Source organism: Triticum urartu, chromosome 5A (assembly GCF_056163025.1).
Source record: "Triticum urartu cultivar PI428250 chromosome 5A, HENAU_Tu73, whole genome shotgun sequence".
Classification (NCBI taxonomy): Eukaryota; Viridiplantae; Streptophyta; class Magnoliopsida; order Poales; family Poaceae; genus Triticum; species Triticum urartu.
The window spans coordinates 584890165-584962253 of NC_141877.1; positions in this window are offsets into that span (position 1 = coordinate 584890165).

The following is a 72089-nucleotide window of genomic DNA, read 5'->3' on the forward strand; positions in this document are numbered from 1 at the left end:
ATATCGTTGCAGTGCTTAGGCGAAGCCCTGCGCCGGTAGAACATCATCATCGTCACCACGCCGTCGTGCTGACGGAACTCTTCCCCGACGCTTTGCTGGATCGGAGCCCAGGGAACGTCATCGAGTTGTACGTGTGCTAAGAACTCGGAGGTACCGGAGTAACGGTGCTTGGATCGGTCGGATCGGGAAGACGTACGACTACTTCCTCTACGTTGTGTCAACGCTTCCGTTGTCGATCTACAAGGGTACGTAGATCATGCTCTCCCCTCTCGTTGCTATGCATCACCATGATCTTGCGTGTGCGTAGGAAAATTTTGAAATTACTACGTTCCCCAACAGTGGCATCCGAGCCTAGGTTTTATGGTTTGATGTTATATGCACGAGTAGAACACAAGTGAGTTGTGGGCGATATAAGTCATACTGCTTACCAGCATGTCATACTTTGGTTCGGCGGTATTGTTGGACGAGGCGACCCGGACCGACATTACGCGTACGCTTACGCGAGACCGGTTCTCCCGACGTGCTTTGCACATAGGTGGCTTGCGGGCGACAGTCTCTCCAACTTTAGTTGAACCGAGTGTGGCTACGCCCGGTCCATGCGAAGGTTAAAATAGCACCAACTTGACAAACTATCGTTGTGGTTTTTATGCGTAGGTAAGATTGGTCCTTGCTTAAGCCCGTAGCAGCCACATAAAACTTGCAACAACAAAGTAGAGGACGTCTAACTTGTTTTTGCAGGGCATGTTGTGATGTGATATGGTCAAGACATGATGCTAAATTATATTGTATGAGATGATCATGTTTTGTAACCGAGTTATCGGCAACTGGCAGGAGCCATATGGTTGTCGCTTTATTGTATGCAATGCAATCGCGATGTAATGCTTTACTTTATCACTAAGCGGTAGCGATAGTCGTGGAAGCATAAGATTGGTGAGACGACAACGATGCTACGATGGAGATCAAGGTGTCGCGCCGGTGACGATGGTGATCACGACGGTGCTTCGGAGATGGAGATCACAAGCACAAGATGATGATGGCCATATCATATCACTTATATTAATTGCATGTGATGTTTATCTTTTTATGCATGTTATCTTGCTTTGATTGACGGTAGCATTATAAGATGATCTCTCACTAATTATCAAGAAGTGTTCTCCCTGAGTATGCACCGTTGCCAAAGTTTGTCGTGCCCAGACACCACGTGATGATCGGGTGTGATAAGCTCTACGTCCATCTACAACGGGTGCAAGCCAGTTTTTGCACATGCAGAATACTCGGGTTATACTTGACGAGCCTAGCATATGCAGATATGGCCTCGGAACACGGAGACCGAAAGGTCGAGCGTGAATCATATAGTAGATATGATCAACATAATGATGTTCACCATTGAAGACTAATCCATTTCATGTGATGATCGGTTATGGTTTAGTTGATTTGGATCACGTGATCACTTAGAAGATTAGAGGGATGTCTATCTAAGTGGGAGTTCTTAAGTAATATGATTAATTGAACTTAAATTTATCATGAACTTAGTCCCTGATAGTATCTTGCTTATTTATGTTGATTGTAGATAGATGGCCCGTGTTGTTGTTCCGTTAAATTTTAATGCGTTCCTTGAGAAAGCAAAGTTGAAATAAGATGGTAGCAATTACATGGACTGGGTCCGTAACTTGAGGATTATCCTCATTGCTGCACAAAAGAATTACGTCCTGGAAGCACTGCTGGGTGCCAGGCCTGCTGCTGGAGCAACACCAGATGTTATGAACGTCTGGCAGAGCAAAGCTGATGACTACTCGATAGTTCAGTGTGCCATGCTTTACGGCTTAGAATCGGGACTTCAACGACGTTTTGAACGTCATGGAGCATATGAGATGTTCCAGGAGTTGAAGTTAATATTTCAAGCAAATGCCCGGATTGAGAGATATGAAGTCTCCAATAAGTTCTATAGCTGCAAGATGGAGGAGAACAGTTCTGTCAGTGAGCATATACTCAAAATGTCTGGGTATAATAATCACTTGATTCAATTGGGAGTTAATCTTCCAGATGATTGCGTCATTGACAGAATTCTCCAATCATTGCCACCAAGCTACAAGAGCTTCGTGATGAACTATAATATGCAAGGGATGAATAAGACTATTCCCGAGCTCTTCGCTATGCTGAAAGCTGCGGAGGTAGAAATCAAAAAGGAGCATCAAGTGTTGATGGTCAACAAGACCACTAGTTTCAAGAAAAAGGGCAAAGGGAAAAAGAAGGGGAACTTCAAGAAGAGCAGCAAGCAAGTTGCTGCTCAGGAGAAGAAACCTAAGTCTGGACCAAAGCCTGAAACTGAGTGCTTCTACTACAAGCAGACTGGTCACTAGAAGCAGAACTGCCCCAAGTATTTGGCGGATAAGAAGGATGGCAAGGTGAACAAAGGTATATGTGATATACATGTTATTGATGTGTACCTTACTAGAGCTCGCAGTAGCACCTGGGTATTTGATACTGGTTCTGTTGCTAATATTTGCAACTCGAAACAGGGACTACGGATTAAGCAAACACTGGCAAAGTACGAGGTGACGATGCGCGTGGGAAATGGTTCCAAAGTCGATGTGATCGCGGTCGGCACGCTACCTCTACATCTACCTTCGGGATTAGTATTAGACCTAAATAATTGTTATTTGGTGCCAGCGTTGAGCATGAACATTATATCTGGATCTTGTTTGATGCGAGACGGTTATTCATTTAAATCAGAGAATAATGGTTGTTCTATTTATATGAGTAATGCCTTTTATGGTCATGCACTTTTGAAGAGTGGTCTATTTTTGATGAATCTCGATAGTAGTGATACACATATTCATAATGTTGAAATCAAAAGATGCAGAGTCGATAATGATAGTGCAACTTATTTATGGCACTTCCGTTTAGGTCATATCGGTGTAAAGCGCATGAAGAAACTCCATACTGATGGACTTTTGGAACCACTTGATTATGAATCACTTGGTACTTGCGAACCGTGCCTCATGGGCAAGATGACTAAAACACCGTTCTCCGGTACTATGGAGAGAGCAACAGATTTATTGGAAATCATACATACAGATGTATGTGGTCCGATGAACGTTGAGGCTCGTGGCGGATATCGTTATTTTCTCACCTTCACAGATGATTTAAGAAGATACGGGTATATCTACTTAATGAAACATAAGTCTGAAACATTTGAAAAGTTCAAAGAATTTCAGAGTGAAGTTGAAAATCATCATAACAATAAAATAAAGTTTCTACGATCTGATCATGGAGGAGAATATTTGAGTTACGAGTTTGGTGTACATTTGAAAAATTGTGGAATAGTTTCACAACTCACGCCACTCGGAACTACACAGCGTAATGGTGTGTCCGAACGTCGTAATCGTACTTTATTAGATATGGTACGATCTATGATGTCTCTTACTGATTTACCGCTATCGTTTTGGGGTTATGCTTTAGATACGGCCGCATTCACGTTAAATAGGGCACCATCAAAATCCGTTAGACCACGCCTTATGAACTATGGTTTGGCAAGAAACCAAAGTTGTCATTTCTTAAAGTTTGGGGCTGCGATGCTTATGTGAAAAACCTTCAACCTGATAAGCTCGAACCCAAATCGGAGAAATGTGTCTTCATAGGATACCCAAAAGAGACTGTTGGGTACACCTTCTATCACAGATCCGAAGGCAAGACATTCGTTGCTAAGAATGGATCCTTTCTAGAGAAGGAGTTTCTCTCGAAAGAAGTGAGTGGGAGGAAAGTAGAACTTGACGAGGTAACTGTACCTGCTCCTTTATTGGAAAGTAGTGCATCACAGAAAACTGTTTCAGTGACACCTACACCAGTTAGTGAGTAAGCTAATGATGATGATCATGAAACTTCAGAACAAGATACTACTGAACCTCGTAGATCAACCAGAGTAAGATCCGCGCCAGAGTGGTACGGTAATCCTATTCTGGAAGTCATGCTACTAGATCATGATGAACCTACGAACTATGAAGAAGCGATGGTGAGCCCAGATTCCGAAAAATGGCTTGAAGCCATGAAATCTGAGATAGGATCCATGTATGAGAACAAAGTATGGACTTTGGTTGACTTGCCCGATGATCGGCAAGCAATTGAGAATAAATGGATCTTCAAGAAAAAGACTGACGCTGATGGTAATATTACTGTCTACAAATCTCGACTTGTCGCAAAAGGTTTTCGGCAAGTTCAAGGGATTGACTACGATGAGACCTTCTCACCCGTAGCGATGCTTAAGTCTGTCCGAATCATATTAGCAATTGCCGCATTTTATGATTATGAAATTTGGTAGATGGATGTCAAAACTGCATTCCTGAATGGATTTCTGGAAGAAGAGTTGTATATGATGCAACCAGAAGGTTTTCTCGATTCAAAGGGAGCTAACAAAGTGTGCAAGCTCCAGCGATCCATTTATGGACTGGTGCAAGCCTCTCGGAGTTGGAATAAACGCTTTGATAGTGTGATCAAAGCATTTGGTTTTATACAGACTTTTGGAGAAGCCTGTATTTACAAGAAAGTGAGTGGGAGCTCTGTAGCATTTCTGATATTATATGTGGATGACATATTACTAATTGGAAATGATATAGAATTTCTGGATAGCATAAAGGGATACTTGAATAAGAGTTTTTCAATGAAAGACCTCGGTGAAGCTGCTTACATATTGGGCATTAAGATCTATAGAGATAGATCAAGACGCTTAATTGGACTTTCACAAAGCACATACCTTGACAAAGTTTTGAAGAAGTTCAAAATGGATCAAGCAAAGAAAGGATTCTTGCCTGTGTTACAAGGTGTGAAATTGAGTAAGACTCAATGCCTGACCACTGCAGAAGATAGAGAGAAAATGAAAGATGTTCCCTATGCTTCAGCCATAGGCTCTATCATGTATGCAATGCTGTGTACCAGACCTGATGTGTGCCTTGCTATAAGTTAAGCAGGGAGGTACCAAAGTAATCCAGGAGTGGATCACTGGACAGTGGTCAAGAACATCCTGAAGTACCTGAAAAGGACTAAGGATATGTTTCTCATATATGGAGGTGACAAAGAGCTCATCGTAAACGGTTACGTTGACGCAAGCTTTGACACTGATCCGGACGATTCTAAATCGCAAACCGGATACGTGTTTACATTAAACGGTGGAGCTGTCAGTTGGTGCAGTTCTAAACAAAGTGTCGTGGAGGGATCTACATGTGAAGCGGAGTACATAGCTGCTTCGGAAGCAGCAAATGAAGGAGTCTGGATGAAGGAGTTCATATCCGATCTAGGTGTCATAGCTAGTGCATCGGGTCCAATGAAAATCTTTTGTGACAATACTGGTGCAATTGCCTTGGCAAAGGAATCCAGATTTCACAAGAGAACCAAGCACATCAAGAGACGCTTCAATTCCATCCGGGATCTAGTCCAGGTGGGAGACATAGAGATTTGCAAGATACATACGGATCTAAATGTTGCAGACCCGTTGACTAAGCCTCTTCCACGAGCAAAACATGATCGGCACCAAGGCTCCATGGGTGTTAGAATCATTACTGTGTAATCTAGATTATTGACTCTAGTGCAAGTGGGAGACTGAAGGAAATATGCCCTAGAGGCAATAATACAGTTATTATTTATTTCCTTGTATCATGATAAATGTTTATTATTCATGCTAGAATTGTATTAACCGGAAACATAATACATGTGTGAATACATAGACAAACAGAGTGTCACTAGTATGCCTCTACTTGACTAGCTCGTTAATCAAAGATGGTTATGTTTCCTAACCATGAACAAAGAGTTGTTATTTGATTAACGAGGTCACATCATTAGGTGAATGATCTGATTGACATGACCCATTCCATTAGCTTAGCACCCGATTGTTTAGTATGTTGCTATTGCTTTCTTCATGACTTATACATGTTCCTATGACTATGAGCTTATGCAACTCCCGTTTGCCGGAGGAACACTTTATGTGCAACCAAACGTCACAACGTAAATGGGTGATTATAAAGGTACTCTACAGGTGTCTCCAAAGGTAGATGTTGGGTTGGCGTATTTCGAGATTAGGATTTGTCACTCCGATTGTCGGAGAGGTATCTCTGGGCCCTCTCGGTAATGCACATCACATAAGCCTTGCAAGCATTACAACTAATAAGTTAGTTGCGAGATGATGTATTACGAAACGAGTAAAGAGACTTGCCGGTAACGAGATTGAACTAGGTATTGGATACCGACGATCGAATCTCGGGCAAGTAACATACCGATGACAAAGGGAACACCGTATGTTGTTATGCGGTCTGACCGATAAAGATCTTCGTAGAATATGTAGGAGCCAATATGGGCATCCAGGTCCCGCTATTGGTTATTGACCGGAGATTTGTCTCAGTCATGTCTACATTGTTCTCGAACCGTAGGGTCCGCACGCTTAACGTTACGATGATAGTTATTATGAGTTTATGCATTTTGATGTACCGAAATTAGTTCGGAGTCCCAGATGTGATCACGGACATGACGAGGAGTCTCGAAATGGTTGAGACATAAAGATTGATATATTGGATGACTATATTCGGACACCGGAAGGGTTCCGGGGAAGTTTCGGATAAAACCGGAGCACCGGGGGGTTACCGGAACCCCCCGGGGGGTTAATGGGCCTCATGGGCCTAATGTGGAGAAGAGGAAGGGGCTGCCAGGGCAGGCCGCGCGCCCCCTCTCCCCCTAGTCCGAATTGGACAAGGAGGGAGGGGCGGCGCCCCCCCCCTTTCCTTCTCTCCCTCCACCTCTCCTAGTTGGACAAGGAACGGGAGGGGAGTCCTACTCCCGGTAGGAGTAGGACTCCTCCTGCGCGCCTCCTCTAGGCCGGCCGCACCCCCCCCCCCTTGGATCCTTTATATACGGAGGCAAGGGGGCACCCTAGGACACACAAGTTGATCTTCGTGATCGTTCCTTAGCCGTGTGCGGTGCCCCCCTCCACCATGTTCCACCTCAATCATATCGTTGCAGTGCTTAGGCGAAGCCCTACGCCGGTAGAACATCATCATCGTCACCACGCCGTCGTGCTGACGGAACTCTTCCCCGACGCTTTGCTGGATCGGAGCTCGGGGAACGTCATCGAGTTGTACGTGTGCTAAGAACTCGGAGGTACCGGAGTAACGGTGCTTGGATCGGTCGGATCGGGAAGACATACGACTACTTCCTCTACGTTGTGTCAACGCTTCCGTTGTCGATCTACAAGGGTACGTAGATCATGCTCTCCCCTCTCGTTGCTATGCATCACCATGATCTTGCGTGTGCGTAGGAAAATTTTGAAATTACTACGTTCCCCAACAATACCAACAAGACCTGCGTCGCTATCATAGATGCGGAGTCAAGACCCAGGCGTTTCAAGGAGGCGACTTGGTGCTCCGGCGGATTCAAGATCAGGCAGATATGCACAAGTTGACCCCACCTTGGGAAGGACCTTTTATGGTTAGTAAGAATCTAAATAATGGCTCATATTATCTCATTGATCTATGAGAGCCCAAGAAGTCATACACCCCTGAGCAGGAGACCAACAGGCCATGGAACATTGCTCACCTTCGGCCTTACTATACTTGAGCTACCGGCTTTCCCCATTGTACATACTTCTGTCGATGTATATATCTTTTATGATCAATATAATAAAGTCGGCATCCCTGAAATATGCAGGGCCTCTGTCGTTTCATTTCTGTGTATCTGAGTCTTTATTAACTGATCATAAGGTCACTTGGGGGCTTCCGACCAACTCAAGTTTAGCTTTCATACCCTCTTGACCAACCTGAGTTGCCACATTATGAGTTATACCTGCCTGTTTGCAACTTGCTACTCCGCCAGGTGACCCACCGAACTCTTAACAGTCAATCTTTTTAAGACCCTAAACTTGTTAAAATTAAAACGGTGGCTTGTGTCATGTGAGAGCCGGCTTACAGTGAGCTAGGATAAACTCAATGGTTGTGTGGCCTTGAAAGCACAGGGCATGTGAGCCAACTTGTTTGGTCGTGTTTTGGTAAACCGACCAACAATTATTTGAGTTTTGTGTATTTATTATTTTGACTTCTTTGGATTGGTTTCTCTTAAGATTTTGCAGTTCTGCAAATTTTGATTATCTGGGTCGTGCGGCTCCAGGCATATGGCTCATGTTTGAGTACTTTGGGTTGTAACCCACCCTGGCTTTGGACTTTAAGTCGCGAGCATATTTTGGTTTAAACAACTACAGTCATGAGGCTGTAAGTCTTGGGTTGTCACCCGCACTAGTTGTTGATGTTTAACTTGCCAGCATGATTCGACTCTACAGGTATGTTTTCAACTATCATATGAGTCTTTGGGTTTGGTAGCCCACCCTGGTTTTTGACTTTAAGTCTCCAGTATATTTTGGCTTGAATGGCCTTGATTATAGTCTTTTCAGTAATCATATAAGGCTATATATGTTTGGGTTGTCACAGCAAATCATTGTTTTCAACTATCCTATTACAAGGCTTGGTTTTGAGCCCACAAATGTTTTAAACTCCGAATGTTTTTGCAGCTGCACTCCTATAAGCCAGCCTAAGAGCCGTCATTATGGTTAGTTTTCTTCTGGTCACCTTGAGGATTGTGGATCATCCTACACTAGCTCTTCCTCGTTGATCATCTGAAGATCAGCCGTTGTCCAGTCAATGCCGGTTAAAGCTTCAAAAGTGGCTTCATCATTGAGTATAATAGAATGATCAACGTTAGGGGCGAAGATATGCTTACACTGAGGAGGAATGAGATTGACAATGTCATGAGCTGGTGGCTTAATATTTTGATTGTTGTTGTCTTAAGCTGTCGTATATTTGTTCAAGTTTAGCTCTTCTACAATCTTACAGGCCATAGGCTGCATCTCCTGAACGCATTGATTGAAGTCCTTCCCTCCAAAGGGTGACTAGTCATCCTTGAATTTAGGACACCCGGTGTCTATCTCCTCCGGGTCAAGCTTCAATTGCTAGGCGTTGGCCTGGCCAAGAGCGATGATGGCTCTAGCTCAGGCAGCTAAAAGTTTTTGCTCTTCAAGTTGGCTTGGGAAAGTTGACAGATGATCCAGAAAAACCTTGAGCTGATGTGGCGGTTTTCTGTTCCCTCCTAAGGCCACAAGGCTATGCAGAGTACCAGAGTATAGATGTTTTGTCAAGGAATAAACCACCTTCAGCTTCAATATCATATCCTGGCCAAGATTTGCACTCCTGGGGCCTGTTATGAAGTCAAACAAGAGTCGCTAGGCGAGTTAAGCAATACACATATGTGGTACGTCGGGCAAGTTACAAAATTTGAATGGCATATTATACTTACCGAGGATGGTGGCTGTCATTTGAGTAATGTGTTGTTTTAAGTCGGATAACTGTTTAGTTATCGGCTTAAGCGCAGCTTCTGCATCTTCAGCCTTCTTGGCTAGAGCGGCCATGTTAGTCTCCCAGGAGGTTCTCTCAGTAACCAAACTTGCTTTAAGCTTTACAATCTCTTCTAATGAGGCCTTCAGATTTGACTTGGCCTTCGAGGTTTCAGTCTACTACATCTTTAAGCTTTTTGTTAAATCGTCAAATTGTGATTCCTTCAAGTTCAATTCTGCCTAAAATAAATAAAGCAATGGTTATAATACAAGGAGCAAGCCTGATAAGGTATTATTAGTCAAGTCCCAAGCACATTGAAAGCAATACACTTGGCCCTTGGGGGCTAATGTAGGTCATTTTAAGTTAATTATGACCCGACTCACTTTCTTAAGTTAAGTCGTCCCTTGGGGGCTACATATTTGGACTTATCAAGTGACTATAAGTCTCGGCTCAACTTGTCAGTTTAAACCGGCCCTTGGGGGCTACATAGTTGGATTTATCAAGTGATTATAAGTCCCGACTCATCGCAATAAGTTAAGCCGGCCCTTGGGGACTATATATGTGGATCTTAGAACTAATTAATGGTTGAAAAACTGCACAAGGTTCATTTAAGATTGATGTTTGAAGACCCGGCTCATCTTGACATAATGAGCTGGCCCTCAGAGGCTCCGGTTTAAGAAATTAGCATGAAGTCTTAAGAATCTTCAAAACTTTTTCCTATAGTTAAGACTTGGCAGCTATGTAAATACATATGGAAAGGTACGAGTAACATACCTCATAGTGTTCCTTCATAAGGTTTACTAAACCGGCTTCCATCTCACGGCTAGTATGAAGGAGGTTCGGATAACCCGCATGGATGTCGCTCGTAGTGAGGGCAACATAGCTTTCCAGGTCCAGTTTCGCCTTGTGCAAGGAAGGAGAATCTTCCTTGATACCATATTTAGCCAACACGGTAGAAGCCCCTGGAGTTGCATGAGCTGTCCTAGTAACGGTCACATCATCAGAGTGCTTCTCAAGAGGATCTGTTCAGCCGGCTTCGGAGTGGGCGATTTAGGGCTCGGCGGGTCATGGCTGGCCGCCGGGTTAAGATCAGCATCTATTTGCTCAGGGATGGTGGCATTGACTGATAGTGGCAGGTCATTAATGGGCTCTTCTGGATTGTGAGTATGGGCCTCAGAAATATCTGCAGACTATTTCTCGGGCTCAGTAGTTTTGGGATCCTTTGAACACCCGCCAAGCTTCTGCTTCTTACCGGCCGTTGCTACACAACTGCAATAAAAATGCAAAGTGTATGAGTACATCATCATAAATTGCTGACAAACAATTGAAATACTTACCCTTGGGCGATCTTGAAGGTTGGCATTTGAGTCCCAGAAGAGTCGCCAGATGATGGAGGTGTCTTCTGATAATTTGAGTTGGAAGAATTAAGAGGTCGACGTATGTGGCCGCTGATACGTCTCCAACGTATCTATAATTTATGAAGTATTCATGCCATTATATTGTCATTCTTGGATGTTTTACAATCATTTTATAGCAACTTTATATCATTTTTTGGGACTAACCTATTGACCCAGTGCCCAGTGCCAGTTGTTGTTTTTCGCTAGTTTTTTACATCGCAGGAAATCAATATCAAATGGAGTCCAAACACCAAAACTTTTTGTGGATTTTTTATGGACCAAAAGACCACCAATGGGCCAGAGCAGCACCTGGGGGTGCCCCGAGGGGGCCACAACCAACCAAGGTGCGCCTGGGGGACCAGGCGCGCCCAGGTGGGTTGTGCCCACCTCGGTGGCCTCCCACACCCCCTCTTTACCCTATAAATTCACAAATATCCCAAAAAACCTCGAGGTTAACCTAGATCAGAAGTTCCGCTGCCGCAGGCCTCTGTAGCCACCAAAAACCGACCTAGACAATGTTCCGGCACTCCGCCGGAGGGGGGAATCATCACCGGTGGCCATCTTCATCATCCCGGCGGCCACCACGATGAGGAGGGAGTAGTCCACCCTCGGGGCTGAGGGTTTGTACCAGTAGCTATGTATTTAATCTCTCTCTCACGTTCTTGAGATGTCACGATCTTGATGTATCGCGGGCTTTGTTAATATAGTCGGATCATATTATGTTTTCCCCTCTCTATCTTGTTGTGATGAATTGAGTTTTTCCCTTTGAGATTTCGTCGTTATCGGATTGAATACTTTTATGGATTTGAGAACACTTGATATATGTCTTGCAATTGAATACTCATTGTGACAATGGGGTATCGTATTGATTCACTTATTATATGTTTTAGCACTCAACTCACGGATTCCCGAGGTCACATTGGGGTAATCTATGCATAGGGGTTGATGCACGTTCTTGTCTTTGTTTCTCCGATAGAAATCTTGGGTCACTCTTTGAAGTTCTTTGTGTTGGATTGAATATTATGAATCTGAATTTGCTTCGGTCTTATTTTATTATGAACTCTTGGTTAGATCTATCGGAAAGAATAGCTTCGTGTTATTTTAGTACGATAGATTGATCGAAAAGAATAGTTTTGAGGTGGTTTCGTACCCTACAAACAATTCCGTCTTATGTTCTCCGCTAGATAGGAACTTTGGAGTGATTCTTTGTTGCATGTTGAGGGACGGTTATATGATCCAATTACATTAGCACTGTTGAGAGATTGCACTAGCAAAAGTACGGACCCTAGGCCTCATTTTCCAGCATTGCAATGTCGTTTTTGTGCCTGTTTACTATTTGCTACCTTGCTGTTTTAATTTATTCAGATTATAAAAATATATTTCTACCATCAATATTACACTTTTATCACCATCTATTCGCTGAACTACTGCACCTATACAATTTGCCATTGTATTGGCTGTGTTGGGGACACAAGAGATTTCTTGTATTTGGTTGCAGGGTTGTTCGATAGAGACCATCTTCATCCTACACCTCCCACGGATTGATAAACCTTAGGTCATCCACTTGAGGGAAAATTGCTACTATGTTACAAAACTCTGCGCTTGGAGGCCCAACACAAGTCTACAAGAATAAAGTTGCGTAGTAGACATCAAGATCTTTTCTAGCGTCCTTGTCGGGGAGGCTAGGTAAGCGGCACTCACACCCCATCAACGAAGCTCTTTTCTAGAACCGTTGCTGGGGAGGTGAGTGCTTGAAGGTATATCTTCGGAAATTGAATCTTTTAGTTTCTTGTTTTATCACTAGTTTGGTTCATAAAAAGAAAACTACAAAAAAATGGAAATGAGGTGGTCTCATATTATTCGTCTTTATAATGTCTTTCATGAAAATGATGGAAAGGAAAATTGTGCTCAATTGATAGAGGAAGAATTCTATAAAATGTTTGACAAAAATCTTTGAATGATGAGCATGATTGCAATGTTGTTGGTATGAACTCTTTGAATATCCATGATGCTAATGATATGCAAAGCCATAAGCTTGTGGATGTTATGTTTGATGAAGATGATATTTTTAGTCCCCAAAGATTTGATGTGCAAATTTTTTATAATGATTGCATTCCTCCTATTTATGATGATTATAATGATGAAAATGGATTTGGAGAGGTCATGACTTTATTTAGTGATGAATCCACCATTTTGGATGAGGCTTCAGTTGACTATGATAACAAAGTTGCTATCTATGATGATTATGGTGATGACATGTATGCTATATTGAATAATGAAACTTGTCATCATGATTTTAATTTTCAATCCCATGATAGTTATTTTGTTGAATTTTCTCCCACTACTATTCATGAGAATAAATTTGCTTATGTGGAGAGTAATAAAATTTCTATGCCTATGTATCATGAAAAGAATGCTTTATGTGATATCTATATTGTTGAATTAACTCATGATGCTACTGAAAATTATTATGAGAGGGGAATATATGCTTGTAGGAATTGCAATAATATCAAGTTCCCTCTTTTTATGTTGAAAGTTTTGAAGTTGCACTTGTTTTGCCTTCCTATGCTAGTTGATTCATGTTCCCATAAATTGTTTGCTCACAAAATCCCTATGCATAGGAAGTGGGTTAGGCTTAAATGTACTTGTCATGTGATTCATGATGCTCTTTTTCAAGTTTCAATTCTCTACTTTTATGCTCGCATCATTGAATTCATCATGCCTAGCTAAAAGGCATTAAAGAAAAGCGCTTGTTGGGATACAACCCAACATTTACCCCTACTGTTTTTGTGTGTTCAAATGATTAATCTACTGTAGTAATCATGTTTTATAGCTTTTGTTTCAATAAAGTTCCAAGTAAGACCTTTGGGATGGTCTATGGTGATAGTTGATTTGATCTTGCTGAAAAACAGAAACATTTGCGCTAAGGAAAATAATTCTCATTTTTAACAGAAGCATGATAAAATGCTGATTCTTTTTGCATAAGATTAATAGAAAAATTACCCAGGTATTCCTATTTTTCACAATTTTTGGAGTAGCAGAAGTATGGTTGGAGTACAGATTACTACATACTATTCTGTTTTTGACAGATTCTGTTTTCAATGCATAGTTTGCTTGTTTTCTAATTTCCATGGCTTATATTGCTCAATATAAATTGTGTAAATGATATGCTACAGTAGGCATTGTGTGATAACAATTATGAATCTTATCTTTGACAGTACCAAAAGTGAAATGGTTTGCTCTTTATCATACTAACCTATCTCACAAAGTTCCGTTAAGTTTTCTGTGATTGAAGTTTTCAAGTTTTGGGTGAGATGAGGAGAATAAAGAGTGACAAGACCCTAATCTTGGGGATTCCCAAGGCACCCAAGGTAATTTTCAAGGAAGATCTAAGCAACTAAGCTTGGGGATGCCCTGGAAGGCATCCCCTCTTTCGTCTTCAACATTATCGGTAACCTCACTTGGAGCTATGTCTCCATTCGTCACATGATATGAGTTTTACTTGGAGCGTCATTTTATTTTGTTAGGATTTGCTTGATGTTATTTATAATAATGTTTTTCATCTTTTATTTCAATAAAAGTGGCAATGATAGCCTTTGACATGCTTATTTTGAAAGTATACATGTTGCTGTTTGGAAACAGAAAGTTCACCGTTGTTGCAAAAACTCCCTAGAAAAGACAGAATGTGATAAAATGTTGAATTTTTTTAAAAAAATGATCTCTGATAAATTTTCTACAGTTTGGCAAATTTTCATAACTTTTGGAGTTAGGGAAGTATTGATACTCTTGCATTCTTTACATACTATACTGTTTTGGCAGATTGTTGTTATGTTTGCATTGTTTGCATATGTTTGCTTGTTTAATGATTCTATTTGAGGATAGGAGTATTAAATATGCAGAGGCATTTATTGTGTAATGTTGAATAATAATTTTAGTTATTTGCTACAGTAGAGAATGATAAGGGTTTTGCATTGGTTTATACTAACTTATCTCATGAGTCCTTGTTCAATTTTGTGTGGATGAAGCTTTTGAGATTTAGGAAAACCGTGATATGAGAATAATTAAGGAGACACAAAAGCTCAAGTTGGGGATGCCCAAGGCATCCCAAGATAATATTTCACGAAATCTCAAGCATGTAAGCTTGGGGATGCCCCGGTAGGCATCCCACCTTTCTTCTTCAACAATTATCGGTTAGTATCAGTTGAGCCTAAGTTTTTGCTTCTTCACATGATGTGTGCTATTCTTGGAATGGCATTTTATTTTCATTTTGCTTGCTGTTTTAATAAAATACTTAGATCTGAAACTTTTAAATAAGAGAGAGTCCTCAAATAGCTACCCATTTACATAACTACTTGCTTGATCTTCACTTATATCTTTTTGGAGTAGCTTGTCATTTACTCTTGTGCTTCACTTATATCCTGTGAGTAAATTGTTGAATAAATTGAATGTCATGAAGTTGAAATCATATCATGCCTAGTGGTAGCTTCACATTGGGTTTAGAAAGTGAAATCTTTTGAGGCTTGACAATCACAATATTGGTCATACAAGCAATTCACGAATGATTAGTAGAAGGAGGAGAACTTTCACATGCAAATACACTATCTTAGAAATCTTTTGTGATTATGAGCCCCCATCAAAATATTATATGCCAAAATTGTCGATGTTGGACAAGGAAGACAATGTAATGGTTTATGTTTGTTCATATTCACATAGAAGTTATATTGTCATAGATCCTTCAACATGTGGTGCTTGCCCCCCATCTTTACTAGCCAAAAATTCCGCACCAAGTAGAGATACTACTTGTGCATCCAAAAACCCTTAAACCCAAATCTTATTTTCGAGAGTCCACCATACCTACATAGGGATTGAATAAGATCATTCGAGTAAGTTTTCATCAGTGCAATAAGGCAATAAAAATTGCTTCTAAAAGTGTTAGATCATTTAGTGTAAGATAAAATTGAGTGTTGTACGAACTTGTGATGGCAAAGAATAAAAGCGACAGACTGCATAATAAAGGTTGCTATCATAAGGGGCAATATAACGTGACGTCCTTTTGCACTAAGGGGTTGAGCATATAAAAAAATAAGCGCATGGCGACCTCTGCTTCCCTCTGCGAAGGGCCTATCTTATACTTTTATGTATTTACTTTCATGCAAGAGTCAAGGTTTTTCCCTCTATTCTTTTTTATTTTTCTCTTTTGGCAAGCATCATGTGGTGAGGAAAGATCTAGGCACATATATCCAGTTGGATATGAGTAGCATGAGTTATTATTGTTGACATCACCCTTGAGGTGAATACGTTGGGAGACAAAACAATAAGCCCCTATCTTTCTATGTGTCCGGTTGAGACCTTTTGCTCATGTGTATGCAGTGAGTGTTAGCAATCATAGAAGACTATATGATGGTTGAGTATGTGGAGCTCTTACTTAAACTTTGTTGAATAAGTTGAATTGCAATTGCTTGGTGACTGAGAACATAGGTTGTTCAGTTTCAAGAGAATTCATTGTTTGAACCTTAACATGTGAATTGGTTGCTACTTTAACATGAGAAAGAATTGTTGTTATGATGCTAGGAAAAGTGATTGAAATTATCATTGATCAAACTTGTGCACTTTGCTAGCATTCACACTTCATAAATTATTTATTTTATCATTTACCTACTCGAGGACGAGTAGGAATTAAGCTTGGGGATGATGATATGTCTCCAACGTATCTATAATTTATGAAGTATCCATGCCATTATATTATCATTCTTGGATGTTTTACAATCATTTTATAGCAACTTTATATCATTTTTGGGACTAACCTATTGACCCAGTGCCAGTTGCTGTTTTTTGCTTGGTTTTTACATCGTAGGAAATCAATATCAACCGGAGTCCAAACACCGCGAAATTTTTTGTGGATGTTTTATGGACCAGAAGACCACCAATGGGTCAGAACAGCACCTGGGGGTGCCCCGAGGGGGGCACAACCCACCAGGGCGTGCTTGGGGGCCCAGGCATGCCCAGGTGGGTTGTTCCCACCTCAGTGGCCACCCGCACCCCCTCTTTACCCTATAAATTCACAAATATTCCAAAAACCCTCGGGGTTAACCTAGATCATAAGTTCCGCTGCAGCAGGCCTCTGTAGCTATTTGTTTAATCTCTCTCTCTCTCATGTTCTTGAGATGTCACGATCTTGATGTATTGTAGGCTTTGTTAATATAGTCAGATCATATGGTGTTTTCCCCTCTCTATCTTGTTGTGATGAATTGATTATTTCCCTTTGAGATTTTGTCGTTATCGGATTGAATACTTTTATGGATTTGAGAACACTTGATATATGTCTTGCAATTGAATACTCGTGGTGACAATGGGGTATCGTATTGATTCACTTGATATATGTTTTGGCACTCAACTCGCGGATTCCCGAGGTGACATTGGGGTAACCTGTGCATAGGGGTTGATGCACGTTCTTGTCTTTGTTTCTCTGGTAGAAATCCTGGGGCACTCTTTGAAGTTCTTTGTGTTGGATTGAACATTATGAATCTGAATTTGCTTTGGTGTTATTTTAGTACGAACTTTTGGTTAGATCGATCGGAAAGAATAGCTTCATGTTATTTTAGTATGAAATCTAGGATAGATTGATCGGAAAGAATAGCTTTGAGGTTGTTTTGTACCCTACAAACAATTCCATCTTATGTTCTCCGCTAGATAGGAACTTTGGAGTGATTCCTCGTTGCACACTGAGGGGCGGTTATATGATCCAATTATATTAGCATTGTTGAGAGATTGCACTGGCGAAAGTACGGACCCTAGGCCTCATTTTCAAGCATTGCAATACCATTTTTGTGCCCGTTTACTATTTGCTACCTTGCTGTTTTTATTTATTCAGATTATAAAAATATATTTCTACCATCAATATTACACTTTTATCACCATCTCTTCGCCGAACTAGTGCACCTATACAATTTTTCCATTGTATTGGGTGTGTTGGGGACACAAGAGATTTCTTGTATTTGGTTGCAGGGTTGTTCGAGAGAGACCATCTTCATCCTACACCTCCCACGGTTGATAAACCTTAGGTCATCCACTTGAGGGAAAATTGTCCTACAAAATTCTGCGCTTGGAGGCCCAACACGAGTCTACAAGAATAAAGTTGCGTAGTGAACATCAGCCGGCTAATGGACAAAGAGAATCTAAGTTATACGACACCTCATGACGACGTTTGCGGGGAATAGGCATATTGGGTACGCCAGAGATAGGATCTTGAGAGCCGCCGCTCCGGGTTGGGCATCTTAGCTCGTGTTGTTGTTTCTTCAAAAGAAAGTTGGGATCCAAGTGAGCAAGTGGGTGAGAAAATTTCACCTTTCGGATGACCCGACGAGTTCTCTTTCTTGGCAATAGTTCTCAGTCGGAGGAGACATGGATTACCTCTGCAGCGTCGGCTTGACTTGTCTCTGCATCATCCTGGGAAGAGTCGGTGTCAATAAGTTGCATAAAAAGGCGACCAAGGGAGTCAAGTTCTACCTCCGAGCCATCTAGCTTGAGAAGATCTTCTATTGCTGATTTCTTACGGTGGCCTGGACCACTGGCGTTGGTCTTAAGTTTTTTGAATGGGGGGGTGAAGTTTCTTTTTCCAGAATGAAGAGTTGGCCTATAGTCAAATGAGCAACAGAAATTAAAATAAGGTGAAAGTTATAAAAGTTGATGAAAACATGGAGCAAATTTATCAAAGACAGTTACAGGTGGAGCCGCATTGAGCATGCAGAAGGGGTTCACTCTTATTTTGCGGCAATTCTCTAGAGTCTCCCCAAGTGATGATTTAACCATAGCGGTGGCTTCTTCATCAGTCAAGGGGGTTTGGTTGTAGCATTGAGGATCCTTTGTGTTGCCTGTGTACTCACACATTAAGCCACTGCACCGGCTCAATGGCAAAATTCTCCGCGAGACCCAGCAACGAACTAGATCTACTCCAGACAAGCCATTTGCCACCAGGGCTCTTATTTTTGAAAAGATGGTCGAATACTTAGCCCGTTCTGCAGCAGATATACGATATGGAAGCACGTGGGTGGAGGTAAGCCAGAAGGGGCGAAAACCTGGCAGGGGATTCTCACCAACTATAGATCTGTCTTGACAATAGAACCATGTGCAGTTCCAATCCTTGGGGTGACTAGGAAATATAGCAGAAGGAAAAATGATATCTCGTCGCCTCTGAATAGAAATTCCACCAAGCTCGAGACTAGGCCCATCGGTCATCTCAGTTTGGAAATTGAGGTAGAAATACTCTCTGAACAGATCAACCTCAGGTTCTTGTTGAAGGTACACTTCGCAGAAGACTTGGAAATTGCATATGTTGGAAACTGAATTGGGGCCAATATCTTGAGGTTGGAGTTGATAAAAATGTAGAACATCCCAGAAAAACTTTGACCCAGGTGAGAAGCCCCGGCGAAGGTGATCCAAAAAATTAACAACCTCGCCTTCTTTACGTTGAGGTTTAGTTTCAGTGCCTGGAACTTGCCAGTGGATGGTGTCTTTTGTTGGTAAGACTCCCATGTCAACATATGCTTGGAGTTGCTGAGGAAGGTCAACTAGGGCGGCGGAGCTCCGGCAGCGGCAGTCGACGCGAGGAAGAAGAAGAAAGAGGGGCGAGGGTAAAAATTAAAAAGGAATCCCCCTGTCCCTATTTATAAGGAAATAGTAAAATGGCATGCACGGAAATTGAGGAGGCAACATGATTATCTCTACGGTGCAGGCGCCTCGATTCTCGGACAGCTAGTTAATGTGAAAGATCCGTTGTGATGTCATGGGTTTTTAATAAATTTATTTCGCATGATGTCATGACAGGTACGGTGGTTTATTCAAGTTTACTTTGCATGACGTCATGGCGGGTTACATCGGTTTATTTAAGGTTTGGAAGGACAACTTGCCAACTGATGCAGTGAAGATTTACATGAACAAGTTCAAATTAATCTGGAGCCTAATGTTGGGGATACATCCCTGAGGTGTGACCCGCCCAGGAGGGGTTGGGTTACACCGTTGGCGAATAAACATGAAGAAGGCCCAAGTAGGCCCAAGGAGACAAGACATGAAGACGGCGGTTTACAAGCAAGCCTATTGAAGGCCCAAGACCCAAAGACGTGAGCGCCAAATGGTGAAGTCGACTTAGAACCAGAGTTGGTTATGTTTTGTGAGTCCGACCTGGACTCTTGTAAGCTGTCGGGCCTTGACTTGTGTATATAAAGGCGAGACCCAGCGGCAAGTTAACTCAAGAAATAATTGATCGATAGCTAGGTCAAGCGATTCTGCTCTCTTGTAATCGATATCCAAGCAATACAACTAGAAGCAGGGCGTATGCTTTTACCTCGTTGTGAGGGGACGAACCTAGGTAAACCTTCTGTCCTCTGTCCCGTTCAACCCCTTCAAGCTAACCTACGTTGTGATGGCTCCACAACTAAGTCCTTTCACAAAGGCATCTGCCGTGACAAAACCACGGCAGTGATGCAAATGTGACACAAGCATGACATGATGATGAGAACTTTGGTGTCATGACAGTGCATGCAATGGTCGCGCAGTGGATCGGTCGGTTTGTATTGCTGCCCTTTATTTTTACTTAGCATCATGAACAAACCAACCTGCCCACGGCGGAAGGAAATGTGAAGGCGGTTGGTCGCTTCTATAGTTTCCCAAATGCCACCCATTCCAAGTACTAGCTTCTTACAATAGTAGCGTGATTGCATTTTTTGGCGAGGGAATTGAGACTCTCATGGTCTGCTAGGACCTAGCAACCAAATAGCATGGAGAATGGGCAAGTTGAAAGTGAACCTTGCAACATGTTCGCGTTATATATCAAGAGTGTGGGAGGAGAAATGCCATAAATTACCTCCAAGCTAGAAATAACATTAAATGTGTGCACATGAGTGGATCCATGGAATAAATCAACTCCAAGATGAGGTATAAGTCCACAAGATGGCCCATGCAAGTTATTCCAACACGTTCATTTTTCTCAAACTAAGAATGTGCAAATCAGGACGAAAAGCATGGATTTACTTGGCATCTTGTCCAGATTTGACTAGGCATCGTGGAACTTCACTCTCTGCCAGGCACGTCACAGTCACCTGTTGGAAGCATACAAAACACAGCTGAATGGTTACATGAATTAGCAATGAAGTGAGTTGGTAGCGTGAAAAAATTACAGATGTGGTGGTTAACATGGTGGGTTTGAAACCTTACATCATACAAACCGCAAATACTAATTACTTTTGGCTAACATTGGTAGCTCTTTAACTGCAAACTTCAGAAAGGAAATTTTACAAATTATCATTGTTAGTGTGGTAGAAAGAAATTTTGGGGATGCAAAGGAACACAAAGGTTCTTTTTATTTCCTCGAGTGCAAGCAATAGAGAGTGGTTAAACATGTGCATGCAGTCACCAGCTGGCCACTAGAGAATCCATGTGAGGTGGAGACGCCGGGAAGCGGAGGTGGGCGCAATAGGGCAGGGATGGAGACATCGTGTGGTGCAGGCAGTTTCGACGGAAATGACATGGAGAAGACCTCGCTGATCCCCAATGTCGTCCAATGCAAGCGAAGACATACTCGAGCTCGAGCATGGATAATAATACATCCAACAATCAGCTATAAAGAATTGTTATGTCATCTAGAGCCAACCTAATAGCCGGCATGTACAATAGTAAGTTTTAAATGTATACAATTTTATTAATTATTGGCCCATCTTACAATTTTTTTTGCATGGTAATACATGTCTCATTTATATCATAAGAATCATAGTGCAAGTCACGTACACATCGATCTGACAAGACTGATAAGACAATAGAAAAGTAGCCTTTGCACAAAGAAATATCAGCCAAGAAGGAAAAATACAATCAAGACCGACGGATCCACGAAACTTTACACCAACACCCATCACCTGCCTCTGACGCCACCACATCAGCCACAAAGAAAAATTGATGGATCATCTCCTCACCCAAGCTCAACGCGGCTCGATGCTACCTCCTGAGCTTGCGTTGGTTTTTTTCTTGAAGAGGAAAGGGTGATGCAGCAAAGTAGCGTAAGTATTTCCCTCAGTTTTGAGAACCAAGGTATCAATTCAGTAGGAGACAACGCAACAAGCCACTAAATACCTACACAAACAAACACCAGCTTGCAACCAACGCGACAAAGGGTTTGTCAATCACTTCACGGTTATTCGCAAAGTGAGATTTGATAGAGATGGATAAACAGTAAAGTAATATTTTTGGTATTTTTTGGTTTATGGAATGGAAAGTAAAGATTGCAAAAGAAAGTAAATAGGAAACTAGAATTGTAGATCGGAAACTTGTATGATGGAAAATAGACCCAGGGGCCATAGGTTTCACTAGAGGCTTCTCTCAAGATAGAAATTATTACGGTGGGTAAACAAATTACTGCCGAGCAATTGGTAGAAAAGCGCAAAGTTATGACGATATCTAAGGCAATGATCATGAACATAGGCATCACGTCCGTGTCAAGTAGACTGAAACGATTCTGCATCTACTACTATTACTCCACACATCGACCGCTATCCAACATGCATCTAGAGTATTACGTTCATAAGGAACGGAGTAACGTCTTAAGCAAGATGACATGATGTAGAGGAATTAACTCAAGCAATATGATGAAAACCCCATCTTTTTATCCTCGATGGCAAAAATACAATACGTGCCTTGCTGCCCCTACTGTCACTGGGAAAGGACACCGCAAGATTGAACCCAAAGCTAAGCACTTCTCCCATTGTAAGAAAAACCAATTTAGTTGGCCAAACCAAATCGATAGTTCGAAGAGACTTGCAAAAATATCAAATCATGCATAAAATAATTCAGAGGATATTCAAATAATATTCATAGATAAGCTGATCATAAATCCACAATTCATCGGATCTCGGCAAACACACTGCAAAAGAGTATTACATCGAATAGATCTCCAAGAACATCGAGGAGAACTTTGTATTGAGAATCAAAGAGAGAGAAGAAGCCATCAAGCTACTAACTATGGACCCGTAGGTCTGTAGTAAACTACTCACGCTTCATCAGAGAGGCAATGGTGTTGATGTAGAAGCCCTCCGTGATCGATTCCCCCTCCGGCAGGATGCCGGAAAAGGCCCCAAGATGGGATCTCACGGGTACAAAAGGTTGCGGCAGTGGAAAATGGTTTCGTGGCTCCCCTGGATGTTTATGGGGTATAAGAGTATATATAGGAAGAAGGTCTAGGTCAGGAGGTCGCCGAGGGGCCCACAAGGTTGGGGGCGCGCCCCACCCCCCTGGGTGCGCCCTCCACCCTTGTGGCCGCCTCATGACTCTTCTGACTTGCACTCCAAGTCTCCTGGTTGTCTTCTGGTTCAAGAAAAATCATCGCGAAAGTTTTATTCCATTTGGACTTCGTTTGATATTCTTTTTCTGCGAAACTCTAAAACAAGGGGAAAAACAGAAACTGGCACTGGGCTCTAGGTTAATAGGTTAGTCCCAAAAATCATATTAAATAGCATATTAATGCGTATAAAACATCCAAAACAGATAATATAATAGCATGGAATAATCAAAAATTATAGATACGTTGGAGACGTATCACTCGATCACTGGTATGCAGCTATGCGGACCTCTAAGGTGGCTCACCAAAAGTGAAATCATTACCATTGAAAGAATCAGACCAGGGCAACATATCGGACACACCATCGAGCTTAAGATCTGGCACCCCGCAAGACTAAGACGTCGGAGGATGAAACCATACCTGCCCTCCACGAACCACGAACCCAACACATTATCTGCATCCGCTCCTGGACTACCTCCCAAACTCCGTGCCGACGGTGGAGCAAACACCGTCACAACAGTGGAGCCCGAGGACACAGATCCACCACATGGATGACGCTGCCACCACACCATCCTTTCTTGAGCAGACTGATTTCTAAATCCATCCCCAACCATAGGACCGATTGCATCGTCGGGGAAGGATCTGAAGAATCTTTATTCAGTGTCGCCATCACCGCCGCCAAGCCAACACGATGAACAGCCTAAAAAACCTAGACTACGAGGGCCTAAAAACGGTCCACACGCGTGGATCCGGAAGCCCCCGTCCGCCGCTGACCGGAGGGGAGCTGCTGGAGGACGGCGCCGAAAGATTCGCCTCTCCTTGTGGCGGCTAGGATTGCAATGCTATGCACCGAGAGGAAAGAACCACACAAAGCCACCCTCACAACGAACGTTACCTCTAGTAGTTTTGTCTGTCTCCTAGTATAACTTGCCCACCTTACAATCTTACATATTGTCTTCGGGCTTGTGTTGCAGCTGGCTACTATAGAACTGCAGCACCAGTCAATTCACCCAAAAACTCAAGCTGATGAAGAAAAGTGGGCTATGCATGTATTTTTAAACACTACCCCTCACGTATGGCCCTCCCGGGCCTAAACGTGGACCAAAACTGGGTTGCAATTTTTTATTTTAAAATTGCATCAGTCGGGTCTTGAACTCAAAATATCTTGGTTGCAAGTTTATGCACCTAACCAGTTCGCCCATCGGTCCGAACTAAGGGAGAGGGCTGGACATTATACCCCAACACCCCCCTCCCTCATGTCTATGCTCCTTTGGAGTTTATGATTTGGGTAGCGGAAGCGGGGGCAGGCCGCAATTATTTATTGTGTTTACCGGGTCTTGAACCCTAAACCTCTTAGTTTTAAGTTTATGCACCTCTGATACCATGTAGAACTACAAGCACCAGCCAGTTCACCCATCCTTTACTGAAGTCGGCAAACCTTACTGTGGCTAAGACCCATAGGACTTGTGCAGCAGAGTAGCAACCTCGTTGATGAAGAGAATCTTAAATCAAAATGATCAAATATGTAAACACGCGAACACAGACTGTCTCCAAAAGATCCACTAAAGACCAGCACCGACCGAATCCCGCAAGATCCGATGGAGATACACCTCCAAATGCCCTCCAACGATACTAGACACACTATGGGACATGTAACAAATGTGGGACACACTATTCCTATCTAGGGACATCGCCGCTGCCACACAGCCCCAATCAAGACGTTGAACCTAACAAGAATAAGAGCGGGCTCTCTCCCGCCAATGGGGTGTCGAGGTCCTCCACACCTTCATGGCCCAAAGGCGATCGAACGTAGGGAGGACCAGCAGCGGTGCCGGCGAGAGTAGAAGAAAACCTAATCATGTGGGTTGGCATTGTAACATATTTTGTTGCCCCAACTTTTTCTTGTCATTTGATCGTTGGCGTTGGTGCTGCTGGCCTCCCTATGAAGGCTACCTCTTCTTGCCATGTCGTCTTCCAATGACTTCCTCGAGCAGATCATGCAGCCTCTCCACTCATATTTGGCGTTGATATTGATCAAGCTAAATTAAATCTAATTGTTTGATCAATCTAGACAGGTTACATAATTGATGCAGCTCAACACAATATACATCAAAATATTTTTGATGGTATACATTATATTTTTAGGAAAATAGGGGTTGCAAAAATGAAACCACATAACAACACTACATATACGCACAACGGCTAGCCCCCATTACATTTTTCATTAGGCTAGTCATAGTGAGAAATAACTTAGACTAGTAACATGCATGAGGAGTAGTAACATATTTGTGTGTATCATGCAAGCCTTCTTTTATTTAGATGTTGACTCATTTTGTCTAGGGTGCATTATGCTACAATAAAATATTGTGTTATCATAAACATCTCTTTCCTCATGATCTACTTTTAAATAAGCAAATTTATCTTAGGACATAATGTTACTTGCTTAATTGCTCCCACTATGGCCAGCCTTAGTAAAAACCAAGTCTGTGAACTGATAAATATTATCAAAGCTCTTTTACCAGCCCACCATGGGGCAACGTCAAGAACCGCTGAAGGAAAACTCAAACATATTTGCCACACAAAATCGTTGTCGCATTTTCTGGTTCTCCTAGTCGAACACACCAATCTAGCACCACATTTCCAATGACTGAAACACATATCGGCTAGCCCTAGCCCCGGTTACTTTTTTTTGCAAAACTAAGTCTGGGAAGCGATAAATATCAGCGACGTTCTTTTCCTAGCCCAGCATTTGGACAACGTCAGGTGACACTTTAGCACTAGATAAGAGCGATCCAGTTCATCTGCCAAAGTTGTTGGCGCATTTCCTTGTTGACATTCTAGTCGAACACGCCAATCTCTCGCCACATTTATGCAGTTCGCTCCTTGACGAATTTCATGCCCTTGGCCTTCACAAACCTAGGTCCATCATCTATAGATTTGCTTCACTGTGTGCATCACGGCCAGATCAAGGACATACAAGCCTGCCTCAACACCCTCTCAAGAATATCCCTTTGCTCAAAGGATTGGTGACATTAGAGCAACTCTAGCAGACCCCGCATCCGGTCGGCCCGCAAAACGCATTTGTAGTTCGTGGAAAACCGTTTTGCGGGCTGACTCAGAAGGCCGCAAATGCAGACCCCCAAACGGACCCGTATAAAAGTATATTCGCGGAATATTTTTTTTTTACGGATCGGCTTCTACGGGGTCTGCTCGGACACCGCCGTGACGACCCGCAAATAGAAAACGGCCAATTCTCGCATTTGGCATAAGTTTCCATAAATAAATTCAAATTCAAACAACATAACACAGTTTTACGCGCAAATAAAAGCCAAGTTCAGTACGACAAACGCAAAAAAGGGCCCTGCAAAAGTTTACGCCCATGTTCGGCATCATCTTGGTCGATCTTCACTCCGTGCCATCGAGTCCATCTTGAAGTTCATCGCCACCACCGAATCCACCTCCGGCGCTTGTTCCAACTCCCGCACCGAAATCATCGACATTGCCACCATATGGAGCAGAGAAAACATCTCCGGAACTGTAGCACGCACCGGCCGACGCAACCATTCTCCTCTTCAAGATTTCTCTCATTGCCATGTCATGCCATGTTTTGGTGAGATCGTCCATGTCATTGCGGTTCATTGACATGATCTTGTTCTCTTCGGCGAGCAATTTCGACATGGCTTTGTTTTCAGCAGCGCGTGCTCTTCTCTCCTCAATGGCAGCTTTGCGCAGCCCCTCTTCCTTGAGCAATTGCCACTTTTCTTGCTTCTCCTTTGCCTTCTTCTCGGCCAACTCTTTCTTGATCTCCAAGAACTTCAACAACATCAACTCGTTTGATTGCACCATGGCATCAATCTTCTCCCTCAAGCTCGATGCTTTTTGCTCTCTCTTCATCTTCTCCTTAGTCTTCTTGTCGCCATCGGGCTTGCGCAAATTTCTTGGGCCATCATCATCCTCATCTTCATCCATGTTTATAAATGAGCCTCTCTTTGGTGGGGATTCTTTGTCGATCAACTTCACTTCTCGCACTTTTGGAGCAACTCCCAACAATGCTCTAGTTTGAAGAATTTGCCTTTCGAAGCTTTCATGTCTTTGTATTTATGTTGGGTAATCTTGTCCTACACAATGTGAACAAAGTGAAATGATGCAATCATTTCCCATGATGCATGCAAATATGATGATGCACAACTTGAACAAAGGCAAAACAAACTCACATAGTCGGATTCCACGGTTCCACTTGAAGGTGCATTGCGTACTTGCTCCAAGCAAGCTGCCCAATGGCTGCACATAGGCTCGATCACCTCCCAATGCCCTTGAAGCGACCGAAATGTGTGTGGAGACCTATTGGCGTAGTTTTACATCATGCGAAAGTATTGATCTTCGATCCTTTGCCAATACCTCTTGGCGGTTTGAGAAGTACCCGTGCATGCATCAAGAGACACCGCACTCCAAGCATTGATCAAAACTTGATCTTCCAAGATCGTGCAGTTCTTCGATCTTTGGCTTTTCCCAGTTTTGTTTGCGATTGCTCATACGCTTCCGGTTCGATCTCCTCCAATTCTTCCTCACAACCATGATCTTCCACGCCGCCCTCCGTCTCATTGTAGTCGAATGCGGGGAACGGGGCTTGATCAATGTCAACGACGTTGGTGTCCAACAAGTTCACAAATTCGGCAATTGCATTGTTCGAACCACCGCTATAGTGAACGACAACAAGTCACGAGCTATCGTAAAATGGCGTAAAGCAAACAAAAAATGCAATTGAGCGGCATCGCATACCTTCCGGCCATTTCGTCAAACACCTCGCTTGCGGTGGGAGCAGCACCGTTGCGTGGCATCGCCGGGGAACCTCTTTCTGCGGTGGAGGGAGTGGATGAAGGAGACGGCTTCTTTGTAGCCGGAATCTTCTTCCGCTTTACACCGGAGACCTTGCCGACCTTCTCCGCCGCCGGCCGGATTATGCAGCGGCATTGGTGCCCGGAGCGCGGACCTTCGCGGCGGGGGCTGCCGGATTCCCGCCCTGCACGACCACGTTGCCCTGCCACTTGCGGGAAGGCACGGCGTTAACTTGGGCGACGGCGGGGCCAACATGGCCGGCAACGAGATCCGCCCGAGGGGAGGGAGCGTGCGTGACCTCGACGGTGACGGGGGACAGCCGGGAGTCATCCATGGCGGCGAAGGACGGCCGAGGAAGATGCACCAGAGCGTGCGGTGGCGGGGCAATGATGACGGAGGGTGGGGGAGCGGGAACGGGCGCGCAGAAATGTCTCTCCCGCCAAATCTCGCTGCGGATAGGGGCTGAGCCTGGGTCGTCCTCCTAGCCTGTGAATCTGGAGGTTGGGGAAGATGTTTTGCCGCGCCCCGCAAAAATATTTGCGGGCCGGAACGGGATGCGGAGTCTGATCGAAATGGTTTTCCTGCCCCGACCTGCATTTTGACGATTATTTTACGGGCCGAAGCGGGATGCGGGGTCTGCTAGAGTTGCTTTTAGTTTCTCATTCCTAGACATGCATATGTGTGTTTTTGCCGGAACTGACCATGTTCGATGAATGTAGGCGTGCAAGCGACGCTGTAGGGGGGCGTCAATGGGCCGTCCTAATTCCGGCCTGGGATTTTTTTAATCTTTCTGGAATTTAAAAATTATACAAAATTCAGAAATGTTCAAAATTTTGAAAATATGCCAAATTTAAAAAAAATAACGAATTTGAGAAAAATTTCAGGTATACCAAAAATATGTTCATCGTATATTATAGAAAGTTCACTATATATATTAGAAACATGTTTGATGTGTATTAAAGAATTCAACGTATATTACTCCAAACACTTTCGCCCTGCATTATAGAAAAAACACAAGTCAAAGTATACGGACGAACAATACAAGATAGTGAGGGAGCTCTCTGACAAAGCAAATCCCTAGATAACTCAACAATACAAACACACGCCCTACTTTACCGAAAGATAAAGATAACACAGGTAAGCATGAATATAATGCCATGAGATGCCTAGGAAACCTCAGCTATTGGGGAACGTAGTAATTTCAAAAAAATTCCTACGCACACACAAGATCATGGTGATGCATAGCAACGAGAGCGGAGAGTGTTGTCTACGTACCCTCGTAGACCGAAGCGGAAGCGTTGACACAACGTAGAGGAAGTAGTCGTACGTCTTCCCGATCCGACCGATCCAAGCACCGTTACTCCGGCACCTCCGAGTTTTTAGCACATGTTCAGCTCGATGACGCACCCCGAGCTCCGATCCAGCAAAGCTTCGGGGAGGAGTTCCGTCAGCACGACGGCGTGGTGACGATGATGATGTTCTACCGGCGCAGGGCTTCGCCTAAGCACTGCAACGATATGACCGAGGTGGAATATGGTGGAGGGGGGCACCGAACACGGCTAAGGAACGATCACGAAGATCAACTTGTGTGTTCATGGGGTGCCCCTTGCCTCAGTATATAAAGGATGGAGGAGGAGGAGGCCGGCCAAGGCTTGGTGCAGCCAGGATGTGGAGTCCTACTAGGACTCCAAGTCCTAGTAGGAGTCCACCAAGAGGGGAGGAAGGAAGAAGGAAGTGGAGGAGAAGGAAAGGTGGCCGGCCCCCTTTTCCCTAGTCCAATTCGGACCAGAGGGGAGGGGGGCGCAGCAGCCCCTTGGCCCTTTCTCCTTTTCCCACTAAAGCCCATCAAGGCCCATTGCTTCTCCCGTAACTACCCGGTACTCCGAAAAATACCCGAATCACTCGGAACCTTTCCGATGTCCAAATATAGTCGTCCAATATATCGATCTTTACGTCTCGACCATTTTGAGACTCCTCGTCATGTCCCCGATCTCATGCGGGACTCCGAACTCCTTCGGTACATCAAAACTCATAAACTCATAATATAACTGTCATCGAAACTTTAAGCGTGCGGACCCTACAGTTCGAGAACAATGTAGACATGACCGAGACACGTCTCCGGTCAATAACCAATAGCGGGACCTGGATGCCCATATTGGCTCCTACATATTCTACGAAGATCTTTATCGGTCAGACCGCATAACAACATACGTTGTTCCCTTTGTCATCGGTATGTTACTTGCCCGAGATTCGATCGTCGGTATCCAATACCTAGTTCGATCTTGTTACCGACAAGTCTCTTTACTCGTTCCGTAATACATCATCTCACAACTAACATTTTAGTTGTAATGCTTGCAAGGCTTATGTGATGCGCATTACCGAGAGGGCCCAGAGATACCTCTCCGACAATCGGAGTGAAAAATCCTAATCTCGAAATACGCCAACCCAACATGTACCTTTGGAGACACCTGTAGAGCTCCTTTATAATCACCCAGTTACGTTGTGACGTTTGGTAGCACACAAAGTGTTCCTCCGGCAAACGGGAGTTGCATAATCTCATAGTCATAGGAACATGTATAAGTCATGAAGAAAGCAATAGCAACATACTAAACGATCGGGTGCTAAGCTAATGGAATGGGTCATGTCAATCAGATCATTCAACTAATGATGTGATCTCGTTAATCAAATAACAACTCTTTGTCCATGGTTAGGAAACATAACCATCTTTGATTAACGAGCTAGTCAAGTAGAGGCATACTAGTGACACTCTGTTTGTCTATGTATTCACACATGTATTATGTTTCCGGTTAATACAATTCTAGCATGAATAATAAACATTTATCATGATATAAGGAAATAAATAATAATTTTATTATTGCCTCTAGGGCATATTTCCTTCAGTCTCCCACTTGCACTAGAGTCAATAATCTAGATCACATCATCATGTGATTAACATCGATAGTTCACATCATCATGTGATTAACACCCATAGTTCACATCGCCATGTGACCAACACCCAAAGGGTTTACTAGATTCAGTAATTTAGTTGACATTGCTATGTGATTAACACCCAAAGAGTACTAAGGTGTGATCATGTTTTGCCTGTGAGAGAATCTTAGTCAACGGGTCTTTCACATTCAGATCCGTTATGTATTTTGCAAATTTCTATGTCTACAATGCTCTGCACGGAGCTACTCTAGCTAATTGCTCCCACTTTCAATATGTATCTAGATCGAGACTTAGAGTCATCCAGATCAGTGACAAAATTTGCATCGACGTAACCCTTTACGGCGAACCTTTTTGTCACCTCCATAATCGAGAAACATATCCTTATTTCACTAAGGACAATTCTGACCGCTGTCCAGTGATCTACTCCTAGATCACTATTGTACTCCCTTGCCAAAACAGTGCAGGGTATACAATAGATCTGGTACACAGCATGACATACTTTATAGAACCTATGGCCAAGGCATAGGGAATGACTTTCATTCTCTTTCTATCTTCTGTCGTGGTCGGGCTTTGAGTCTTACTCAACTTCACACCTTGTAATACAGGCAAGAACTCTTTCTTTGACTGCTTCATTTTGAACTACTTCGAAATCTTGTCAAGGTATGTACTCATTGAAAAAAGTTATCAAGCGTCTTGATCTATCTTTATAGATCTTGAAGCTCAATATGTAAGCAGCATCACTGAAGTCTTTCTTTGAAAAACTCCTTTCAAACACTCCTTTATGCTTTACAGAATAATTCTACATTATTTCTGATCAACAATATGTCATTCACATATACTTATCAGAAATGTTGTAGTGCTCCCACTCACTTTCTCGTAAATACAGGCTTCACCGCAAGTCTGTATAAAACTATATGCTTTGATGAACTCATCAAAGCGTATATTCCAACTCCGAGATGCTTGCACCAGTCCACAGATGGATCGCTGGAGTTTGCACATTTTGTTAGCACCTTTCGGATTGACAAAACCTTCTGGTTGCATCATGTACAACTCTTCTTTAATAAATCCATTAAGGAATGCAGTTTTGTTTATCCATTTGCCAGATTTCATAAAATGCGGCAATTACTAACATGATTTGGACAGACTCAAGCATAGATACGAGTGAGAAACTCTCATCGTAGTCAACACCTTGAACTTGTCGAAAACCTTTTGCAACAATTCTAGCTTTGTAGATAGTAACACTACTATCAGCGTCCGTCTTCCTCTTGAAGATCCATTTATTTTCTATGGCTTGCCGATCATCGGGCAAATCCATCAAAGTCCATACTTTGTTCTCATCATGGATCATATCTCAGATTTCATGGCCTCAAACCATTTCGCGGAATCTGGGCTCATCATCGCTTCCTCATAGTTCGCAAGTTCGTCATGGTCTAGTAACATGACTTCCAGAACAGGATTACCGTACCACTCTGGTGCGGATCTCACTTTGGTTTACCTACGAGATTCAGTAGTAACTTGATCTGAAGTTACATGATCATCATCATTAGCTTCCTCACTAATTGGTGTAGTAGTCACAATAACAGATTTCTGTGATGAACTACTTTCCAATAAGGGAGAAGGTACAATTACCTTATCAAGTTTTCTACTTTCCTCCCACTCACTTCTTTCGAGAGAAACTCCTTCTCTAGAAAGGATCAATTCTTAGCAACGAATGTGTTGCCTTCGGATATGTGATAGAAGGTGTACCCAACAGTCTCCTTTGGGTATCCTATGAAAACATATTTCTCCGATTTGGGTTTGAGCTTATCAGGATGAAAACTTTTTTCACATAAGCATCACAACCCAAAACTTTAAGAAACGACAACTTTGGTTTCTTGCCAAACCACAGTTCATAAGGCGTCGTCTCAACGGATTTAGATGGTGCCCTTTTAACGTGAATGCAGCTGTCTTTAATGCATAACCCCAAAACGATAGTGGTAGATCGGTAAGAGACATCATAGATTGCACTATATCCAATAAAGTACGGTTATGACGTTTGGACACACCATTATGTTGTGGTGTTCCATGTGGCATGAGTTTGTGAAACTATTCCACATTGTTTTAACTGAAGACCAAACTCGTAACTCAAATATTTGTCTCCGCGATCAAATCGTAGAAACTTTATTTTCTTGTCACGATGATTTTCCACTTCACTCTGAAATTCTTTGAACTTTTCAAATGTTTCAGACTTATGTTTCATCAAGTAGATATACCCATATCTGCTCAAATCATCTGTGAAGTTCAGAAAATAATGATACCTGTCGCGAGTCTCAATATTCATCGGACCACATACATCAGTATGTATGATTTTCAACAAATTTGTTGCTCGCTCCATTGTTCTGAAGAACGGAGTCTTAGTCATCTTGCCCATGAGGCATGGTTCGCAAGCATCAACTGATTCATAATCAAGTGATTCCAAAAGCCCATCAGCATGGAGTTTCTTCATGCGCTTTACACCAATATGACCTAAACAGCAGTGCCACAAATAAGTTGCACTATCATTATTAACTTTGCATCTTTTGGTTTCAATATTATGATTATGTGTATTACTACGATCGAGATCCAACGAACTATTTTCATTGGGTGTGTAACCATATAAGGTTTTTATTCATGTAAATAGAACAACAATTTATTCTCTTACTTAAATGAATAACCGTATTACAATAAACATGATCAAATCATATTCATGCTCAACGCAAACACCAAATAACACTTATTCAGGTTCAACACTAATCCCGAAAGTATAGGAAGTGCGCGATGATGATCATATCAATCTTGGAACCACTTCCAACACACATTGTCACTTCACCCTTAACTAGTCTCTGTTTATTCTGCAACTCCCGTTTCGAGTTACTAATCTTAGCAACTGAACTAGTATCAAATACTGAGGGGTTGCTATAAACACTAGTAAAGTACACATCAATAACATGTATATCAAATATACTTATGTTTACTTTGCCATCCTTCTTATCTGCCAATCACTTGGGGTAGTTCTGCTTCCAGTGATCAGTCCCTTTGCAGTAGAAACACTTAGTCTCAGGCTTAGGACTAGACTTGGGCTTCTTCACTTGAGCAGCAACTTGCTTGTTGTTCTTCTTGAAGTTCCCCTTCTTCCCTCTGCCCTTTCTTGAAACTAGTGGTCTTATCTACTATCAACACTTGATGTTTTCCTTGATTTCTACCTTCGTCAATTTTCGCATTACGAAGAGCTTGGGAATCGTTTCCGTTATCCCTTGCATATCATAGTTCATCACGAAGTTCTACTAACTTGGTGATGGTGACTAGAGAATTCTGTCAATCACTATCGTATCTGGAAGATTAACTCCCACTTGATTCAAGCAATTGTAGTACTCAGACAATCTGGGCACATGCTCACTAGTTGAGCGATTCTCCTCCATCTTTTAGCTATAGAACTTGTTGGAGACTTCATATCTCTCAACTCGGGTATTTGCTTGAAATATTAACTTCAACTCCTGGAGCATCTCATATGGTCCATGACGTTCAAAACGTCTTTGAAGTCCCGATTCTAAGCCGTTAAGCATGGTGCACTAAACTATCAAGTAGTCATCATATTGAGCTAGCCAAACGTTCATAACGTCTGCATCTGCTCCTGCAATAGGTCTGTCACCTAGTGGTGCATCAAGGACATAATTCTTCTGTGCAGCAATGAGGATAAACCTCAGATCATGGATCCAATCCGCATCATTGCTACTAACATCTTTCAACACAATTTTTTCTAGGAACATATCAAAATAAACATATGAAAGCAACAACGCGAGCTATTGATCTACAACATAGATATGCTAATACTACCAGGACTAAGTTCATGATAAATTAAAGTTCAATTAATCATATTACTTAAGAACTCCCACTTAGATAGACATCCCTCTAATCCTCTAAGTGATTACGTGATTCAAATCAACTAAACCATGTCCGATCATCACATGAGATGGAGTAGTTTCATTGGTGAACATCACTATGTTGATCATATTTACTATATGATTCACGCTCGACCTTTCGGTCTCCGTGTTCCGAGGCCATATCTGCATATGCTTGGCTCGTCAAGTATAACCTGAGTATTCCGCGTGTGCAACTGTTTTGCACCCGTTGTATTTAAACGTAGAGCCTATCACACCCAATCATCACGTGGTGTCTCAGCACGAAGAACTTTCGCAACGGTGCATACTCAGGGAGAACACTTCTTGATAATTAGTGAGAGATCATCTTATAATGCTACCGTCAATCAAAGCAAGATAAGATGCATAAAAGATAAACATCACATGCAATCAATATAAGTGATATGATATGGCCATCATCATCTTGTGCTTGTGATCTCCATCTTCGAAGCACCGTCGTGATCACCATCGTCACCGGCGCGACACCTTGATCTCCATCGTAGCATCGTTGTCGTCTCGCCAATCTTATGCTTCCACGACTATCGCTACCGTTTAGTGATAAAGTAAAGCATTACAGCGCGATTGCATTGCATACAATAAAGCGACAATCATATGGCTCCTGCCAGTTGCCGATAACTCGGTTACAAAACATGATCATCTCATACAATAAAATTTAGCATCATGTCTTGACCATATCACATCACAACATGCCCTGCAAAAACAAGTTAGACGTCCTCTACTTTGTTGTTGCAAGTTTTACGTGGCTGCTACGGGCTTAAGCAAGAACCAATCTTACCTACGCATCAAAACCACAACGATAGTTTGTCAAGTTGGTGTTGTTTTAACTTTCGCAAGGACCGGACGTAGCCACACTCGGTTCAACTAAAGTTGGAGAAACTGTCGCCCGCAAGCCACCTATGTGCAAAGCACGTCAGGAGAACCGATCTCGCGTAAGCGTACGCGTAATGTCGGTCCGGGTCGCTTCGTCCAACAATACCGCCGAACCAAAGTATGACATGCTGGTAAGCAGTATGACTTATATCGCCCACAACTCACTTGTGTTCTACTCGTGCATATAACATCAACATATAAAACCTAGGCTCGGATGCCACTGTTGGGGAACGTAGTAATTTCAAAAAAATTCCTACGCACACACAAGATCATGGTGATGCATAGCAAGGAGAGGGAAGAGTGTTGTCTACGTACCCTCGTAGACCGAAGCGGAAGCGTTGACACAACGTAGAGGAAGTAGTCGTACGTCTTCCCGATCCGACCGATCCAAGCACCGTTACTCCGGCACCTCCGAGTTCTTAGCACACGTTCAGCTCGATGACGCACCCCGAGCTCCGATCCAGCAAAGCTTCGGGGAGGAGTTCCGTCAGCATGACGGCTTGGTGACGATGATGATGTTCTACCGGCGCAGGGCTTCGCCTAAGCACTGCAACGATATGACCGAGGTGGAATATGGTGGAGGGGGGCACCGCACACGGCTAAGGAACGATCACGAAGATCAACTTGTGTGTTCATGGGGTGCCCCTTGCCTCAGTATATAAAGGATGGAGGAGGAGGAGGCCGGCCAAGGCTTGGTGCGGCCAGGATGTGGAGTCCTACTAGGACTCCAAGTCCTAGTAGGAGTCCACCAAGAGGGGAGGAAGGGAGAAGGAAGTGGAGGAGAAGGAAAGGTGGCCGACCCCCTTTTCCCTAGTTCAATTCGGACCAGAGGGGAGGGGGGCGCAGCAGCCCCTTGGCCCTTTCTCCTCTTCCCACTAAAGCCCATCAAGGCCCATTGCTTCTCCCGTAACTACCCGGTACTCCGAAAAATACCCGAATCACTCGGAACCTTTCCGATGTCCGAATATAGTCGTCCAATATATCGATCTTTACGTCTCGACCATTTCGAGACTCCTCGTCATATCCCCGATCTCATCCGGGACTCCGAACTCCTTCAGTACATCAAAACTCATAAACTCATAATATAACTGTCATCGAAACTTTAAGCGTGCGGACCCTACGGTTCGAGAACAATGTAGACATGATCGAGACACGTCTCCGGTCAATAACCAATAGCGGGACCTGGATGCCCATATTGGCTCCTACATATTCTACGAAGATCTTTATCGGTCAGACCGCATAACAACATACGTTGTTCCCTTTGTCATCGGTATGTTACTTGCCCGAGATTCGATCGTCGGTATCCAATACCTAGTTCAATCTCGTTACCGACAAGTCTCTTTACTCGTTCCGTAATACATCATCTCACAACTAACATTTTAGTTGTAATGCTTGCAAGGCTTATGTGATGTGCATTACCGAGAGGGCCCAGAGATACCTCTCCGACAATCGGAGTGACAAATCCTAATCTCGAAATACGCCAACCCAACATGTACCTTTGGAGACACCTGTAGAGCTCCTTTATAATCACCCAGTTACGTTGTGACGTTTGGTAGCACACAAAGTGTTCCTCCGGCAAACGGGAGTTGCATAATCTCATAGTCATAGGAACATGTATAAGTCATGAAGAAAGCAATAGCAACATACTAAATGATCGGGTGCTAAGCTAATGGAATGGGTCATGTCAATCAGATCATTCAACTAATGATGTGATCCCGTTAATCAAATAACAACTCTTTGTCCATGGTTAGAAAACATAACCATCTTTGATTAACGAGCTAGTCAAGTAGAGGCATACTAGTGACACTCTGTTTGTCTATGTATTCACACATGTATTATGTTTCCGGTTAATACAATTCTAGCATGAATAATAAACATTTATCATGATATAAGGAAATAAATAATAACTTTATTATTGCCTCTAGGGCATATTTCCTTCATCAGCTTCATGACAAAGCCCTCAAGAAGGGAAACAACACCTCCATATCTGGATCTGGATCTGTGTCACCGCGAGGCACCCAAGATAACCGTGACGATTACAAGCCTCCAGATCCAGATTTATGTGTCGCCACTGCCAACAGTAAAGATCAAATGTGAGCTTCCATCCGCTACACCCCTCGTTGTCCAAATGACCAAGAGATATAGCCAACCACGTATATTGCCATCCGAGGCCGCCCTGGCATGACATCACCAACCTTCCACATGACAGCGCATCAACCACGGTAGGAAGAATGGAAGGCGCTCTCACTCCTAGCATGGCATCAACCATCGGGTCTGGATCAACGTCTGCACCGTGGGAGGCGCCCATGCATGCGTTTCCAACCAGTTCTGGTGGACTCTGGGGAAACACAACCCGCAGTGGCTGCCGCCGGCCGCCGCCGAGCAAACCCCTAGCCCTCTGGCCTTCGCCTAGGCGAGCCCACGCGCCGCCACATCTGTGTCCATCAGCATCGATCCGTCCAACGTATAGCGGCGCCATGGGAGCTCAACTCGGACCGACGCCACCAACGAGCTGAAGGCAAGGAGAGCACAACACGATGGTTTGCACCAACGCAGGCAAGTCGCCCCCCCGTACATGCGTGCCACCAGACTATCTACTGCAACAAGGTTTGCTCGGCTCCGATGAAGGAGGGGCGAAGACGACGGGGCGCCTTCAGCTCGCTTAAGTGCTAGTAGTCGTCGCTAGGTGGTCTACGGACCTAGATGTATTTCTTTACTTTTAGTGTCCTTTGTACTACCTTGATAGTTGATGATAAATCAAAAGTTATCTTAAGAAAAAAGATTTTTGCCCAAAGCACTAAGAACTAGCGTTGTGACAAAAAATGGCAGTGGGATCCACTGTAAGTGATGACATGGCAACCGAAGCTCGCACGGTTTGTCTCTACCGTTAGGCTGATGCGTGGCCCACCCATCAGCATCCATATTCCCCATTCTTTCTTTCTTAGAGCAAGATCCGGTAAAATCCGGTACTTCAAAATCGTTTCAGGGCTCCTCCTAAAACAATTTTGCGGGCACGCGAAGGTCTGCAAAACAGATCAAATATAATTTGTACCGTAAATGCCCCGGCGAGGAAGGCGACGGAACGTGGCTCCGACTAGCAGCAACCCGTGCGCCAGTACGCCCGTCGCAGAGCATGTACGCAGGCGGCAAATGACATTACCACGCCCACCTCGGCTCGTCAGGTTTTGCGAAGGTAACAACGTACAAGCCACGGATTTTCATTTTCCATCATGATGTTTGATTGATGCTTGCATGTTGGTTAATCTCGATCGTTCCCTGTGAGTCTCTGGAATAGATTTGCAGGAGAGGAGCAGTGTGTGCGAGGTGGCTGGATCAGAAGCTCAGGAGCTAGAGGAGTCCGTGGTCAAGACTCAAGAGGCACTTATAACTGCTTATGCTTCTTTCTTTCTTTATTTTGAGCATCAGTACAGACACAAGCGCGGAACGTCTCCTCCCACTGAAAGCGCATCGCCGGAAATTCTGAAATAAATCCAGAAATACTGCGAGCACCAGGATTTGAACCCTGGTGGGTTGGAGATACCACTGTCCACCTAACCAACTGAACCATAGGTTGATTCGCTGCTTATGCTTCTTTCGTACCCTTTCTGAATTCACTTCCTGTTTTGCCAAGATTCAGACCGAATTCGGGCTTCAGAGACCCCTGTTTCGTTACTCATGAAACAAGATATCTGGAGCCAAAAATACCTTTGTGCAAGATTCAGACTGCGGACCTGGATCATTAGATAGAAGTTGCTTTTCCGGTTAAGGACCTAAAATACTTTTGTGCAGGAGTCTAGCTACATGTGGCATCGTTTGCATTTTCAGAGAAACAAAATTCAGTGCCTTTTCCGGCAGGGAGGGATATAATTTGATCATGATTGATGAGTGAGTTCATGGATGAAGTCATGATGTCATTCACTGATCAATCAGCTGTGCTGCAGATGCTATTTATGCTCAAGAACATCTCCGTCAGTCAGTAATCAGTATCAAGATGTACTTGTGTTTTCTCTGGTCTCCAGCAGAGGTCTGCCTTGCTAGGCTGGGTGTTTGCTTCTGCTAATCCAGCTTAATTTCCTACGAACCTCTGCGTTGCGCCACAGCACGGGAAGCCTCCCGCTCCTGGTCCCCTCGACCATGTCGCGTCGGTGGAGCTCCGCGGAACAACAGAACAGGCACCTGCGCATGGGATGCCTTGTGTCGAGGCCGCTCTCGCGCCGGCAAGTTACAGTTCGTGGGGCACGCGCACTGCTGCTGCTGCTGCGTACGTACGGCGCGCAGGTCGCCGGTGTCACCTGCGAATGGAGCTGGAGCGTGTGGTGGTGCGCGGAGAGAAGTGTCCGGTCATATATATCACCACCGGCGTCCGCCTTCCCAACTCCCTCAGAACCCCCTCCCGGCGATGAGACCCAGCGCAAGATGCTTCGAAGGCTCTCGGGCCTGCGCTCGGGTGAATGAAGAGGGGCACCAATCCTGAGACCATTACGCTCGTGGGCATTTTTTTCTTTCTTTTTTCCTTCAATGTGAAATAATAGACCCAACTGTAACGGCTGTCTCGTCACCTCGTCCCAGTGTCGTTTCTTTTTTGGCAAAACACGCTCGATCGAGCTTTTAGGGTTTTCAGCAAATAAAACTCATTGATAATCGATGGTATTTTGCAAATTGTCACTGAAATTGTGGTTTTTACTCCCTCTGTCTAGGTATGTAAGTCATTTTAGGTTGCGCACCGCGACCAAGGTGGAGGGAAAAACGAGAGAACCTAATGTTTTTTTTGCTAATTAATAATATTGCATGCAATGAACTAACCACTGCATGTCGTGTTTGATAGTCTCAAGTCATTTAAAACGTGCATGGCCCACATCTTTTATTGGTTGATATGTCACGAAACAAGAAACGAGATGGGAACCCTGTTCAAGAAAATTCATCCGATTAGCCAGTTAACTTGCCGATTAATCCCTATTTATAGGGTCCTCGAGTAGCCGATTACCCGATAAATCGTCCGATTAATTGGTTAAATGGCCGATTAGCCTATTAATCCCCTACTCACCAGCCGACCGAGCAGCTACCAGTTAACGATTTCCTCAACAATAAATGGGAGTTAATGTACCGCGCCTAAGTGTTTTAGGATTATTTAATTTTCGTAAGATGACTTACACACCTAGACGGAGGGAGTAGAAGATGTGCGCAATTGTGATGTCTTTGACATTTTACTCCAGTGGCCAAGGGGCTGAGTAGTTTCTTTTTTTTAATTCCCTGAGGAAGGGGGGAGTCCTACGGTCCGCACGCTCTCTGGTCGGTGGAAGTTATAGATGGAAATACAGTAAAATGCATCACTTTAATGCTTCAACGTTACAAGCTGCTGTGTCCAAAACAAAACAAAAAACGTTACAAGCTGCTGAGCTTTGCTAAAAATGAAAAGCACTATACAAATCTCGCTATCGCGGTAGCCATTATGTGGGTTCACGGGGCCCTCTGACCATGTTTGATATGAGAACGGCATACACGATCAGAGACATGCAAGGACTCTGCTTATATGGGTGCTTGCATATGTGTTTAACCCTTTTCAAAGGTCAAATTGTGCATGCAAACATACTGGTTGCCTTGAATCAACTGTGCCTCTCTATGTCCAGGCTGCGGAGATGTATGACCATCTCCATAGCTTCAGCGTAGGAGTGGCATTTGGGGGTAGGGGTAGAGACGTGCAAGGAAACAGCTCTGCCTCTTATGTCCAGTGGCTGATCTAGGATTTGGAACTAGGGTGGTCCTTCTAAAAAAATGACAACAAATATGAGCTATGAACGATCTAGGTAATTACCATACCATATAGGAATACCTGCAAAAATTACCATATAGGAATACATAAATTTGGTCATAAAAACATCCAGCATAGCCTTCTTCCTATCTTCATAGCATGTTTGTGAAAAATATAAGAAGTGTCTCCGGTACTCTTCATTCTTCAATAATTTTGCTATAAGAATTTTTCTATCAACCATAATGACATAAATGAACAGAAACGATGTGCAAAATTATATGTGTTTATCAGTTCATGTACTGGATAATTGAACAAAAAGCAAAGGGAAAACCCTAGATAAAAAATTGGGGAAGGGGCAATTGGCTAGCTGCTTCCTCAAATCAAGTAGTGTAGGAGTGCAGACTGGCTGCTGACCTCTGGCGCTGGCTTGCAAGGGCGCCGTCCGGTGTGCGGGGGCAGGGCACGGCAGGGTCACATGCTCTCAGCCTGCAGGGTTGGCCAAATGGAGCCTGGGTGCGTGTGTTATTGTTGTTGGGTCAAAGATGTTGGACTACTTTTCTTCTTTGGCCCATCTCTAGTGTATTCTCTATATGCTATATAGGCAGATCCGAAATTCCTGGGTGGGCCGCGATCCACCCTGGACACCCTGTAACGCCGCCCCTGGTGTGCACTAGAACATCATCCACATCATATTCAACAACTAGCTCATGGCCGGGAGAAGCTTTTATTTTTACAAGGAGGCACATGGGAACTAATTTTCCCACGGTGTAAGGAAATTTGATGGCGATGGATCGCTTCTACTGTTGGAAATATGCCCTAGAGGCAATAATAAAAGCATTATTATTATATTTCCTTGTTCATGATAATTGTCTTTATTCATGCTATAATTGTGTTATCCGGAAATCGTAATACATGTGTGAATAACAGACACCAACATGTCCCTAGTAAGCCTCTAGTTGACTAGCTCGTTGATCAACAGATAGTCATGGTTTCCTGACTATGGACATTGGATGTCATTGATAACGAGATCACATCATTAGGAGAATGATGTGATGGACAAGACCCAATCCTAAACATAGCACAAGATCGTATAGTTCGTTTGCTAGAGTTTTCCAATGTCAAGTATCCTTTCCTTAGACCATGAGATCGTGTAACTCCCGGATACCGTAGGAGTGCTTTGGGTATACCAAACGTCACAACGTAACTGGGTGGCTATAAAGGTAGACTACAGGTATCTCCGAAAGTGTCTGTTGGGTTGACACGGATCAAGACTGGGATTTGTCACTCCGTATGACGGAGAGGTATCACTGGGCCCACTCGGTAATGCATCATCATTATGAGCTCAAAGTGACCAAGTGTCTGGTCACGGGATCATGCATTACGGTACGAGTAAAGTGACTTGCCGGTAACGAGATTGAACGAGGTATTGGGATACCGACGATCGAATCTCGGGCAAGTAACATATCGATTGACAAAGGGAATTGCCTACGGGGTTGCTTGAATCCTCGACATCGTGGTTCATCCGATGAGATCATCGTGGAGCATGTGGGAGCCAACATGGGTATCCAGATCCCGCTGTTGGTTATTGACCGGAGAGTCGTCTCGGTCATGTCTGCCTATCTCCCGAACCCGTAGGGTCTACACACTTAAGGTTCGGTGACGCTAGGGTTGTAGGGATATGTATATGCAGTAACCCGAATGTTGTTCGGAGTCCCGGATGAGATCCCGGACGTCACGAGGAGTTCCGGAATGGTCCGGAGGTAAAGAATTATATATAGGAAGTGTTGTTTCGGCCATCGGGACAAGTTTCGGGGTCACCGGTATTGTACCGGGACCACCGGAAGGGTCCCGGGGGCCCACCGGGTGGGGCCACCTGCCCCGGGGGGCCACATGGGCTGTAGGGGGTGCGCCTTGGCCTACATGGGCCAAGGGCACCAGCCCCAAGGGGCCCATGCGCCTAGGGTTTTCAAAGGGGAAGAGTCCTACAAGTGGAAGGCACCCCCTAGGTGCCTTGGGGGGGAGGGAAACCTCCCTTGGCCGCCGCCCCCTAGGAGATTGGATCTCCTAGGCCGGCGCCCCCCCCCCTTGGCCCTCCTATATATAGTGGGAGAAGGAGGGCTTTTTGATCCACGCCTTTGGTTGCCTCCTTCTCCCTCTCCAACACCTCCTCCTCCTCCATAGTGCTTAGCGAAGCCCTGCCGGAGTACTGCAGCTCCATCACCACCACGCCGTCGTGCTGCTGCTGGAGCCATCTTCCTCAACCTCTCCTCTCCCCTTGCTGGATCAAGAAGAAGGAGACGTTACGCTGACCGTACGTGTGTTGAACGCGGAGGTGCCGTCCGTTCGGTGCTAGGATCTCCGGTGATTTGGATCACGTCGTGTTCGACTACATCATCCCCGTTCTTTGAACGCTTCCGCTCGCGATCTATAAAGGTATGTAGATGCATCCGATCACTCGTTGCTAGATGAACTCATAGATGGATCTTGGTGAAACTGTAGGAAAATTTTTGTTTACTGCAACGTTCCCCAACAGTGGCATCATGAGCTAGGTCTATGCGTAGTTCTTCTTGCGCGAGTAGAACACAATTTGTTGTAGGCGTAGATGTTGTCAACTTTCTTGCCACTACTAGTCTTATCTTGCTTCAACGGTATTGTGGGATGAAGCGGCCCGGACCAACCTTACACGTACGCTTACGTGAGACCGGTTCCACCGACTAACATGCACTAGTTGCATAAGGTGGCTGGCGGGTGTCTGTCTCTCCTACTTTAGTTGGAGCGGATTCAATGAAAAGGGTCCTTATGAAGGGTAAATAGAAGTTGAAAAATCACGTTGTGGCTTTCACGTAGGTAAGAAAACATTCTTGCTAGAACCCTATTTCAGCCACGTAAAACTTGCAACAACAATTAGAGGACGTCTAACTTGTTTTTGCAGCAAGTGCTTTGTGATATGATATGGCCAAAGTTTTGATGAATGATGAACAATATATATGTGATGTATGAGATGTTCATGCTATTGTAATAGGAATCACGACTTGCATGTCGATGAGTATGACAACCGGCAGGAGCCATAGGAGTTGTCTTTATTTTTGTATGACCTGCGTGTCATTGAGAAACGCCATGTAAATTACTTTACTTTATTGCTAAACGCGTTAGCCATAGTAGTAGAAGTAATAGTTGGCAAGCAACTTCATGGAGACACGATGATGGAGATCATGGTGTCAAGCCGGTGACAAGATGATCATGGAGCCCCAAGATGGAGATCAAAGGAGCTATGTGATATTGGCCATATCATGTCACGTTTATTATTTGATTGCATGTGATGTTTATCATGTTTTGCATCTTGTTTACTTAGAACGACGGTAGTAAATAAGATGATCCCTCATAATAATTTCAAGAAAGTGTTCCCCCTAACTGTGCGCCGTTGCGACAGTTCGTTGTTTCGAAGCACCACGTGATGATCGGGTGTGATAGATTCTAACGTTCACATACAACGGGTGTAAGACAGATTTACACATGCAAACACTTAGGTTGACTTGACGAGCCTAGCATGTGTATAGACATGGCCTCGGAACACAGAAGACCGAAAGGTCGAGCATGAGTCGTATAGAAGATACGATCAACATGAAGATGTGCACCGACGTTGACTAGTCCGTCTCACGTGATGATCGGACACGGCCTAGTTGACTCGGATCATGTTATACTTAGATGACTGGCAGAGGGATGTCTATCTAAGTGGGAGTTCATTGAATAATTTGATTAGATGAACTTTATTATCATGAACTTAGTCTAAAATCTTTACAATATGTCTTGTAGATCAAATGGCCAACGTAGTCCTCAACTTCAACGCGTTCCTAGAGAAAACCAAGCTGAAAGACGATGGTAGCAACTATACGGACTGGGTCCGGAACCTGAGGATCATCCTCATAGCTGCCAAGAAAGAATATGTCCTACAAGCACCGCTAGGTGATCCACCCGTCCCACAGAACCAAGACGTTATGAACGCTTGGCAGACACGTGCTGATGACTACTCCCTCGTTCAGTGCGGCATGCTTTACAGCTTAGAGCCGGGGCTCCAAAAGCGTTTTGAGAGACATGGAACATATGAGATGTTCGAAGAGCTGAAAATTGTTTTTCAAGCTCATGCCCGGATCGAGAGATATGAAGTCTCCGACAAATTCTTCAGCTGTAAGATGGAGGAAAATAGTTCTGTCAGCGAGCACATACTCACTATGTCTGGGTTACATAACCGCTTGACTCAGCTGGGAGTTAATCTCCCGGATGACGCGGTCATTGACAGAATCCTCCAGTCGCTTCCACCAAGCTACAAGAGCTTTGTGATGAACTTCAATATGCAGGGGATGCAAAAGACCATTCCTGAGGTATTTGCAATGCTGAAATCAGCAGAGGTAGAAGTCAAGAAGGAACATCAAGTGTTGATGGTGAGTAAAACCACTAAGTTCAAGAAGGGCAAGGGAAAGAAAGCCTTCAAGAAGGACGGCAAGGGATTTGCCGCGCCCGACAAGCAAGCTGCCGGGAAGAAGCCAAAGAATGGACCCCAAGCCCGAGACTGAGTGCTTTTATTGCAAGGGAAGTGGTCACTGGAAGAGGAACTGCCCCAAATACTTAGCGGACAAGAAGGCCGGCAAAACAAAAGGTATATGTGATATACATGTAATTGATGTGTACCTTACCAGTACTCGTAGTAGCTCTTGGGTATTTGATACCGGTGCAGTTGCTCACATTTGTAACTCAAAGCAGGAGCTGCGGAATAAGTGAAGACTGGCGAAGGACGAGGTGACGATGCGCGTCGGGAATGGTTCCAAGGTCGATGTGATCGCCGTCGGCACGCTGCCTCTACATTTACCTACGGGATTAGTTTTAAACCTCAATAATTGTTATTTAGTGCCAGCTTTGAGCATGAACATTGTATCGGGATCTCGTTTAATTCGAGATGGCTACTCATTTAAATCCGAGAATAATGGTTGTTCTATTTATATGAGAGATATGTTTTATGGTCATGCTCCTATGGTGAATGGTTTATTCTTAATGAATCTCGAGCGTAATGCTACACATATTCATAGTGTGAGTATCGAAAGATGTAAAGTTGATAATGATAGTCCCACATACTTGTGGCACTGCCGCCTTGGTCACATAGGTGTCAAACGCATGAAGAAGCTCCATGCAGATGGACTTTTAGAGTCTCTTGATTACGAATCATTTGACACGTGCGAACCATGCTGTCGGTGTACTAGAGTAGGGGTACCCTAGTATCCCGAACTTGTGCACGGGCAGTCGCAGCATCCCGCGGCAAGGCTTGCCGGGTGACCGCCAAGATCCTCCGTGGTCCCTTTGAGACCATTCAAGAACAAAGTACTCAAACCAAGGCCCCGGCAAGAGGAGCTGGCCGGGAAGAAGACAAGACCCCGGCAAGAGGAGCTTGCCGGGAAGGCCACTCAAGGCATTTCAAGGAACTTGCCGCGGCGCACCACGCGTTCCGGCAAGACCCGGTGAGCGACAAGCTCCCGGACGCGACAAGACAACGACCGCGGCAAGGCGCTCGCCGCGGCAAGCCACCTCTCCACGCCCGCGCTCCAGCACATCCACTAACGTGTCGCTCTGGGGCCCTTCCAGGCGTACGTGGCGGAAGGCTGTGCAGCTAGGGGCGTGCGGTGGCAAGCAGGCGCTGACAAGATAACCATCGTGGCAAACGGTGGCGTCCCTAGCGGTCCCTTTCGGTACTGTTTAGGCGACACAGACGGGCAATTAATGCCCTTGTCCCCTGCCGCCAGGGTTAGGTACGATACACTGTACAGGTAGTTGTACCAACCACCACTCTTCTGCTTTTGCCCTTCTGTCTACGTTGCCACCTGTCGGTGACCCCTTGAGCATATAAAAGGAGGCCCGTGTGCAACGTAGAAGGGGGTTAGCCAGTTCGAACACTCACGCTCGGTCTTGCTAGCTGCTGGTGTGTACTGTAGCACTCCGCGCTCCCGAGCTAGAAATCAATACAAACCACAAAGCAGGAGTAGGGTTTTACGCATCCGTGCGGCCCGAACCTGGGTAAATCGCTCGCGTGCTTCGCCTCGATTTGCTCTTTGCGCAACCTCCGCCCCCGCCGAACCGAAAGGGACCCGGTCCGCCGGTCCCATAGGTGCCCGTGGATCAGCACCCCGGCATCTTTGGCGCGCCAGGTAGGGGGCGTCGAAGTTGTGTGAACCAGATCTGGCGTTCTCGCGAGCTAGATCTCCATCATCTTCATCAACATGCCGCCAAAGAAGAAGACTTCGGAGGCAGCTGCTCCGTCCGCACCGAGCCAACCATCGCCGGAGCAAACGGTCGGTGGGGCAGACGCCGGCGGAAGAACGGGCGTCGACGAGGGAGCTCGCGGTGCTGCCAGGTCCAAGGACAAGGCTGCGCTGCCCATCGGCGGCGTAGCCGGCTCCCACAACGACCGGGCGCACTCCAAGACCTCGGCGTCCGTGCATGCACCGCGCCCATCTCAGGAGGCACGGGACCGGCAGCGTCATGGTACTCACGGTACCATGCGCTCGCTGGATCAAGATCGAGCTGGTGGATCCCGGAGCGCTCAGGACCACCATGCACGCCAACCTGCTGACGCGAGCGAGACACGGTCGCCTGGACGAGATACTGCTCCTTCTAACGTAGTTAGAAGTTCGAGCATATCCCGCTCCTCGCACCGTTCGCCACCGCCACCCACCACCGCAGCAGAAGCTTTGGCGCGAGCTCAGCTGCTCCTAGACTACCCTCCAGCGGCGGACAGGATCGACGACTGGAGGGCCACTATCCAGAGTCTCATCGGCTTCGCCAACGGCGACACTCCATGGCAGCCGAGCACGTCTCAGTCGCGGCAAGCCAGCCAGGCCCGAGCCAGAGACGACAAGACTGGTGGGGGTGCAACTACTGTGCACTCTCCACCCCGAAGGCCAAGATCGCCGACTCGCCGGATCCACCTCGACAGCGACTCCACCGCGTCGTCAGATCCGCGAGCTCGTCGCGATCAGCGCCAAGTTCTTCAAGAACGACAACAAGAAGACGCTCGCACTCGCATCGAGCGCCGGAGAGAAGCGCGGCGTCAATCAGACCAGCGCGCTGGGCCCTCTGTTGGCATGCATGCGCCAGGGGGACCAGGCGACTTGCCGTACGCGGTAGGTTGCCCTGCGTTCACTCGTGAGCTGCGGCAAGTCCAGTGGCCCAGTACGAAGAATTTCAAGCCAGATGTACCAGAGAAGTACGACGGCAAGTTGCATCCGTCGGAGTTCCTCAGCATCTACACCATCGCGGTGCAGGCTGCTGGGGGACGGGACGACAAGATCCTTGCCAACTACTTTCCGCTGGTGCTTAAGCCCAACGTCAGGCCCTGGCTCATGCACTTGCCGGACAACTCCGTATCCTCCTGAGAAGACCTGTGCCATCAGTTTGTTGGCGCCTTCACAGGCGGCCACAAACCTCATGGCCAAGAGAGTGATCTTCATCTGCTCATCCAGAAGGAAGGAGAGCCCCTGCGCAAGTATATCCAGAGGTCCAGCCGTGTACGGCACAACATCCCAAATATCCACCCTGCCGCGGTAATCAGCGCGTTCCATCAGAACGTGCGTAACCGCAGGATGCGGGAGGAGATGGCGATGTGCAAGATTCGGGACGTCAGCGAGCTATATGCCCTGGACGATAAGTGTGCGCGCACTGAGGAAGGGAGGAAATTCCCCGGAGAAAGCACTGGAGCAGGGGGATCTGACAGCGAGGATGCCGCCCCGGCAAAGAAAAACCAGCGGTGCAACAACAGGAAGAAGCAGAACAAAGAAGTGCTAGTCGTTGAGCAGTCCGGCAGCGACGGCGGCGCCAAGCGATCCAAGGTCAGTAGCCCCGGCAAGGAGGTTGCCGCATGCACCAACTGTCAGGCTGTAGCGGCCGCCGACAAGCAGGACGGCTCCGACCACCAATACTGCAAGATTCACCGCACCACCAAGGGCCATGACCTCCAGAGCTGCAAGAAAGTCGAGCAGCTTGTCCAGCAGCAAAAAGCTGAGTACGAGCGGCGCGACAAGGAGAGGGCCAAAGGGGGTGCTGGAGAATCCGGCAAGAAGCGCGCCGGACCGGGAGGGCGCCGCGGCAAGGCCAAGCAGCGGCAAGGAGACAGACCTCCCCGCGGCCGCGACAACGACGAAGACGACGACGACGACAAAGACATGGATGATGTCGAGATTAGTGAGCAGGAGTTTCAGAAATCCACAGAGGTCTTGTGCGTTGACGGCGGCGCTTCCCTGCACACTTCACACCGCCAACTCAAGCAGTGGGTGCGGGAAGTCAATGCGGCGGAACCACCTGTCGAATCGCGCAGACTTCTGAAGTGGTCCAGCTCGCCTATCATCTTTGACATTGAGGACCACCCTGATCGCACAACCACGGTCGGGTGTTTGCCGATGTTGGTTTCACCAACTATCTGCAACCTCAAGGTCACCAAGATGCTAGTTGACGGCGGGGCCGGCTTAAACCTGATCTCCTCCGCTGTACTCCAAAAACTCCAGATCCCCGACAGCGAGCTTGAAGAGACCGGCACATTCCAAGGAATCAATCCGGGAAGGAGCAAGCCGAAGGGGAAGGTCACGCTGCCGGTAACATTTGGCAGCGAGCTAAACTTCAGGACTGAGAAGGTCACATTCGACGTTGCCGATATTCCATTGCCTTACAATGGGATACTTGGCCGTCCAGCACTCGCCAAGTTCATGGCAGCCTCTCACTACGCATATAACATGCTGAAGATGCCAGGCCCGATAAGCATCATTTCTGTCCCCGGTGACAAGAAGGATGCTCTTATCTGTGCCGACAAGATCTACCGGGAAGCAGCAGCCACGGCAGATCGCAATCCACTTGCCGCTGAAGCTCCCGGGGGGAAGAAGACCAAGTCCGGCAAGAGTTCTGATGCCTACTCCGGCAAGCGCACCTCTTCGGAGTGCTGCGCTGCCGTTGAGGACGCACCATCGAGCTCCACTGGCAAGTGCAAGAAGACGATGGCAGCTCCGCCAGAGACGAAGAAGGTATCCGCCAAGGAGGACGGCACTGATGGTACCTTCACCATCAGTGCCACGCTCGACCCTAAATAGGAAAGCGCGCTCGTTTCTTTCCTGCGGGCGAATGTCGACGTGTTTGCATGGCAGCCGTCTGACATCCCCGGTGTTCCCAGGAAAGTGATTGAGCACCACCTTGCCGTTTGTCCTCACGCGCGGCCCGTCAAGCAGAAAGTCAGGAAGCAGGCAGTGGAGCGCCAAGAATTCATTGCAGAAGAGATCAAGAAACTGGAAGCAGCAGGCCTTGTCAGAGGAGTGCTCCATCCCACGTGGTTGGCCAATCCTGTAGTCGTGCGCAAGGCAAACGGGAAATGGAGGCTTTGTATCGATTTTACCGATGTTAACAAAGCTTGTCCCAAAGACCCATTTTCTTTGCCGCGCATTGACCAGATTGTTGACTCCACCGCCGGATGTGATTTGCTTTCATTTCTTGACGCATACTCAGGATATCATCAGATCTTCATGGCAGAAGAGGATGAGGAGAAGACCGCATTTATTACTCCATGTGGCATGTACTGCTTCGTACGGATGCCTTTCGGATTAAAAAATGCTGGTTCGACACTTGCAAGAGTAGTCCATGTTGCTCTTGGGCCACAAATACACAGAAATGTGGAAGCCTACATGGATGATATAGTGGTCAAGAGCAAGGACAGAGCAACCCTGATTCAAGATTTAGACGAGACCTTCGCAAATCTGCGCAAGATCAGCCTCAAGCTCAACCCAGAGAAGTGTGTGTTTGGAGTTCCCTCTGGCAAGCTTCTCGGGTTCTTCGTGTCTCAGCGGAGAATTGAAGCCAACCCCGACAAGATCAAGGCCATTGAGCAGATTGAAGCACCAAAGCGCGTCAAGGATGTACAGAAACTTGCCGGTTGCGTGGCTGCTCTCAGCAGGTTTATCTCTCGGTCTGCTGAGCGCGCCCTGCCGTTTTTCAAATCATTGAAAAAGGCAGGTCCAATGAAATGGACTCCGGAAGCGGAGGCTGCGCTGCAAGACCTGAAGAGATACCTGTCCTCCCCTCCAATACTTGTCGCACCTAAACCGCAAGAGAAGTTGTTGCTGTACATAGCGGCAACCAATCAAGTGGTTAGTGCTGCGTTAGTGGCAGAGAGGGAGGCAGATGATGAGCCAGCAACCGCGGCAAGTGCATCCAGTGACAAGCAGGGAGCTTCCCCGACAAGCTCTGGTCCCGACAAAGATGGATCTGCGCAGATACACGACGAGATACACAAGAAGATGGTGCAGCGCCCAGTTTACTTTGTCAGTTCCCTTATGCAGGGGGCTAGGTCAAGGTACTCTGGTGTGCAGAAATTGCTTTTCGGCCTTCTCATGGCCTCGAGAAAGCTGCGCCATTACTTCCAAGCACATGAGATCACAGTTGTCACTCGCTTTCCACTGAAGAGGATACTGCAGAATCCAGAAGCGACAGGCAGGATTGCTGAGTGGGCACTGGAACTGTCAAGCTTTGGCCTCAAGTTTGAAAGCACTTCAACTATCCAGAGCAGAGCATTGGCAGAATTTATAGCAGAATGGACGCCAACACCAGATGAAGAAATTCCAGAAACAAGCATCCCCGACAAGGAAGCAAGCAAAGAGTGGCTGATGTACTTTGATGGTGCCTTTTCGCTGCAAGGCGCCGGCCCTGGCGTGCTGCTTGTCGCACCCACCGGTGAGCACCTCAAGTACATAGTCCAGATGCACTTCCCCAAAGAGCAAGCAACGAACAATACTGCAGAATATGAGGGCTTGCTTGCCGGTCTCCGGATCGCGGCAGACCTTGGGATCAAGAAGCTCATTGTCAGGGGTGACTCACAGCTTGTCGTCCGCCAAGTAAACAAGAGTTATCAGAGTCCGTTGATGGAAGCTTACGTCGACGAAGTGAGAAAGCTAGAAGAACACTTTGACGGCCTACAAATGGAGCATGTTCCAAGAGCTCAGAACGCCGTTGCAGATGGCCTGTCAAAGTGTGCCGCACTTAAGTTACCTGTGGAACCAGGGATCTTTGTGCTCAAGCTGACTCAGCCGTCCGTAACGCCATCAACTGGACAGAGCAAGAAGAGAAAGTTGGTTTCTGGTGACTATTTGCCGGCAGAGCTCCCCGAAGCCGCCGCCAAGAAGGTCCCTAAGATCAACGCCAAGAGTGCTGAGGAGCAGTCTGCTCCGGCAGACCCTAGGGTTTGTTCCGTTGAAGCAAGAGCTCCCGACAAGTTTTGCTCCAGCGAGCTTGCCGGGGAACGTCACGCTCCGGCAGAGCCGCAGGTTCTTGCCGTAGAAGCGGATGTTCCCGCAGCAGTCTCCAAGATCAACACCAAGAGCGCTGAGGAGCAAGATGCTCCGGCAAGCCCTAGGGTTTGTTCCGTTGAAGCAGAAGCTCCCGACAAGTTTTGCTTCGACAAGCTTATCGGGGAACGTCAAGATCCGGCAGAGCCGCAGGTTCTTGCCGTGGAAGCGGATGTTCCCGCAGCAGTAGAGTTGCCTTTAGTCCTTGTTGTCGAGCCACAAGCTCCAGCATGGGCACAGCAGATTGTCCATTTCCTTCAGACAGGAGAACTTCCCGAAGAGCAAGAAGAAGCCGAAAGAGTAGCCCGGCAGTCAAGTATGTACCAGTTCGTCGACAAGACACTGTACAGAAGAAGACTCAACAGTGTGAAATTGAAGTGTATTCCCCGGGAAGATGGACAAAAGCTGTTGGCAGAGATACATGGAGGCATATGTGGTCACCACATTGGCGCAAGAGCACTTGTCGGCAAAGCTTTCCGGCAAGGTTTTTTCTGGCCAACAGCCCTCCAGGATGCAACTACACAAGTAACCAAGTGTGAAGCGTGCCAGTTCCATTCCAAGCAGATACACCAACCAGCTCAAGCTCTCCAGACGATCCCTTTATCCTAGCCATTTTCGGTCTGGGGGCTCGACATCCTCGGCCCCTTTCCCCGAGCTGTCGGGGGCTTTGAGTACTTGTACGTTGCAATCGACAAGTTCACAAAGTGGCCGGAAGTGGAACCAGTGAGGAAGGTGACAGCACAGTCAGCAGTCAAGTTCTTCAGGTCGATTGTTTGCCGCTTCGGGATCCCTAATAGGATAATCACCGACAACGGTACACAATTTACGAGCCGCACCTTCATGCAGTACATCCAAGATCTTGGCGCCAAGGTCTGCTTCGCTTCTGTCGCTCACCCGAGAAGCAACGGTCAAGCGGAGAGAGCAAATGCTGAAGTGCTACGCGGGCTCAAGACCAGAACTTTCGACAAGCTGCACAAGTGCGGAAGAAACTGGATCGAGGAGCTGCCGGTGGTTCTTTGGTCGATCAGAACGACGCCAAATCGAGCCACTGGACAGACACCTTTTGCTCTAGTCTATGGAGCAGAGGCAGTTATCCCCACGGAACTCGTATACGGGTCACCTCGAGTGCTCGCTTATGATGAGCTCGAGCAAGAGCGGCTGCGGCAAGATGACGCGCTGCTCCTTGAGGAAGATCGTCTTCAGGCTGCTGTGCGAGCTGCTCGCTACCAGCAAGCTTTGCGCCGCTACCATAGCCGCAAAGTTAATGCCAGAAGTCTCGAGGAAGGCGACCTTGTTCTTCGGCGCGTTCAGTCCGCCAAGAATTCCAACAAGTTGACGCCGAAGTGGGAAGGCCCTTACCGGGTGAAACGAGTCACTAGGCCTGGCGTTGTCCGCCTTGAGACCGAAGATGGCATTCCAGTGAGCAACTCCTAGAACATCGAGCATCTTCGTAAGTTTTACCCGTAAGGCGCGGTTGTCGGACCCTGTCCGGCAACCACCCTTTTGTACAAGTCTTGCCGCTGTTGCATGTAATCCTTTGTACAAAGCCAGGCGCAGACCCTGAGCACAAGTAAATGAAGCGCTGACACCCCGGGGTTATAGCATGCATGCTAGGTCGAGTCTCGTCCTTGGTTAGGGTTGATAGTGCCTAACAGCGGCTAACCCCTAGCTTAGAGGTCGAGTGTCCGTCCCTTTGCTTTTCTTTCATTCGCAGGGCTCGCATATCCTGGCCAGACCGCTTGAGGACGAAAAAGAGAAGAAGGGCGCGCCGGCACTTGGGCCCCGGCAAGCCAGTGTTGCTGGGGGCTGCGAGTGCCAAGATTCATCCACGGCAAGCCAGAGTTGCCGGGGGCTGCGATATCAGATAAGTCTTTCGTCCCTCATCATGCATCCTCTTATGGACTGGGGAATGCGAAACCGCGTTTCTTCCCGAAAACTGCCGTGCTCCCTCAACTCTAGGCCCTGGGGCTCGTTCCCGGGGCCAAGTTTGGTCGTAGTCGCGGCAGCAAAGGGATGAAACGAGGAGGCCGCACCCACCTCGTTCCCGCCTCCGTCAAAGGCGTGAGAGAGGTCGAGCGACATGGGAAGGCGGCAGGGCCTGTTGCCGGGAGATGGAATGTCTGTCCGAGAGATACCAAGGATTTGCTCCTTGGCGTGGGTTCAACCCGCGAGACAAATAACCCGGCAAGCATCCCCTTTTCATTAAAAAACATCCCACTCAGGTACAGTCCATAGAGGATGAAAAACATGAAAGAGAGGATTACAAGTTTTAGATGCAGCTAAGGCCCGAAGGCTTACAAATTAAAAAGATAAGGTGCCCGTAATCCCTTCCCTGTCCCTCTCTTCAGGAGGTAGGTCAAGGAGGCGAAAAGGGGAAAAGGGCGCCTAGGCGAGCTACGGGTGCCAGAAGACACCAAGAGAACATCCCGGGGGCCGTCCGAAGGCTGGACGGTGATGGCGGCGCCGGAAGCGGGGCTCGAAGACGGGGCGGTAGGACGTCAGCACGCTGTCGAGGGCACCACGCCCTCGTACTCCGGCTTGATGGCCTTGTCGCCAGCCCTCTTCCCCTTCCGCAGCCTCCCTACGCCAGCCGCCCAAGGAGACGACCCCGGGGAGTTCAAGGAGCCGGCGACACGGATGATGGGGTCGCCGGTGCCGCACGAAGCGGCGCCCGACACCTAGTCGGACCCGCCATCCCGCCGCCCGCTACCCTCATCATCGATGTCGCTCTCCTCCTCGTCACTCTCGCTCGAGGGGGAGCCTTCACTATCGGAAGAGCTGTCCACGCAGCACTTCGGCCGAGTGCCGAAGCACCCGAAGACCTTGACGGAGAGGAGATCACCCTCCATCAACTTAAAATGGAGGGTAAACCCCTCCATCAGGCTGTGGATACGGGCGAATGTCTTCCACCCTCGATCAAGATACATCACATTAGGGGCTGGGAATACAACGCGGACTCGCGTGCCGCTGATCCCACAGCCCCTCATGTGCAGTCTCAGTGTCTCGGGCGGGTCCAACTCCATCGCGCTCGCAAACGGAGCTGGAAGCCGGAGGCGACGACGAGGCGCCCGGCGCAGCCTGACGAAGAACTCGCAAGGGTCGTCCCCTATATGGACCGCCGTGGGGAGAGGACCGCCGGCGGAGGCGAAGCTGGCGCGCCGCCCCGTCCGCCTCTTCCCCGAGCGCCTCGACCTCGTCCTCGACCTCGTCCACGACCTCGCCCCCTCCCTCTTCCCCTTATGGCTGTTTCTGCCACCACGGGCGCGGGAGAGAGAGGGGTGCGCTGTCTGGCGGCGACCCTCGCCGCCACCGATGAAGGGCCAGGGTTCCCTTTCTCCATGGCGAATGAGAGAAAGGGGAGCAGAGGCTAAAGAAAGGAGGAGATGAGAGAGTGCGGGCTTCTGTGCTCCCCTCCCGCTCTTTATAAAGGAGCGAGGTGGGAGCTCGGCCGCCCCGCTCAGCGAATCAAGGCACGGGAAGAGCAGGGAGTCGGGGCCGACCCGCTGCCTCTGCTCGCGACGGCCCAGTCTCCCGCTTCCACCGTCCGCGAGCCCAAGCGCATGGGAGACGCGTGGCGGGGATGCAGAACCGAGGCGACGGATGAGGCGGCCTCGCCCACCCCGTGATCGCGGGGAGTGGGCGCCTCGAAAACCGCGCACCGACCCCGTCCAGTAAATGCACCGCGGCCCCCACACCTACCTCCGTTTAGGGAGGAGGGCGTGAACCATCCCCTTCATCATGGCCTGACGCATGCTCGCGGGGCTTAGCCCCGCGCACGCCGCCCACGTCACCCACGACGCCGCGTTTGACGCGTGCCATTCTGGGCGTGCGCGGTGGAAACGGAGAGATATGCGGCGTGACCTAGGCCGCGCGTGCCCGTGCACTGTTTTGGGCCTGGCCCAACAGCGCTCGGCACCGTGTCTGGCCCAGGCCCGGGGGCTCCTGTCGGTGTACTAGAGTAGGGGTACCCTAGTATCCCGAACTTGTGCACGGGCAGTCGCAGCATCCCGCGGCAAGGCTTGCCAGGTGACCGCCAAGATCCTCCGTGGTCCCTTTGAGACCATTCAAGAACAAAGTACTCAAACCAAGGCCCCGGCAAGAGGAGCTGGCCGGGAAGAAGACAAGACCCCGGCAAGAGGAGCTTGCCGGGAAGGCCACTCAAGGCATTTCAAGGAACTTGCCGCGGCGCACCACGTGTTCCGGCAAGACCCGGTGAGCGACAAGCTCCCGGACGCGATAAGACAATGACCGCGGCAAGGCGCTCGCCGCGGCAAGCCACCTCTCCACGCCCGCGCTCCAGCACATCCACCAACGTGTCGCTCTGGGGCCCTTCCAGGCGTACGTGGCGGAAGGTTGTGCAGCTAGGGGCGTGCGGTGGCAAGCAGGCGCTGACAAGATAACCATCGTGGCAAACGGTGGCGTCCCTAGCGGTCCCTTTCGGTACTGTTTAGGCGACACAGACGGGCAATTAATGCCCTTGTCCCCTGCCGCCAGGGTTAGGTACGATACACTGTACAGGTAGTTGTACCAACCACCACTCTTCCGCTTTTGCCCTTCTGTCTACGTTGCCACCTGTCGGTGACCCCTTGAGCATATAAAAGGAGGCCCGTGTGCAACGTAGAAGGGGGTTAGCCAGTTCGAACACTCACGCTCGGTCTTGCTAGCTGCTGGTGTGTACTGTAGCACTCCGCGCTCCCAAGCTAGAAATCAATACAAACCACAAAGCAGGAGTAGGGTTTTACGCATCCGTGCGGCCCGAACCTGGGTAAATCGCTCGCGTGCTTCGCCTCGATTTGCTCTTTGCGCAACCTCCGCCCCCGCCGAACCGAAAGGGACCCAGTCCGCCGGTCCCATAGGTGCCCGTGGATCAGCACCCCGGCACATGCCTCATGGGAAAAATGACCAAGACTCCGTTCTCAGGAACAATGGAGCGAGCAACCAACTTATTGGAAATCATACATACTGATGTGTGCGGTCCAATGAGTGTTGAGGCTCGCGGTGGCTATCGTTATGTTCTCACCCTCACTGATGACTTGAGTAGATATGGGTATGTCTACTTAATGAAACACAAGTCTGAAACCTTTGAAAAGTTCAAGGAATTTCAGAGTGAGGTTGAGAATCAACGTGACAGGAAAATCAAGTTTCTACGATCAGATCGTAGAGGAAAATACTTGAGTCACGAATTTGGCACACACTTAAGAAAATGTGGAATAGTTTCACAACTCACGCCGCCTGGAACACCTCAGCGTAATGGTGTGTCCGAACGTCGTAATCGCACTCTATTAGATATGGTGCGATCTATGATGTCTCTTACCGATTTACCGTTGTCTTTTTGGGGCTATGCTTTAGAGACTGCCGCATTCACTTTAAATAGGGCTCCGTCGAAATCCGTTGAGACGACACCGTTTGAATTATGGTTTGGGAAAAAACCTAAGCTGTCGTTTCTAAAAGTTTGGGGATGCGATGCTTATGTCAAGAAACTTCAACCTGAAAAGCTCGAACCCAAGTCGGAAAAATGCGTCTTCATAGGATACCCTAAAGAAACTGTTGGGTATACCTTCTACCTCAGATCCGAAGGCAAGATCTTTGTTGCCAAGAATGGATCCTTTCTAGAGAAAGAGTTTCTCTCGAAAGAAGTAAGTGGGAGGAAAGTAGAACTTGATGAAGTGTTACCTCTTGAACCGGAAAATGGCGCAACTCAAGAAAATGTTCCTGAGGTGCCTGCACCGACTAGAGAGGAAGTTAATGATGATGATCATGAAGCTTCGGATCAAGTTACTACTGAACTTCGAAGGTCCACAAGGACACGTTCCGCACCAGAGTGGTACGGCAACCCTGTCTTGGAAATCATGTTGTTAGACAACGGTGAACCTTCGAACTATGAAGAAGCAATGGCGGGCCCGGATTCCGACAAATGGCTAGAAGCCATGAAATCCAAGATAGGATCCATGTATGAAAATGAAGTATGGACTTTGACTGACTTGCCCGATGATCGGCGAGCCATAGAAAATAAATGGATCTTTAAGAAGAAGACAGACGCGGATGGTAATGTGACCATCCATAAAGCTCGGCTTGTCGCTAAGGGTTATCGACAAGTTCAAGGGGTTGACTACGATGAGACTTTCTCACCAGTAGCGAAGCTGAAGTCCGTCCGAATTATGTTAGCAGTTGCCGCATACTATGATTATGAGATATGGCAAATGGACGTCAAAATGGCATTCCTTAATGGTTTCCTTAAGGAAGAATTGTATATGATGCAGCCGAAAGGTTTTGTCGATCCGAAGAATGCTAACAAGGTGTGCAAGCTCCAACGCTCGATTTATGGGCTGGTGCAAGCATCTCGGAGTTGGAACATTCACTTTGATGAGATGATCAAAGCGTTTGGGTTTACGCAGACTTATGGAGAAGTCTGCGTTTACAAGAAAGTGAGTGGGAGCTCTATAGCATTTCTCATACTATATGTAGATGACATACTTTTGATGGGAAATGATATAGAACTCTTGGACAGCATTAAGGCCTACTTGAATAAGAGTTTTTCAATGAAGGACCTTGGAGAAGCTGCTTATATATTAGGCATCAAAATCTATAGAGATAGATCAAGACGCCTCATAGGTCTTTCACAAAGCACATACCTTGATAAGATATTGAAGAAGTTCAATATGGATCAGTCTAAGAAGGGGTTCTTACCTGTGTTACAAGGTGTGAAATTGAGCTCTGCTCAATGTCCGACCACGGCAGAAGATATAGAAGAGATGAGTGTCATCCCCTATGCTTCAGCCATAGGTTCTATTATGTATGCCATGCTGTGTACCAGACCTGATGTAAACCTTGCCGTAAGTTTGGTAGGAAGGTACCAAAGTAATCCCGGCAAGGAACACTGGACAGCGGTCAAGAATATCCTGAAGTACCTGAAAAGGACTAAGGAAATGTTTCTCGTTTATGGAGGTGACGAAGAGCTCGTTGTAAAGGGTTACGTCGATGCTAGTTTCGACACAGATCTGGATGACTCAAAGTCACAAACCGGATACGTGTATATTTTGAATGGTGGGGCAGTAAGCTGGTGCAGTTGCAAGCAGAGCGTCGTGGCGGGATCTACATGTGAAGCGGAGTACATGGCAGCCTCGGAGGCAGCACATGAAGCAATATGGGTGAAGCAGTTCATCACCGACCTAGGAGTCATACCCAATGCGTCGGGGCCAATCAAACTCTTCTGTGACAACACTGGAGCTATTGCACTTGCCAAGAAGCCCAGGTTTCACAAGAAGACAAGGCACATCAAGCGTCGCTTCAACTCCATTCGTGAAAATGTTCAAGATGGAGACATAGATATTTGTAAAGTACATACGGACCTGAATGTAGCAGATCCGTTGACTAAACCTCTCCCTAGGGCAAAACATGATCAACACCAGAATTCCATGGGTGTTCGATTCATCACAATGTAACTAGATTATTGACTCTAGTGCAAGTGGGAGACTGTTGGAAATATGCCCTAGAGGCAATAATAAAAGCATTATTATTAATTTCCTTGTTCATGATAATTGTCTTTATTCATGCTATAATTGTGTTATCCGGAAATCATAATACATGTGTGAATAACAGACACCAACATGTCCCTAGTAAGCCTCTAGTTGACTAGCTCGTTGATCAACAGATAGTCATGGTTTCCTGACTATGGACATTGGATGTCATTGATAACGACATCACATCATTAGGAGAATGATGTGATGGACAAGACCCAATCCTAAACATAGCACAAGATCGTATAGTTCGTTTGCTAGAGTTTTCCAATGTCAAGTATCCTTTCCTTAGACCATGAGATCGTGTAACTCCCGGATACCGTAGGAGTGCTTTGGGTATACCAAACGTCACAATGTAACTGGGTGACTATAAAGGTAGACTACAGGTATCTCCGAAAGTGTGTGTTGGGTTGACACGGATCAAGACTGGGATTTGTCACTCCGTATGACGGAGAGGTATCACTGGGCCCACTCGGTAATGCATCATCATTATGATCTCAAAGTGACCAAGTGTCTGGTCACGGGATCATGCATTACGGTACGAGTAAAGTGACTTGCCGGTAACGATATTGAACGAGGTATTGGGATACCGACGATCGAATCTCGGGCAAGTAACATATCGATTGACAAAGGGAATTGCATACGGGGTTGCTTGAATCCTCGACATCGTGGTTCATCCGATGAGATCATCGTGGAGCATGTGGGAGCCAACATGGGTATCTAGATCCCGCTGTTGGTTATTGACCGGAGAGTCGTCTCGGTCATGTCTGCCTGTCTCCCGAACCCGTAGGGTCTACACACTTAAGGTTCGGTGACGCTAGGGTTGTAGGGATATGTATATGCAGTAACCCGAATGTTGTTCGGAGTCCCGGATGAGATCCCGGACGTCATGAGGAGTTCTGGAATGGTCCGGAGGTAAAGAATTATATATATGAAGTGCTGTTTCGGCCATCGGGACAAGTTTCGGGGTCACCGGTATTGTACCGGGACCACCGAAAGGGTCCCGGGGGCCCACCGGGTGGGGCCACCTGCCCCGGGGGGGCACATGGGCTGTAGGGGGTGCGCCTTGGCCTACATGGGCCAAGGGAACCTGCCCCAAGGGGCCCATGCGCCTAGGGTTTTCAAAGGGGAAGAGTCCTACAAGTGGAAGGCACCCCCTAGGTGCCTTGGGGGGGAGGGAAACCTCCCTTGGCCGCCGCCCCCTAGGAGATTGGATCTCCTAGGCCGGAGCCCCCCCCCCCTTGGCCCTCCTATATATAGTGGGGGAAGGAGGGCTTTTTGATCCACGGCTTTGGTTGCCTCCTTCTCCCTCTCCAACACCCCTCCTCCTCCATAGTGCTTAGCGAAGCCCTGCCGGAGTACTGCAGCTCCATCACCACCACGCCGTCGTGCTGCTGCTGGAGCCATCTTCCTCAACCTCTCCTCTCCCCTTGCTGGATCAAGAAGAAGGAGACGTTACGCTGACCGTACGTGTGTTGAACGCGGAGGTGCCGTCCGTTCGGTGCTAGGATCTCCGGTGATTTGGATCACGTCGTGTTCGACTACATCATCCCCGTTCTTTGAACGCTTCCGCTCGCGATCTACAAAGGTATGTAGATGCATCCGATCACTCGTTGCTAGATGAACTCATAGATGGATCTTGGTGAAACCGTAGGAAAATTTTTGTTTTCTGCAACGTTCCCCAACATCTACATTTTCCCTAATGCCACTCATTCCAAGTATATGCTTCTTGCAATAGTGGCAAGATTGGGTATTTTGGCTCAGGCATGGAGACTCAGACTCACATGCCAGGCTAGTGTCATCGAAGAGTATGAAAGAAGAATGGATAAGTTGGAAGTGAACCTTGTAATAGGTTTGAAAAGGAAAGTTTTCATTTCTAAAAAAAGCAAATGACAAATCTGGTTCGATGGCTCTTCTCCACTATTCAATAAAGATACTTGGCTGGATGGCGAAGCTGTGTTTGCTCTCCCAAATCGAGTATGGTTGTTTATAAGAGTGTGAAACTGTGAGTGAGCAGATACCATAACTCCATAAGTTACCTCCAACTACAAATATCATAAATTAGTTAACATGGGTTGGTCCACGAAATAAGGCACATGGAAGTTATGTCGTAACATGCATTGCACTCGGGCATGAATGTTCAAATCAGAACCATAATTAGCATCGTGTCCAGGTCTGACTTTGCATTGTGGAACTTCACTCTCTGTTAGGCACGTCATCGTCACTAGTTAGAAGTGTATGAAACAAAGCTAGATGGGGGCATGAATTAGCAATGCAACTGAGTTGGTAGCGAAAATAAAATAGAGATGTGTTGGTTAATATGGTGGAATGAAAACCTTACATCATACAAACCGCAAATACTAATTACTCTTGACTAACATTGGTGGCTCCGTTGGCTCTTTAGTTACAAACTTTATAAATGATTTATTTTTTAAAGATTGTCACTGTTAGTGTGGCAAACTGGCACCTAACTGCAAGGAGTCCTTGTATTGATAAGAGCATAAGATTAAATATGGCATATATCGCACACTATAAGATGTGTCTAAACAATAGGTATGACGGCATCCCTTGTATATCAAAAGTGTAGGGTCATGAAATCTCAACTTAAAACCAGCTAGAAAAACAACACCTATAATCCTTATGATGTGGATGTATTCCATAGCCGCATTCGCATCCACCTCTTCGTCATTGCTGGGGGCATCACCGGACAGTTAGAATTATGGCAATTAGTTTGTCTTGAGTTGGATATATTGGTGTTGGTGCCTTTTACTTATTGTCTCAGTGTAAACAAAGGTCGATTACATCCTTTTGCCCACCGTGCTGGTTTCTTTCTTCATTCTTCACCAATCACCGGTCCTTCTTAGTTATAATAGAGAACGCAAACAAGAGGAAAATACAACGACAGCAATTCAGAACTTTGGGGATGCAAAGGAACACAGAGGTTCTTTTTATTTCCTAAAGTACAGGCAATGGAGAGTGGTTAAACATGTTAATATGGTCACCAGTTGGCCACAAGAAAATCCATGTGAGGTGGAAACACCGGGAAGCGGAGTTGGACACGACGGGACAGGGATGGAGATGTTGGGTGGTGCAGGCAGTTTCTGCGGAGGCGACATGGAGAAGACCTCGCTCATCCCCAATGCAATCCAATGTAGGAGAAGACCTACTCGAGCTCGAGCTCTGCGCCTGCTGCTCCATCGCTGACCTCGCCCTCCTCATGACTGTTGACCGGTGCTTCTAAGGGGAGAGGCGTCAGGTGTGCGTGTGGTGCGGCTCGGGTGCGGTCGCATGCGGTGTGTGTGGGCCGCGCGGGCAGGTGTAGCCGCTTCGGCTCGCTTCGGTGCAAATAAACCAAGAGAAGAAGAAAAATAAAGGAAAAATAAACATATGTGAAATGCACAATCAGCATAGAAACAGGGAAAATTAAATGGGGTAATTTGTGGCACAAGTTTGATTAAATTGGGTAAAAAAATATAAAAACTGCTAAAGAGTTAAATGTTGTCACAAACGTGAAGCTGAAGGTAAAAATGAAATTCACTCAAAAGAGAATGTTCTGTTTACAGAATCTTACTTGCATATGAACTATGTGAGTAGGCATGGATAAATCAAGTCCGAGCTAGAGATGACACTAAAAGAGCAAATTCCCTACAAAAACATTAAAAGAGTGAGAATGGGTTGGTCGATATTAAAAATTAACTCCATGAGGGTCAATCCATGACTTATTTTTACTTTTGAAAAGGAGGATAAGTCCTTCCTCTGCATCGGACGATGCACACAACTATATATTATTCATTATTCAAAATCCAGCCGTCGAACAAATTCAACCCAGAAATAAAGACCCCAAGGCTCCATGCCTCACAACTGCGACTCCAGCAGATAACCAATAACCCTATGGTAAAATACTGAAACAAAACGAGAAATATACAGCACCTAAGCAAGGCCCTTAAGAAGAAATCGACGCATGTGCACCGATGATGAAGAGTCCAACCCTAGGTTGGTCTCGAAATTTCCATCCCCAATGGCAAGGTTCAAGCCACCACCTTTAGCAAGGAAATGTTTTTTTGTCAATTATTTATCAATAAAGTATTTTTTCACGAATACGCAAAGCTTGCGTATCTTTCATTGATAGGAATTGAAATGAGAATACAGAGGGGGTACATCGCATGGCACAACCAAGGATGATGTGAACATGGTGCCCGCAGCAGAGAGAAGTGAGATGCTTAGCCTAAGCAAGAGCTACAACACAGCGCTAAACTATCCAGACCAACATAAACAGCCCAAACTAAGACAATGCCCAACACTCGGAATCTAGTACCAGACACGGCATAAGCAAGCAAGACAACGCCTTCATGAAGGGGAACGCCGCCGTGACGCCGCCGTCGTTCGATCCAAGGAACTGGATCTAGGGTTTCCCCCGCGCTCGAAGAGGGGTTCGAAGAATAAGCCGTGGCAGCGCCTCCAGGAAGGGTACGGCACCCGCAGGTGTCGCCGCTGCTAGCATCAAGCAGGGATTTCGCCCTGGCCAATGTTCGAATAATCCCAAAGCCGTTGGGACGAGATCCGAAGACAGGAACATGTCGTAAGCTGGAGCCGCCATCGCCGGAATGGGAGCTTAGCCACCGGAAGCGCAGGCATTGGACCTGGCGGGGGTGGGGCGAGGCAAGGGGTGGCGGTCAAGGTCGGAGAGGTGACGACATGATGAAGAGGAACCAACACACGGGATGCGACGGCAACCGGCATGTCGACGAGCCAGGATCCGGAGAACGCAGACCTGGATCGATGAAGCCGGAGCCGCCAAACCACCGGCGGACCCAGGAAGCCGGAAAGAGCGCAGCTTCCAGAGAGTCGGGGCGAAAACCGCTACGGGAGGAACTCCGGCGAGCTGGACCCTGGAAAACGCATGTTCGAAGCCAACCGAGACCGCAGCGGTAAGGGCGAATTCCACCGTGTGCAGGCTGCCGCATCGAAGACAAGAAGAACCACACACCCCAAGCAAAACGGATGCAGCCCCGTGTGGATCCAGAACGGGGCCACCTGCAGCACCAACGACGAAGAACCCAGCAGCGGTAGGCGCACCGCACGTGGCCATGGCTGGCCCGTGTGCACGCGCCGAAGAAGAGGGCGCCCACGCACGGCTACGCATGGCCAGCGCACCACGCACGCACCCGCGGAATGCCTCCGCCGCGGCCCCCAGGCCAGATCCGTCTAGCCTGCGCTTGTAGCCGGGAAGAGAACGCCGCCAGAGGCCAGATCCGTCGAGCACGCGCTAGCAGCTGGGGAGAGGACGCCGCCGGGGAGGCGCCGCCACGCGAAGAGGAGACCGCCACGGGACACGCCCCGCCGACTGGACGCCTGGCCTCGCCTGACGATGCCGCAGAAGGCAGGAACGCCCCGCCGCCGCCCTCCTTGGACACGCACGGACTTCGCCGGCGTCCCCTCCGGCGGCCGCGAAGCTCACGGGTGTGGATCTAGGGTGCGGCCGGCGGCGCGACTAGGGTTCCCCCCGAGTCGCCAGGGAGGCGGCGCGGGGGGGGGGGGGGTGGGTCTTAACAAGGGTTCTTATCAAATCCACGACCTTTAGCAAGGAAATGCTTTTTTGTCAATTATTTATCAAGAAAGGAACAAGGGTTCTTATCAAATCGACCATAAAATTAGAAAGAAGCATAAAGTGAGCAGGCTCGCGTTGACATAGTCTGATAAAAGATTTAGTGTTTCCACCGGAGTGCGCATGGTTGTCATTGAAGCCGCATCTACTATCATCACTTGTCCGGCTACCGACACCTCGCTAGCCGGATACCACAGGTAGAGATACTGAAAGACAAAGCCGTCTCATACCACCTAGCCTCCGGTCACTTTCGCGCCACCTTCAATCCAACAACAACAGGCAAAACAGTGCATCACCTGCCAGCAGCAGACACGACTTGACATCTCCGCATGAGACGTGGTGCATATCACTCCTTAGCGACTTCACCTGCCGGTGACCGGCATGACTCGGCGCCTTTGAAAAGGACGTCGGTGTCACCTGCCGAACCGTGTCGAACTCGATTTGTTAATGGAGGGTCTGTCCCATATGTCACCAGACTCGAAAAGGTCATCACCACCTCGAGATCGAGCCTTCATGTCGTCCATACGAACACGGACACCACCGCCATCGAAGAACCAGGACCGCCGCCCCAAATGTCAACCTCCTCCGCCACTGAGATGGACGAATCCACACCGCCGCCGCCGCCCGGGTCGCCGCAGTGAGACCGCCACTGAAGACGTCGATAAATCTGGACCATCACGCCTGGCCCCAGGTAGTGGCACTGACCGACCAGTGCACATGCGGACATATCTCCCTGGGTGCTACTTCATGACCTCCCCCATTGCGACTAGTCAAGTACCACGTCCTCCCTAGCCACTAGCCGAGTCAAACATCCACAGCATCATGGGCCTCTCCCCCTATTTAATTAGAGCACAACATACACGATCAGAGACATGAAAACGCTCTGTTTACAGGGATGTCAGTGCACGATCAGCCGTGCATCACTACATCCAGGTTGTGGAGACGCACGACCACCTCCATAGCTTCAGCGTAGGCGGGGCGATGGGAGTGGTAACGTGGGCAGTGGTCTGATCCTCTGATCGATCGGGAAAATCAAGGGCAAAGGCTAGTGTGCCCAGTCCCATTGTCGAGTTTTACAGGTTGCATTGCGTTGGCTTGTTGGATTTTAGACTATTTTTCAACAAAAAAAAAGGTGTAAGAGCAAATCTAACGGGACGACCCAAACAGACGATGATTTTGTCCGTTTTTTATCCGTTTGGGTAGACCCGGCGGACACAAACATCGGCTATCGCATTTGGGTTGGCGTGAGCGCTCAACGCTGGCCTGATCCATTTTTATCGGCGCGGAAAATAAAAAAAGTTTGAGCATTTTAAAAATAAAACAAGCATTAATTAAACATAAAAGCCGGTCTTCCGGCCACGAAGGCCGGTGATAGTCCACATTACATTAATTAAACATAAAAAAACTAAAAACTAGATGACGACGCGTTGCCCTAGGCGTCCTTGTCCTCGTCGGCGTCGGCGTCTGCGTCAGGGCCGGTGAGGCCGATTAGCGTCGGCGCAGGGCCGGCCCTGGGGAACGCCGTGTTCCAGAGGGCGGCGATGTCGGGTTGTGCCGCCACGGGCTGCGCCGCCGCTGCCTGGGCCTGGCGCGCCTCCTCCTTGGCCTCGCGCTCAAGCAACTGGAGGCGCTCGCCTCCCGGCGCTCCTCAGCCAGCTGAACGCTGCGCCAGTGGTTGAGGTAGGCCGACTCCTGTTCCTCCGTCGCCCCGAGTCAGATCAGCGAAGAGCTGACCCACTCACGCACTACTCCGGTCCACAAGTAGCGCTTGAGGGGGGGCGGCTCCTTCGGCTCGGCTTTGGGCGGGGACGGCGGGGTCACTGGCAGCGCGACACAGTCGCCTGCCGCGGAGAGGGCCATGGCCTCCGCCATGTCAGATTGGAATGCCGCCTCCTCCGCCTCCCTCTAGGGATGGCAACGGGGGCCCATACCAGCCAAACCCGTGGGGATTTCATCTATTAGGGGGTGGGGATGGGCGAAAAACATCCCCATCAGGATATTTACCAAACTATTGTATTCCCCATAGGGTACGACGGGGATGGGGGCGCTATCCTATTCCTCAGACCTAATACCCATCGGGGACCCAGTTAGTAACTGTGATACTGTGGTCGACCTTAAAATATTCACAAACAAACTTGCGAAAACAAAAGAAAGCTCTGGAAAAACCTTAAATCTATCTCACATCCTCACCTCAGCTGCCACCATGACTAAGAAGTCAATACGGCCTAGATAGGCATTAGCAGGACAAGGTCAACACCATGTATGTATGTTGATTATAGGGTGTCATATTATGTATATGAGTATTTGTTTATGAGGAATGGGACCCTAATGGGGCCCCGTTCCCCAGTGGGGTATGGGTATGGGGAAATTTCATCCCCAGTCATGTAAACAGGGATGGAGATGGGATGATAGGGAATAGATGGGAATGGGGATGTTCTAGGTATCCCCATAGGGGATTGTCCCCATTGCCATCCCTACCTCCCTCCACCGCTCCTCCTCCTCGCTCTCCTTAATGGCCGCCTGGTAGGCGGCCTCAGCCTCCTGGTCCTCGTCGCGGACGAACGATCAGGGGTGGCGGCAGGCTGCGGTCAACACCGCGGTCGCCGCGTCGCCTCGCCTCCTCGTGCTCGAAGGTAAACTAACGAGCCCAGTTCGGCGAGTCGAAGGCGTAGTCCGAGTCGGCGCGCTGCTCCGGCGTAAGCAACGTCCACTGGCGCCGCACCTCCTCCGCATGGGCCCTCGTCGATCGCGGCGCGGCCGGCACTGGGATCCTCTCCGGATCCAAATGCCAGTCATGCGGCAGCGTGGTGTCCGGGTACGGCAGAGGCATGCGGTGCTGCCAGTGCCACTCCGCCTGGTGCACCGGCATATTGATGCGCTGCCTCTGTCAGGGAACGTGCGGCGGCACGGGGAGTGCGGGGAGGGAGGAGTGGCAGGGTTGGCCAGATGGGGACGGGGACGACTAGAAGTTGATGAGGACGGCCCCGCCGCACGGCCAGCTTAAAAAAGGACGATTGCCGTCGCTGACGCGTGGGTCTGTGGTCATAAATTAAGCTCACCGCATGGGTGTAACGCCCTCGATGCGGCTATATCTCCTACGTGTCAAAGCATGACTTAGAGGCATAACCGCATTGAAAGCAATGTCGCAAGTAAGGCAATCTTCACAACATCCCATGTAATATAGATAATAAAAGGGGAAGGTACATAGTTGGCTTACACTCGCCACATCAAACAAAGTACATAAATAGCATTACATCATCCAATCACTCATGGCTCGACTATGATGCCAAAATTAAAAGACCAACCCAACATGCGACACGGTCCCGATCGCCCCAACTGGGCACCACTACTGATCATCAGGGAAAGACGCGTAGTAACAGCGTGAGTCCTCGTCGAACTCCCACTTGAGCTCAAGCGCGTCATCTGGAGCGGAGTCGTCTGGCCCTGCATCTGGTTTGGAAGTAATCTGTGAGCCACAGGGACTCAGCAATCTCGCACCCTCGCGATCAAGACTATTTAAGCTTATAGGTAAGGCAAGGTAATATGTGGAACTGCAGCAAGCGACTAGCATATATAGTGGCTAACCTATTCGCAAATGAGAGCGAGAAGAGAAGGCAATGCACGATCGAATAACTAGAGAACAACCTGCGACAAGCATTACTCCAACACCGTGTTCACTTCCCGGACTCCGCCGAGAAGAAACCATCACGGTAACTCACACCGTTGATTCATTTTAATTAAGTTAAGGTTCAAGTTATCTACAACCGGACATTAACAAATTCCCATCTGCCCATAACCGCGGGCACGGCTTTCGAAAGTTCAAATCCCTGCAGGGGGTCCCAACTTAGCCCATGACAAGCTCTCACGGTCAACGAAGGATATACCTTCTCCCGAGACATTCCGATCAGACTCGGTATCCCGGTTCTACAAGACACTTCGACAAGTTAAAACAAATCCAGCAACACCGCCCGAATGTGCCGACAAATCCCGATAGGAGCTGCACATATCTCGTTCTCAGGGCACACTCAGATGAGCTCTCCATACAACTAAAACCAAACCTTGAGTTTCCCCGAGGGGGCGCTGCACAGGACTCTAGTTTGGACCAACACTCAGAGGAGCACTGGCCCGGAGGGGTTTAAATAAGATGACCCTCGGGCTCCGAAAACCCAAGGGAAAAAGAGTCTAGGTGGCAAATGGTAAAACCAAGGTTGGGCATAGCTGGAAAAGCTTTATTCAAGGCGAACTGTCAAGGGGTTCCCATTATTACTCAATCGCGTAAGGAACGCAAAATCCGGAAACATAACACCAATATGACGGAAACTAGGGCGGCAAGAGTGGAACAAAACACTGGGCAAAAGGCCGAGCCTTCCACCCTTTACCAAGTATATAGATGCATTAAGATAACAAGATAATATAATGATATCCCAATAAGAAAAAATAATGTTCCAACAAGGAACGGTCTCCAATCTTCACCTGCAACTAGCAACGCTATAAGAGGGGCTGAGCAAAGCGGTAACATAGCCAATCGACGGTTTGCTAAGACATGGTGGGTTAGAGGTTTGACATGGCAATTTGGGAGGCATGATAAGAAAATGATAGGCATCATAGCATAGTCATAGCAAAAGAGCGAGCATCTAGCAAAGCAAAGATAGAAGTGATTTCGAGGGTATGATCATCTTGCCTGCAAAGTTGTCAGAGTTGACTGGATCCTCGAAAGCAAACTCAACGGGTTCCTCGTTAGCGAACTCGTCTCCCGGCTCTACCCAAACAAGACAAACAAGCAAAAAGGACACAATCAACCACGTGCAAAGCTCAAACAACATGATGCAAACATGGTATGCTATGCGGGATGCGATATGTGATGCATATGCAAGATTTGGCAAGGAATGAATGAACCTGGCCTCAACTTGGAAATCCAAGTGTGCCACTGGAAAGGTGAGGTGATTTCGGTTGGAATCGATATAAAGAACGCCGGAATCGGATGCACGGTTTGGAAATGGCAAGCAAAACAAATATGACACCGGTCTGCGATAAACAGCAAGTAGGCATCTAAATGCAACAAGTTAAACATGCTACAGCACCCAAACATGGCAACAAAATACATGGTAGGGATCCATTCATGAAGCTTAACAAAAGATGAACACCGAGCTACGGCCAATTCATCCATTAACAGGTTCAAACAAGCATGGCAAAAGTGCAATTGGTAAACAGATCTCAGACTTAGTGAAATTAACACTTGTCTGGAATTTCAGATCAGGTAGCACACTTTGGAGCATGAAAACTAGATGCTACAGGAACTTAACATGGCAAAGCAAAGTATGGCATGGAGCTACTCAAAGAGCTTAACAAAAGTCCCTTAGTGACCTTAAGTCAAAAGGGATCAGAACATACAATTGCAAGCATGTGAACATGGCAAAAACATAATCAGATCACAGACTTGGTGAAAAAACTGGAGCATGCAAAACAGATATCATGTAGGCATGTTTACGAGCTCGATGCACTCACTACAGAGCAGATCTGACAATTAACTCAAATAGCACTCTTCCAACAGCATTTCGGGCAACAAGATGAACTCAAAAGAAAATGATGCAATGAGATGAAATGATGTACTCTCTGAGACGAACATTTTGATATGCTATATGCCCAAAACGGATCTACGGATGCAAAGTTACGGCACGATGAACATGGCAATTTGGACTGCAGACTTAGGGAAAAAATGGGGTCAACCTAGGGTTTTCAGATCTGGATCGGATCGCCGGCATGCGAACCGAGGCGGCCGGATCCTCTCGCCGGAGAAGAGGGGCGGTGGCCGGAGCTGTAGGGGAAGGGCGTGGGCGCGGTGGCCGGGCGCGGACTCCGGCGCCGGCTGGTGGCGAGGACGAAGCGGCGGGGGTCGGCGTCCGGTGGGGCGGCGCGGTCACCGGCGAGGGCGTGGTGGCCAGCGTCGGCTTCGTGCGGCGGCACAGTGTCGCTGGCCGGCGGGAAGAAGGCGGCGGGGCGCGGGGAGCCCGTGGGGCGGCGGCACCCGAGCGCGGGCTAGGGAGGGCCGGCCCCGGGCCTCACGGGCCGGCGGCGGGAGGCGGTGGCTGGGCCACGTGGCGGCTTCTCAGTGGCCGCGGGCGGCGGCGGATGCTGTCCGGCGGGATCTGGACATGTCCGGCGGCGGCGGATG